Source organism: Hordeum vulgare, chromosome 7H, assembly GCF_904849725.1.
Source record: "Hordeum vulgare subsp. vulgare chromosome 7H, MorexV3_pseudomolecules_assembly, whole genome shotgun sequence".
Classification (NCBI taxonomy): Eukaryota; Viridiplantae; Streptophyta; class Magnoliopsida; order Poales; family Poaceae; genus Hordeum; species Hordeum vulgare.
The window spans coordinates 101960876-102032964 of record NC_058524.1 but is presented as its reverse complement, the minus strand read 5'-3'; the positions used below and the strand labels follow the sequence as shown (position 1 = coordinate 102032964).

Here is a 72089-nt window from a genome sequence, read left to right as displayed (position 1 = left end):
TGGAGTAGGACTCCTCCTCCTCCTCTTGGCCGGCGCACCTTGGGGGATTGGCCCTCAAGGCAAGTCCCCTCCCCCTCCCTCCTATATATAGTGGTGATTTAGGGCTGATTTGAGACAACTTTGCCACGTGCAACTCATATCTAGACACCATAGTTTTACCTCTAGATCGAAATTCTGCGGAGCTCGGGCGGAGCCCTGTAGGAGTAGATCCTTCACCACCACCGGAGCACCGTCATGCTGCCGGAGAACTCATCTACTTCTCCGTCTTGCTTGCTGGATCAAGAAGGCCGAGATCATCGTTGAGCTGCACGTGTGTTGAACGCGGAGGTGTCGTCCGTTCGGCACTAGATCGGAACGGATCGTGGGACGGATCGCGGGACAGTTCGTGGGACGATTCGCGGGGCGGATCAAGGGACGTGAGGACGTTCCACTACATCAACCGTGTTTCTTAACGCTTCCTGTTGTGCGATGTACAAGGGTAAGTAGATCCAAATCTCCTCTCGTAGATGGACATCACCATGATAGGTCTTCGTGCACGTAGGAAAATTTTTGTTTCCCATGCGACGTTTCCCAACAGACACCCACCGGAGGGTGGTCACCGGCGACCAAGCCCGCGGCGGAGTGCTCGTCGGAGTTGGCCTAACCAAGGCTACAGGTCACCAAATCGAGCGCGGTTTGCATCTAAACGAAGCTGGCGAAGTGGCCGATCTCGTGGGGGTAGCAGGAGGGGATGAGTTGGCCGAAGAGGGTGCCGGGGACGAGCAATAGCGGTGGCCGGAGGTCGGGCTCAATGGGGAGGTGGCTCTGGAGGGTTACTCACGCGGGTGAGAGAGGGGAAAGGATTAGGGGCTCACTGCGGTTCCTTTTTTAGCATCGGGGAGGCCGGAGAGGCCCAGGGCAAACCGAATCGACGACGGCGGATCTCGGCGACCGGAGGAGGAAACAGCGATGGCAGTGACGATACAGGGGCTCCCAGCTCGATTGACTTGGCGGTGAGGAGCTGCTTGTCGAGGCGGAAGTGATGAGCTAAACAGGGAGGCGAGGGGTGTTCGGACACGACGGGGGCGAGCTCGAGCAGTGCTCGGCAATGGCGGCGACGAGGAGGGAAGAAAATAGAGAAGGAAGAGGGGAGGAGATAAGGGAGAGGGCGAGCTCGTGCTGGCGCAGTGGAGGCAGGATAGAGCTCCACGACGAAGCAGGAGGTGGCGAGGGCTGCCGCCGTGCCTTCCTTCTCCTCTGCCTACTGGCAGGAGGAGGAAGACGATAGGGAGCTCCAGGTGGGCTGGGCCTGGTAGGTGAGCGACAGGTAGGCTTCTTCTCCTCTTTCTTCTTTTCTGTTTTATTTTATTTCTTTCCGACATTTGCTTTGATTAAAAATAGTTCAAATCATTTTTATAAAACCCTGATAATATTTTTAGGTGGCATAATATATTTATCTAATGCCACACAATTATTTTCGGGAATTATGGAACTATATTTTATGTATAGCAATATAATTCCATTACAAATAATTGTTAGATTAAATCAAAGGTCCAAGATCAAATGTTTCTGTGATCCAAAAATATTGGTTGACAATTTTATATCATGTCTATAATTTATTGGAAAACCAGGGACATTTTCCTCGAACTATTTGAAACAGTTTTTTATATTGCATATCTCACAAAATTTTGGTTCCTGAGGCTAGATCACTTCCCCATTTCAGATTTAGAAGAATTTAATTATGCATGCATGAATGCTTGGCAAGCAAAGAAGAACTAGGGTTTTGACAGTTTTGCAATGAAGGTTTGCCATTGTTCGTGGTCCTGCTCGCTTTTGGGATAAGCGGACCCTGAAGAACATCATGAATTATTGTGTGATTCTTCATAATATGATCCTCGAAGATGAGAGGGGCATGAACATGGAATTCTTCTATGACAATGTCGGTAGTCGTGTGAAGACAGTTAGAGACCATGACCGCATACAAGCATTTCTTCACACATACAGATTGAGGACGCAAACACCCACTATCAGCTTCATGAGGATCTCATTTAGCGCCATTGGGAGAGACATGGGCAGTAATTTCTGCCATTTTTTCATTCATTTCATTTAATTCATGTGAGATTTTCATCATTGTTGTATTCAGAACAGTTTTTGTATTGAACTATTACTTTATTTCGGAGATTTGAATACTTATTTTAATCTGAATAATTGTTGTATTATGACTTGGATATTTGATCTTATGTTTTCTAGTCAATTTCAGCAAATACCATGAGAATTTTCTGTTTTATGGTTCGGCGATGTGGGTTTTGTTCTGCCGTAGCCCTCGTTGGCTCGTGAAAAGTGTTTTCCACGAAAGGTAAACGCGTGTTAGGGGTCCGTGATATAAGGGGTCTTCTAGAGTTTCTCTTAGATCATCTCCAATAGACGCGTGGTAGCGTGGCGCGCAATAAAAAATTACACCGCCGAAATACTGTTTTAGCACGCGCGGACGTGTGGTAGCATTAGTATAAGCGCTATAATATTGTGTGCCACATGTAGTGCTCGAGCAGTGGTGCTAAATTATAGTGCATGCGCCCAACACAAACACAGTTCCCACTCAAACATAATACTAAGAAGATCAAACATACACAAAATAATTCAACAGTAAATAGTTTGATTATCATTCCAACTCAAACAAATAGTTCATGAATAATACAAAAAATAGTTCATAAATAATAGAACAAATGGTTTATTTTCAATGCAACAAATAATTCGTATAACATCAACTCGTATGTCGCCCATTCCATGACCATCACTGATCGACTAGATCCTTTTGAAGCTCATGAGGCATTTCACCACGTCAAATGTCATGATATGAGGCAACAAAGCGGTCACCCTCGCAACGCTCCTCCGCACTCATACGGGTTGTCTCATCAACTTGTAGTGAGAATAGTCTAAATCTTGCCCACACTCATTCTTGATGATCAAATTATGCATGATCACACAAATGTTCATAATGTACCAAAGGATCTTTGGATCCCAAAATCTAGACAATCCTCTCACAGTAGCAAATCGGGCTTGCAAAATCCCAAAAGATATCTCCACATCTTTCCTAGCCGCCGCTTGAGCATTGTGAAAAACAAGATTTTTCTTACCTTGATGTGCCTTCAATGGCTTCACAAATGTTTGCCACCTTGGGTAGATGCCATCCACAAGATAGTAGCCATAGTTCTATGTATGGCCATTTTCTATAAACTCCACCTATGGAGTTTCACCATTTGCGAGTGGTGACCGTTGAATAACATTGATGTCATTGCAAGAGCCGGGCATTCTGAAAAAATCATGCCAAATCCAAATCTCATGATCGGCCACCACTAAGGATTATAGTGGAACCCTTTTTCTTGCCATGAAATTGTTCATGCCATGCAGCATGACAGTTCTTCCAACTCCAATGCATGCAATCTATTGTGCCAAGCATACCTGGGAACCCGTGAGCTTTGTTGAACTCCAGAAGCCTTGTATTGTCTTTCGCATTGGGAGCTCTCAAATATTCCTCATCAAACACTTGCACAAATCCAACTGTGAAGCGCTTGACACACATGATGGCTTGACTCTCACTCATGGCCAAGTGGTCATCAACTAGATCCGTCGGAATACCGTATGCCAACATACACAAAGCGGCGGTCACCTTTTGGAAGGGGCTATACCCGAGTTCTCCGGCGACATTCCTCCTTTTCTGAGATCATGGCTTGCGAGTTTCTCCGCAGTGTGTTTGAACAACTCTATGCTCATCCTAAAATGACGCCGAAAGTAGGATGTGGGGTATGTGGGATTCTCCACAAGATAGTTCCTCATCAAATCTGTTGTGGGCATCAATCCTTTCCCTCCATAATTTTTGACGACCGAAAACCAAACCACCGTGCTTCGGCTTTTTATTGACGTGGATAGCTAGGATCATTGCGATTTATTCCTCCTCTTGAAGATCAAATTCTTAATCGGAAGAATCACGGGACGAACCCGTCTACAAACTTGAATTAAAACTAATTTAAAACTACAAACAACATGCACCAAATTAATCTATAAATATAAAGTTGAACAATATATATGTTGCAAGTATTTCGTCTAACATCTTGTGGGCCCTGAGCTGTAAACGGGTGTCGAGCGTTGTTCGTTGGAGGAACAGAGCGCTCAAGGGGTGGTAGTGAGGAGAGCAGGTAGAGGAAGCAGCGATGGCCACTGGAGCAGTAGGGGAGCGGCACTGCGTTGGGGAGAGGTGGGGGAACACCGACGGTAGGTCCGGGCGTAGGCGCCGCTGCGAGGAGGTTTCAGATCAGGCAGTCAGTGGTTCACGCGTGAGATCTGGTTGTTCGGTGTGCTGGAGCGGGTGCACCAAATAAGCCACGTGCGATGCGGTTTTTCCCAGCATGGTGGCGCATGTTTACCACCCGTGGCATTATAGCACGCTTGTTGTAGCGCTACTTTTGGCACTATGCATGCTATATGACTCTCTTTTCTAGCACACCGCTTATTTAGCGCGTCTCTTGGAGATGCTCTTATAAATTCGATCTTGAGTGGATCACGCCGTAAATTTCCTTTGTGGAAAACTTATTTTGCATGCTAGTATGTGTTTCATTCATAAGTCACGTAAAGACCGACATGACAAAATTGAGAATTAGCAGAACGTATGTGAACTTGACACCTTTGTGGACAACTAGACACCTCAATTTAACATACTACAAACACAAGCGCTCATAAAAACATGCATATACTCATCCCTATGAATGCACACACGCACACCCTACTGTTGGGGAACATCGCATGGGAAACAAAACAAAAAATCCTACGCGCACACAAGATCTATCTATGGTGATGACCATCTACGAGATGAGAGATTGGATCCACATACCCTTGTGGTGTTGGAAATATGCCCTAGAGGCAATAATAAAATAGTTATTATTATATTTCCTGTTTCAAGATAATTGTTTATTATCCATGCTATAATTGTATTGAATGGAAACATAAATGCATGTGTGGATATATAGACAAAACAATATCTCTAGTGAGCCTCTAGTTGACTAGCTAGTTGATCAAAGATGGTTAAGGTTTCCTAGCCATAGACAAGTGTTGTCACTTGATGACGGGATCACATCATTAGGAGAATGATGTGATGGACAAGACCCAAACTATAAACGTAGCATGTGATCGTGTCATTTTGTTGCTATTGTTCTCTGCATGTCAAGTATACGTTCCTATGACCATGAGATCATGTAACTCACTGACACCTGAGGAATGCCTTGTGTGTATCAAAAGTCGCAACGTTACTGGGTGACTATAAAGGTGCTCTACATGTATCTCCGAAGGTGTTCGTTGAGTTAGGATGGATCAAGACTATGATTTGTCACTCCGTATGACGGAGAGGTATCTCGGGGCCCACTCGGTAATACAACATCACAAACAATCCTTGCAAGCAATTAAGGAAAAAAAGAGAAGGAAGGAGGTGGACAAGATGGGAAGGAGTCCTCCACCAAACCAAGTTGGAGGAGGACTCCTCCCTCTTGGCTCGGCCGACTCCTCCTCCTTGGAGTAGGAGGCAAGCCACCCTCCCCCTTGGTCCTCCTATATATAGTGGAGGTTTGAGAGGGTTTTTGTACCCCAAGCCTTTGTGCAACCCTCTCTCCCTCCACTACTTCGTGGCACCTCATAGCTAGATCGGTACGGCATGGTGAAGCCCTGCCGGAGTAGCTACACCATCATCACCGCCACGCCGTCGTGTTGATGGAGAATTCAGCTACCTCTTCGTCTCTCTTGCTGGATAAAAGGCGGAGATCATCATCGAGTTGTACGTGTGCTAAACGCGGAGGTGTCGTCCATTCGGTGCTAGATCGGGGCGGATCGTGGAACGGTGGCGATTTGGATCGTGAAGACGTTCCACTATATGAACCGTGTTTCTTAACGCTTCCCGCTTAGCGATCTACAAGGGTATGTGGATCCGATCTCCCTCTCGTAGATGATCATCACCATGATAGGTCTTCGTATTCGTAGGAAAATTTTTGTTTCCCATGCAACGTTCCCCACGGTGGCATCATGAGCTAGGTTCATGCGTAGATGGTATCTCGAGTAGAACACAAAAGACTTTGTGGGTGTTGATGTTCAATTTGCTGCCCTCCTTAGTATCTTCTTGGTTCAACGGCATTGTTGGATTGAAGCAGCCCGGACCAACTTTACACGTACGCTTATGAGAGACCGGTTTCATCGAGTGAAATCCAACTTGTTGCATAAAGATGGCTGGCGGGTGTGTGTTTCTTCAACTTTAGTTGAATCGGATTGGACCGAGGCGGTCCTTGGAGAAGATTAAATAGCAATTTGCATATCACCGTTGTGGATTTGCGTAAGTAAGATGCGATCATACTAGATACCCATAGCAGCCACGTAAAACATGCAACAACAAATTAGAGGACGTCTAACTTGTTTTTGCAGGGTATGCTTGTGATGTGATATGTCCAAAGAGATGATATGATATATTGGATGTATAAGATGATCGTGTTGTAATAGTTAAATATCGACTTGCACATCGATGCTACGGCAACCGGCAGGAGCCATAGGGTTGTATTTAAATTTATTTTGCGCTTGCAGATGATCTTGCTATATCGCTAGGCGGTAGCTTTAGTAGTAACATCATAGATAGCACGACAACCTCAATGGCAACACAATGATGGAGATCATGATGATGGAGATCATGGTGTGGCACCGGTGACGATGGAGATCATGCCCGTGCTTTGGTGATGGCGATCAAAAAGCACAAGTTCGTGGCCATATCATGTCACTTATGATTTGCATGTGATGTTAATCCTTTTATGCACCTTATTTTTCTTAGAACGACGGTAGCATTATGAGGTGATCTCTCACTTAAATTTTAAGATAAAATTGTGTTCTCCCCGACTGTGCACCGTTGCGACAGTTTGTCGTTTCGAGACACCACGTGATGATCGGGTGTGATAGACTTAACGTTCACATGCAACGGGTGCAAAACAGTTGCACACACGGAACACTCGGGTTAAACTTGACGAGCCTAGCATGTACAGACTGTTGGAAATATGCCCTAGAGGCAATGATAAATAGTTATTATTATATTTGTTGTTTAAAGATAATCGTTTATGATCCATGCTATAATTGTATTGAATGAAAACATAGATACATGTGTGGATACATAGACAAAACAATGTACCTAGCAAGCCTCTAGTTGGCTAGCCAGTTGATCAATGATAGTCAAGGTTTTTTGGCTATGTGCAAGTGTTGTCACTTGATAACTGTATCACATCATTAGGAGAATCATGTGATGGACTAGACCCAAACTATGAACGTAGCATATTGATCGTGTCGTTTTATTGCTATTGTTTTCTGCGTGTCGAGTATTTGTTCCTATGACCATGCGATCATATAACTCACTGGCACCAGGGGAATACCTTGTGCGCATCAAACGTCACAACGTAACTGGGTGACTATAAAGGTGCTCTACAGGTATCTCCGAAGGTGTCCGTTGAGTTAGTATGGATCAAGACTGGGATTTTGTCACTCCATGTGATGGAGAGGTATCTCGGGGCCCACTCGGTAATACAACATCACACACAAGCCTTGCAAGCAATGTGACTAAGTGTAAGTCATGGGATCGTGTATTACGGAACGAGTAAAGAGACTTGCCAGTAACGAGATTGAAATAGGTATGCGGATACCGACGATCAAATATCGGGCAAGTAACATACCGAAGGACAAAGGGAATGACATACGGGATTATATGAATCCTTGACACTGAGGTTCAACCGATAAGATCTTCGAAGAATATGTAGGATCCAATATGGGCATCCAGGTCCCGCTATTGGATATTGACCGAGGAGTGCCTCGGGGCATGTCTACATAGTTCTCGAACCCGCAGGGTCTGCACACTTAAGGTTCAGCGATGTTTTAGTATAGTTGAGTTATATGTATTGTTACCGAATGTTGTTCGGAGTCCCGGATGAGATCACGGACGTTGCGAGGGTTTTCGGAATGGTCCAGAAACGAAGATTGATATATAGTATGGTTTCATTTGGTCACCGGAAGGTTTTCGGGCATTACCGACATTGTAGCGGGAGTGACGAATGGGTTCCGGAAGTTCATCGGGAGGGGGTCAACCCACCAGAAGGAAGCCCAATGGCCTTAGGGTGGCGCACCAGCCCTTAGTTGGCTGGTGGGACAGCCCAAAAGGGCCTTGGCGCCAAGAGAAGAATAACCAAAGAGAAAGAAAAAAAGGGAGGTGGGAAGGAAGAGAAGGACTCCACTTTCCAATCCTAATTGGAGTAGGATTCCTCCTCTCCTCCTGGCCGGGGCACCCTTGAGGGCTTGGCCCTCAAGGCAAGCCTCCTCCCCCTCCCTCCTATATATAGTGGTGATTTAGGGCTGATTTGAGACAACTTTTGCCACGTGCAACTCAGATCTAGACACCATAGTTTTACCTCTAGATCGAATTCCTGTGGAGCTCGGGCGGAGCCATGCAGGAGTAGATCAGCACTACCACCGGAGCGTCGTCACGCTGCCGGAGAACTCATCTACTTCTCTGTATTGCTTGCTGGATCAAGAAGGTCGAGATCATCGTCGAGCTGTACGTCTGCTGAACGCGGAGGTGTCATCCGTTCGGCACTAGATCGGAACGGATCGTGGGACGGATCACTGGACGATTCATGGGACGGTTCGTGGGCCGGATCGAGGGACGTGAAGACGTTCCACTACATCAACCGCGTTTCTTAACGCTTCTTGTTGTGCGATCTACAAGGATACGTAGATCCAAATCTCCTCTCATAGATGGACATCACCATGATAGGTCTTCGTGTGCGTAGGAAATATTTTGTTTCCCATGTATCGTTCGCCAAAAGTGGCATCATGAGCTAGGTTCATGCGTAGATGTTATCTCGAGTAGAACACAAAGGGTTTTGTGGACAGTGATGTTCGATTTGCTGCCCTCCTCAGTATTTTCTCGATTCGGCGGTATTGTTGGATTGAAGCGGCCCGGACCGACATTATTCGTACGCTTACGAAAGACTGGTTTCATCGATTGACATGCAACCTCGTTGCATAAAGATGACTGGCGGGTGTCGATTTCTTCAACTTTAGTTGAATTGGTTTTGAACGAGGCGGTCCTTGGAGAGGTTAAATAGCAATTTGCACATCTCCGATGTGGTTTTTGCGTAAGTAAAATGTGATCATACTAGATACCCATAGCAGCCACGTAAAACATGCAACAACAAATTAGAGGACGTCTAACTTGTTTTTGCAGGGTATGCTTGTGATATGATATGGACAATGACGTGATGTGATATATTGGATGTATGAGATGATCATGTTGTAATAGTTAATATAGACTTGCACGTCAATGGTACGGCAACCGGCAGGAGGCATAGGGTTGTCTTTAAACTAACGTTTGTGTTTGCAGATGTGTTTACTATATTGCTAGGACGTAGCTTTAGTAGTAATAGCATAAGTAGCATGTCAACCCCGATGGCGACACGTTGATGGAGATCGTGATGATGGAGATTATGGTGTGGCGCCGGTGATAATAAGATCGTGTCGGTGCTTTGTTGATGGAGATCAAGAAGCACATGATGATGGCCATATGTCACTTATGAATTGCATGTGATGTTAATCCTTTTATGCACCTTATTTTGCTTAGAACGACGATAGCATTATGAGGTGATCTCTCACTAAAATTTCAAGATGAAATTGTGTTCTCCCCGACTATGCACCGTTGCTATAGTTCGTCGTTTCGAGACACCACGTGATGATTGGGTGTGATAGACTCAACGTCACATACAACGGGTGCAAAACAGTTGCACACGCGGAACACTCGGGTTAAGCTTGACAAGCCTAGCATGTGCAGACAAGGCCTCGAAACACATGAGACCAAAAGGTCGAGTATGAATCGTATAGTTGATATGATTAGCATAGAGATGCTTACCACTGAAACTATTCTCAACTCACGTGATGATCGGACTTGAGTTAGTGAATTTGGATCATGAACCACTCAAATGACTGCAAATATGTACTTTTTGAGTGGTAGTTTAGCAAGTAATTTGATTAGTTAAACTCTAATTATCTTGAACATAGTCTAAGTCCACTTTGAATATTTGTGTTGTAGATCAATTCCTCATGCGACAGTCACCCTGAATTATAATATGTTCCTAGAGAAAGCTAAGTTGAAAGTGTTGGAAATATGCCCTAGAGGCAATAGTAAATTAGTTATTATTATATTTCCTTGTTCATAATAATCGTTTATTATCCATGCAAAAATTGTATTGATTGGAAACTCAAATACATGTGTGGATATATAGACAACACACTATCCCTAGTGAGCCTCTAGTTGACTAGTTCGTTGATCAAAGATGGTCAAGGTTTCCTAGCCATAGGCAAGTGTTGTCACTTGATAACGGGATCACATCATTCGGAGAATCATGTGATGGACAAGACCCAAATTCTAAACATAGCATGTGATCGTGTTATTTTGTTGCTATTGTTTTCTGCGTGTCAAGTATTTATTCCTATGACCATGAGATCATATAACTCACTGTCACCGGAGGAATACCTTGTGTGTATCAAACATCATAATGTAACTAGGTGACTATAAAGGTGCTCTACAGATATCTCCGAAGGTGTCCGCTGAGTTAGTATGGATCAAGACTGGGATTTGTCACTCCTTGTGACGGAGAGGTTTCTCGGGGCCCACTCGGTAATACAACATCACAAACAAGCCTTGCAAGCAATGTGACTAAGTGTAAGTCACAATATCTTGTATTACGGAACGAGTAAAGGGACTTGCCGGTAACGAGATAGAAATAGGTATACGGATGCCGACGATCAAATCTCGGGCAAGTAACATACTGAAGGTCGGGATTATATGAATCCTTGACACAGAGGTTCAACCGATAAGATCTTCATAGAATATGTAGGATCCAATATGGGCATCCAGGTCCCGCTATTGGATATTGACCGAGGATTGTCTCGGGTCATGTCTACATAGTTCTCGAACCCGCAGGGTCTACACACTTAAGTTTCGATGATGTTTTAGTATAGTTGAGTTATATGTGTTGGTGACCGAAGGTTGTTCGTAGTCCCGGATGAGATCACGGACGTCATGAGGGTTTCCAGAATGGTCCGGAAACGAGGATTGGTATATAGGAAGTTAGTGTTTGGATTCCGGAAAGTTTTTGGGCATTACCGGCAGTGTACCGGGAGTGACAAATGGTTTCCGGGGGCCCACTGGGTGGGCCCACCATGCCCCAAGGGGTCCAAATGAGTTTATTGGATGCACAATAAGGTATAATGGGCTGACAAAGTCATCCAAGGAAAGCCCATGAGTAAAAGGTGGAAAATCCAAAAGAGGTGGGAAAATAAGGAGTCATAATCCAAGTGGGATTGGAGAAGGACTCCTCTCCCTCTCCCACTTCGGCCGACCCAAGGAGGACTCCTTGGTGCGCCAAGGCTGCCCAAGGCTACCTCTCCCCTCCTCCTATATATACTAGAGGTTTAGGGCTTTTGAGACATAACTTTGCCACGTGCAACTCAAACCTACACCTCGTAGTTCTTCCTCTAGATTAGATTTCTGCAGAGCTCGGACGGAGACCTACAAGAATAGTTCATCACCAACACCGGCGCTCCGTCACGTTGTCGAAGAACTCATCTACTTATCCATCTCTCTTGCTGGATCAAGAAGGCCGAGATCGTCATCGAGCTGTACGTGTGCTGAACGTGGAGGTGCCGTTCGTTCGGCACTAGATCGGAACGGATCGTGGGACAGATCGCGGGACGGTTCTTGGGACGTGAAGACGTTCCACTACATCAACCGCATTTCTTAACGCTTCCTGGTGTGCGATCTACAAGGGTACGTAGATCCAAATCTCCACTCGTAGATGGACATCACCATGATAGGTCTTCGTGTGCGTAGGAAATTTTTTGTTTCCCATGCAACGTTCCCCAACAGTGGCATCATGAGCTAGGTTCATGCGTAGATGTTATCTCGAGTAGAAAACAAAAGGTTTTGTGGACCGTGATGTTCGATTTTTTGCCCTCCTTAGTCTTTTCTCGATTCGGCGGTATTGTTGGATTGAAGCGGCCTGGCTCGACATAACTGCTACGCTTATGAGAGACTGGTTTCATCGATTGACATACAACCTCGTTGCATAAAGATGACTGGCGGGAGCCTGTTTCTTCAAATTTAGTTGAATTGGTTTCCACCGAGGCGGTCCTTGGAGAGGTTAAATAGCAATTTGCACATCTCCGTTGTGGTTTTTGTGTAAGTAAGATGCGATCATACTAGATACCCATAGCAGCCACATAAAACATGCAACAAGAAAATAGAGGACGTCTAACTTGTTTTTGCAGGGTATGCTTGTGATATGATATGGCCAATGACCTGATGTGATATATTGGATGTATGAGATGATCATGTTGTAATAGTTAATATCGACTTGCACGTCGATGGTACGACAACCGGCTGGAGGCATAGGGTTGTCTTTAAACTAACGTTTGTGTTTGCAGATGCGTTTACTATATTGCTAGGACGTAGCTTTAGTAGTAATAGCATAAGTAGCATGACAACCCCGATGGCGACAGGTTGATGGAGATCGTGATGATGGAGATCATGGTGTGGCGCCGGTGACAATAAGATAGTGTCGGTGCTTTGGTGATGGAGATCAAGAAGCACATGATGATGGCCATATCATGTCACTTATGAATTGCATGTGATGTTAATCCTTTTATGCAACTTATTTTGCTTAGAACGACGGTAGCATTATGAGGTGATCTCTCACTAAAATTTCAAGACGAAATTGTGTTCTCCCCGACTGTGCACCGTTGCTACAATTCGTCGTTTCGAGACACCACGTGATGATCGGGTGTGATAGACTCAACTTCACATACAATAGGTGCAAAATAATTGCACGCGCGGAACACTCGGGTTAAGATTGACGAGCCTAGCATGTGCAGACATGGCCTCAGAACACATGAGACCGAAAGGTCAAGCATGAATCATATAGTTGATATGATTAGCATAGAGATGCTTACCACTGAAACTATTCTCATCTCACGTGATGATCGGACTTGAGTTAGTGAATTTGGATCATGTACCACTCAAATGACTAGAGAGATGTACTTTTTGAGTGGGAGTTTAGCAAGTAATTTGATTAGTTAAACTCCAATTATCATGAACATAGTCAAAAGGTGTTTGCGAATTATGATGTAGCTTGCGCTATAGCTCTATTGTTTTTATATGTTCCTAGAGAAAATGTAGTTCAAAGATGATAGTAGCAACTTTGCGGACTGAGTCCATAAAACTGAGAATTATCCTCATTGCTGCGCAGAAGGCTTATGTCCTTAATGAACCACTCGGTGTGTTGCACCTCGAGCGTCGTCTGTTGATGTTGCGAACATCTGACATACACGTTTTTAATGACTACGTGATAGTTCAGTGCGTAATACTTAATGGCTTAGAAGCAAGGCGCCGAAGACGTTTTGAAACCTCACGGAACATAAGAGATGTTCTAAGAGATGAAATTGACATTTCATGCTCGTGCCCTTGTTGAGAGGTATGAGACCTCCGACAAGATTCTTTGTCTACAAAGTAAAGGAGAAAAGCTCAATCGTTGAGCATGTTCTCAGATTGTCTGAGTACAACAATCGCTTGAATCAAGTGGGAGTTAATCTTCCAGATGAAATAGCGATGGTTCTCCAAAGTCACTGCCACTAAGCTGCTAGTGCTTCATGATGAACTATAACATATCAAGGATAGATATGATGATCCTTGAGCGATTCGCAATGTTTTGACACTTCGAAAGTAGAAATCAAGAAGGAGCATCAATTGTTGATGGTTAGTAAAACCACTAGTTTCAAGAAGGGCAATGGCTAGAAGGGATACTTCATGAAACGACAAACCAGTTGCTGCTCTAATGAAGAAACCCAAAATTGAACCCAAACCCGAGACTAAGTGCTTCTGTTATGAGGGAAACGGTCACTGAGGCGGAGCTACCCTAGATAATTGGTAGATGAGAAGGCTGGCGAAGTCAACAAAAGTATATTTGATATACATGATATTGATGTGTACTTTAGTAGTACTCCTAGTAGCACGAGGGTATTGGATACCGGTTCGATTGCTAAGTGATTAGTAACTCGAAATAAAAGCTACGGAATAAATGGAGACTAGCTAAAGGTGAGGTGACGATAAGTGTTGGAAGTGTTTCCAAGGTTGATGTGATCAAACATCGCACGCTCCCTCTACCATCGGGATTGGTGCTAAACCTAAATAATTGTTATTTGGTGTTTGCGTTGAGCATGAACATGATTGGATCATGTTTATTGCAATACGATTCTTCATTTAAAGAGAATAATGGTTATTCTATTTGCTTGAATAATTACCTTCAATGGTTTATTGAATCTCGATCGTGGTGTTACACATATTCATAATATTGGTGCCAAAAGATACAAAGTAATAATGATAATACCACTTACTTGTGGCACTTCCGCTTGAGTCATGTTGGTGTAAAATGCATGAAGAAGCTCCATGCTGATGGATCTTTGTACTCACTCATTTTTGAAATGTTTGAGACATGCAAACCATACGTGTTGGTATAAACGCATGAAGAAACTCCATGCAGATGGATCGTTTGGACTCACTTGATTTTGAATCACTTGAGACATGCAAAATCATACGACATGGAACAAGAAAGTAACTTGTTGGATGCAAAACATTTTTTATGTGTGCAGTCTAATGAGTACTGAGGCACGCAGTGGATATCGTTATGTTCTTACTTCACTGATGATTTGAGTAGATACAGGAGTATTTACTTGATGAATCACAAGTCTCAAATATTGAAAAGTTTAAAGCTATTTCAGAGTGAAGATCACCATGACAAGAGGATAAACTGTCTACGATATGATCATAGAGATGAATATCCGAGTTGCGGGTTTTGGTACACGGTTAAGACAATGTGGAAATTGTTTTGCAATTCATGCCACCTAAGAACACCATAGTGTGATGGTGTGTCCGAACGTCATAGCTGCGCCCTATTTGATATGGTGCATACTATGATGTCTCTTATTGAATTACCACTATCGTTTATGGGTTATGCATTAGAGACAACCGCATTCACTTTAAAATAGGGCACCGCGTATTTTCGTTGAGATGACACAGTATAGATTACGGTTTGGAGAAACCTAAGCTATCGTTTCTTAAAAGTTTGGGGCTGCGATGCTTATGTGAAAAAGTTTCGGTCTGATAAGCTCGAGCCCAAAGCGGATAAATGCATCTTCATAGGATATCCAAAACAGTTGGGTACATCTCCTATCTCAGATCCGGAAGTGAAGTGTTTGTTTCTAGAAACGGGTCCTTTCTCGAGGAAAAGTTTCTCTCGAAAGAATTGAGTGGGAGAGTGGTAGAAATTGATGAGGTTATCGAACCGTCACTTCAACCACTGTGTAGCAGAGCGCAGGAAGTTGTTCCTGTGGCGCCTACACCAATTGAAGTGGAAACTGATGATAGTGATCATTGAGCTTCGGATCAAGTTACTACAAACCTCGTAGGTCGACAAGGTCGCGTACTACTATAGAGTGGTACAGTAACCCTGTCCTAGAGGTCATGTTGTTGAAGAACAATGAAACCTACGAGCTATGGAGAAGCGATGGTGGGCCCGGATTCCGACAAATGGCTGGAGGCCATGAAATCCGAGAGAGGATCCATGTATGAAAACAAAGTGTAGACTTTGGAAGAACTTCTTGATTGTCGTAGGACTATTAAGTGAAGATGGATATTTAAAGGGAAGACAAACGATGATGGTGAAAAGTCACCATTAAGAAAATCTCGACTTATAGCAAAGATGTTTCCGACAAGTTCAAAGAGTTGACTGTGATGAGACTTTCTCACTCGTAGTGATGCTGAAATTCTGTTGGAATTATGTTAGCAATTACTGCAATGTTTGTGAAATATTGCACATAGGATGTCAAAACATTGTTTCCTCGACGGTTTCCTTGAGGAAAAGTTGTATGTGATACAACCAAAAGGTTTTGTCAATCCTAAGGATGCTAACAAGTATGCAAGCTCCAGCGATCCTTCTATGGACTAGTGCAAGCATCTCGGAGTTGGAATATATGCTTTGATGAGATGACCAAAACTTTTGGGGTTTTACAAGGTTTATGAGAAACTTGTATTTCCAAAGAGGTGAGTGGGAGCACTATAGAATTTCTGATAAGTATATGTAGTTGACATATTGTTGATCGGAAGTAATGTAGAATTTCTGTAAAGCATAAAGGGTTGTTTGAAAGGAGTTTTTCAAAGGAAGACCTCGATAGAGCTACTTGAACATTGAGCATCAAGATCTATGGACATAGATCAAAATGCTAAACAGAACTTTCAAATAAAATGCATGCCTTGACAAGTTTGAAGGAGTTCAAAATAGATCAGCAAAGAAGGAGTTCTTGGTTGTGTTGTAAGGTATGAATGTGAGTAAGACTCAAAAGCCCAACCACGGCAGAAAAAAGAGAAAGGACGAAGGTCGTCCCCTATGCCTTAGTTGTAGAGTCTAAAGTATGCCATGTTGTGTGTCGCACCTAATGTGTGCCTTGCCATGAGAATGTCAAGGGGTACAAGGAGTGATCCAAGATTGAATCACTAAAACAGCGGTCAAAGTTATCCTTAGTAACTAGTGGACTAAGGAATTTTTTCTCGATTATGGAAGTGATTAAAGAGTTCGTCGTAAAGGGTTACGTTGATGCAAGCTTTGACACTAATACGAATAACTATGAGTAGTAAAACGGATTCATATAGTAGAGTAGATATTTGGAGAATTTCCGAATAGCACATAGTAGCAACATCCATAAGATGACATAAAGATCTGTAAAGCACACACAAATCTGAAAGATTCAGAACCGTTGGCTAAAATCTCTCTCACGAGCAAGACGTAATCAAATCCCAGAACTATATGGGTGTTGGATTTGTTAAAATCACATGGTGATGTGAACTAGATTATTGACTCTAGTGCAAGTGGGAGACTGTTGGAAATATGCCCTAGAGGCAATAATAAATTAGTTATTATTATATTTCCTTGTTCATAATAATTGTTTATTATCCATGCTAGAATTGTATTGATTGGAAACTCAAATACATGTGTGGATACATAGACAACACATTGTCCCTAGTGATCCTCTGGTTGACTAGTTCGTTGATCAAAGATGGTCAAGGTTTCCTAGCCATAGGCAAGTGTTGTCACTTGATAACGGGATAACATCATTCAGAGAATCATGTGATGGACAAGACCCAAATTATAAACGTAGCATGTGATCGTGTTATTTTGTTGCTACTGTTTTCTGTGTGTCAAGTATTTATTCCTATGACCATGAGATCATATAACTCACTGTCACCGGAGGAATACCTTGTGTGTATCAAACGTTGCAACGTAACTGGGTGACTATAAAGGTGCTCTACAGATATCTCCAAAGGTGTCCGCTGAGTTAGTATGGATCAAGACTGGGATTTGTCACTCCGTGTGACGGAGAGGTATCTCGGGGCCCACTCGGTAATACAACATCACAAACAAGCCTTGCAAGCAATGTGACTAAGTGTAAGTCACAGGATCTTGTATTATGGAACGAGTAAAGAGACTTGACGGTAACGAGATTGAAATACATATACGGATGCCGACGATCAAATCTCGGGCAAGTAACATACCGAAGGACAAAGGGAGTGACCTACGGGATTATATGAATCCTTGGCACAGAGGTTCAACCGATAAGATCTTTGTTGAATATGTAGGATCCAATATGGGCATCCAGGTCCCGCTATTGGATATTGACCGAGGAGTGTCTCGGGTCATGTCTACATAGTTCTCGAACCCGCAGGGTCTGCACACTTAAGGTTCAATGATGTTTTAGTATAGTTGAGTTATATGTGTTGGTGACCGAAGGTTGTTCGGAGTCCCGGATGAGATCACAAACGTCATGAGGGTTTTTGGAATGGTCCGGAAACGAAGATTGATATATAGGAAGTTGGTGTTTGGATTCCGGAAAGTTTTCGGGCATTACCGAGAGTGTACCGGGAGTGACAAATGGGTTCCGGGGGCCCACTGGGTGGGCCCACCACGCCCCAAGGGGTCCACATGGGTTTATTGGATGTACAATAAGGTATAATGGTCTGAAAAAGTCATCCAAGGAAAGCCCATGAGGAAAAAGTAGAAAATCCAAAAGAGGTGGGAAAATAAGGAAGGAGTCCTAATCCAAGTGGGATTGGAGAAGGACTCCTCTCTCTCTCCGAGTTCGGCTGACCCAAGGAGGACTCCTTGGTGCGCCAAGGCTGCCCAAGGCTGCCTCTCCCCTCCTCCTATATATACTGGAGGTTTAGGGCTTTTGAGACATAACTTTGCCACGTGCAACTCAAACCTACACCTCGTAGTTCTTCCTCTAGATTAGATTTCTGCGGAGCTCGGACGGAGCCGTGCAGGAATAGTTCATCACCAACACCGGCACACCGTTAGGCTGCCGGAGAACTCATCTACTTCTCCATCTCTCTTGCTGGATCAAGAAGGCCGAGATCGTCATCGAGTTGTACGTGTGCTGAACGCGGAGGTGTCGTCCGTTCGGCACTAGATCGGAACGGATCGTGGGACGGATCGCGGGACGGTTCGTGGGACGAATCGCGGGACAGTTCGAGGGACGTGAAGACGTTCCACTACATCAACCGCGTTTCTTAACGCTTCCTGCTGTGCGATCTACAAGGGTACGTAGATCCAAATCTCCGCTCGTAGATGGACATCACCATGATAGGTCTTCGTGTGCGTAGGAAATTTGTTGTTTCCCATGCAACGTTCCCCAACAGAAATATGATGGAAGCAACTTGGTAGACTGGGCTCGTAATCTTAAGTTGCTCCTGCAAGCTGGGAAGAAGGATTATGTCCTTAATGTTGCGCTAGGAGATGAACCACCCGCTACGGCTGACTAAGATGTTAAGAACGCTTGGTTAACATGTAAGGAGGACTACTCAGTAGTTCAATGTGCAGTCTTGTATGGATTAGAGCCGGGACTTCAACGTTGCTTTGAGCGTCATGGAGCATTTGAGATGTTCCAGGAGTTGGAGTTTATCTTTCAGAAGAACGCCCGAATCGAGAGGTATGAGACCTCCGATAAATTCTATGCTTGCAAGATGGAGGAGTATTCGTGTGTCAGTGAACATGTGCTCAAAATGTCTGGGTACTCAAACCGTCTAGCTAAGCTGGGGATTGAACTCCTGCAAGAGGCTATCACTGACAGAATCCTTCAATCACTGCCACCAATCTACAAGAGCTTTGTGTTGAACTATAACATGCAAGGGATGAACAAGTCACCCCGCGAGTTATTCACGATGCTGAAAGTCACAGAGTCAGAACTCCGTAAAGAACATCAAGTGTTGATGGTGAATAAGACCACTAGTTTCAAGAGAAACGACAAAGGAAAGAAGGATAATTCCAAGAAGAGCGGCAAGCCTGTTGCCAATCCGACGAAGAAACCCAAAGCTGGATCTAAGCCTGAAATGGAGTGTTATTATTGCAAGGGTATGGGTCACTGGAAGCGCAACTGCCCCAAGTATCTAGCTGATAAGAAGGCGGCCAAAGAAAAATCGGGTATATTCGATATACATGTTATTGATGTGTACTTAACCATCTCTCGTAGTAGTGCATGGGTATTCGATACCGGTTCTGATGCTCATATTTACAACTCGAAACACGAACTGCGGAATAAGTGAAGGCTGGCAAAGGATGAAGTGACGATGCGCGTGGGAAATGGTTCCAAGGTTGATGCAATCGCCGTCGGCACAGTTTCACTTCAGTTACCATCAGGATTAGTTATGAACTTAAATAATTGTTATTTAGTGCCTGCATTAAGCATGAACATTATATCTGGATCTTGTTTATTGCGAGACGGTTACTCGTTTAAGTTAGAGAATAATGGTTGTTCTATTTCTATGAGTAATATCTTTTATAGTCATGCACCCAATGTGAGAGGATTGTTCATATTGAATCTTGATAGCGATGATACGCATATACATAACATTGAGACCAAAAGAGTTAGAGTTAACAATGATAGTGCCATGTTTCTGTGGCACTACCACTTAGGTCATATTGGTGTAAAGCGCATGAATAAATTCCATTCAGATGGACTTTTGGAGTCACTTGACTTTGATTCACTTGACACGTGCGAACCATGCCTCATGGGCAAGATGACTAAGACTCCGTTCTCCGGAACAATGGAGCGTGCCAGTGACTTGTTGGAAATCATACATACCGATGTGTGCGGTCCGATGAGTATGGAGGCGCGCGGCGCATATCGTTATTTTCTCACCTTCACTGACGATTTGAGTAGAGATGGTTATATCTACTTGATGAAGCACAAGTCTAAAACGTTTGAGAAGTTCAAGCAATTTCATAGTGAAGTTGAAAATCATTGTAACAAGAAGATCAAATTCCTACGATCTGATCTTGGGGGTGAATATCTGAGGTTCGAGTTTGGTGCTCACTTAAGACAATGTGGAATTGTTTCACACTTGACACCACCTGGAACACCACAGCGTAATGGTGTCTCTGAACGTCGTAATCGTACTTTATTAGAGATGGTGCGATCTATGATGTCTCTTACCGATTTGGCGTTATCATTTTGGGGTTATGCATTAGAGACAACTGCATTCACTTTAAATAGGGCACCATCAAAATCCATTGAGGTGACACCATACGAATTGTGGTATGGTAAAAGACCAAAGTTGTCGTTTCTTAAAGTTTGGGGATGTGATGCTTATGTAAAAAAGCTTCAGCCTGAAAAGCTGGAACCCAAAGCGGAAAAGTGCGTCTTCATAGGTTACCCAAAAGAGACAGTTGGGTATACCTTCTATCTCAAATCCGAGGGCAAAGTGTTTGCTGCTAAAAACGGAGCTTTTCTTGAGAAGGAGTTTCTCTCGAAAGAATTGAGTGGGAGGAAGATAGAACTTGATGAGGTTGTCGATCCTCTAATCCCTCTAGATGGTGGCGCATGGCAAGGGGAAACCCCTGTCGTTGTGACGCCCGTTGAACATGAAGTTAACGATGATGATCATGAAACTTCGGACCAAGTTCCTATCGAACCTCGCAGGTCGACAAGACACGTACTGCTCCTGAGTGGTACGGTAATCCTGTCTTATCAATTATGTTGTTGGACAACAATGAACCTGTGAATTATGAAGAAGCAATGGTGGGCCCGGATTCCAGCAAATGGCTGGAGGCCATGAAGTCCGAGATAGGATCCATGTACAAGAACAAAGTGTGGACTTTGGAAGTACTACCTGAAGGCCGCAAGGCTATTCAGAACAAATGGATCTTTAAGAAGAAGACAGACGCAGACGGTAATGTGACCGTTTATAAAGCTCGACTTGTGGCAAAGGGTTTTTCAAAAGTTCAAGGAGTTGACTACGATGAGACATTCTCACCGGTAGCGATGCTTAAGTCCGTCCGAATCATGTTAGCAATAGTTGCCTTTTACGATTATGAAATCTGGCAGATGGATGTCAAAACAGCGTTCCTTAATAGTTTTCTTAAGGAAGAGTTGTATATGATGCAACCCAAAGGTTTTGTCAATCCAAAGAATGCTAACAAAGTATGCAAGCTCCAGCGATCCATTTATGGACTGGTGCAAGCATCTCGGAATTGGAATAAGCGCTTTGATGAGGTGATCAAAGCATTTGGGTTTATACAAGTGGTTGGAGAATCTTGTATTTACAAGAAAGTGAGTGGGAGCTTTGTGGCATTTCTAATATTATATGTGTATGACATATTGCTGATTGGAAATAACATGGAGCTTTTGGAAACTTGACGAGACTAGCATGTCCAGACATGGCATCGAAACACAAGAGACCAAAAGGTCGAGCATGAATCATATAGTTGATATGATCAACATGCATATGTTCACCACTAAAACTATACTCAACTCACATGATGATTGGACTTGAGTTAGTGAATTTGGATCATGCGACACTCGAATGACTAGAGGAATGTCTATTTGAGTGGGAGTTTATTAGTAATATGATTAGCTAAACTCAATTGTCTTGAACATAGTCCAAGTAATCTTTGCAAATTTTATGTTGTAGATCAATGGCTCGCGCAGTAGCAACCCTGAATTTTAATACGTTCCTAGAGAAAGCTAAGTTGAAAGATGATGGAAGCAACTTTGTTGACTGGGCTCGAAATCTGAGGCTTATCCTCCAGGCTGGCCAAAAGCAATATGTGCTTGATGCTGCGCTAGGTGATGCACCACCTGCTATGGCGACCCAAGATGTTTTGAACACTTGGCAAGCGCGTAAGGATGACTACTCACTAATTCAATGTACAGTTTTATATGGCTTAGAACCGGGACTTCAAAGACGTTTTGAACATCATGGAGCATATGAGATGTTCCAGGAGTCGAAGTTTATCTTGAGAAGAATGCCCGGATCGAGAGGTATGAGACCTTCGGTAAGTTCTATGCTTGCAAAATGGAGGACAATTCTTTGTCACTGAACATGTGTTGAGAATGTATTGGTACTCTAACCGTCTAGCTGAGCTCGAGATTGAACTCCCGCAAGAAGCTATCACTGATAGAATTCTTCAGTCACTGCCTATAAGAGCTTCGTGTTGAACTATAACATGCAAGCGATGAATAAGTCACCCGGCGAGTTGTTTGCGATGCTGAAAGTCGCTGAGTCAGAAATCCAGAAAGAACATCAAGTGTTGATGGTCAATAAGACCACTAGTTTCAAGAAAAACAGCAAAGGAAAGAAGGGTAACTCCAAGAAGAGTGGCAAAGCTATTGCCCCCCCCCCCCCACGAAGAAACCCAAGACTGGACCTAAGCCAGAAACTGAGTGCTATTATTGCAAGGGGATTGGTCACTGGAAGCGCAAATGTCCCAAGTATCTAGCCGATAAGAAGGCGGCCAACGCCAAACAAGGTATATTTGATATACATGTTATTTATGTGTACCTCATTGGCTCTCGTAGTAGTGCGTGGGTATTTGATACCGTTTCGGTTGCTCACATTTGCAACTCGAAACAGGAACTACAGAATAAACGAAGGCTGGCGAAGGATGAGGTGACGATGTGCATGGGAAATGGTTCCATGGTTGACGCGATCGCCGTCGGCATGCTATCACTTCAGTTACCATCGGGATTAGTGATGAACTTAAATAATTGTTATTTAGTGCATGCGGTGAGCATGAACATTATATTTGGATCTTGTTTATTGCGAGATGGTTACTCATTTAAGTCAGAGAATATTGGTTGTTCTATTTATATAAATAATATCTTTTATGGTCATGCACCCAATGTGAGGGGTTTGTTCATATTGAATCTCGATTGTGATGACACTCATGTCCATAACATTGAGACCAAAAGATGTACAGTTAACAATGATAACGTCACTTTCTTGTGGCATTGCCGCTTAGGTCATATTGGTGTGAAGCGCATGAAGAAACTCCATGCTGATGGAATTTTGGAGTCACTTGATTTTGAATCACTTGACACATGCGAACCATGTCTCATGGGCAAGATGACTAAGACTCCGTTCTTTGGAACAATGGAGCGTGCAAGTGACTTGTTGGAGATCATACATACTGATGTGTGCGGACCAATGAGCATAGAGGAGCACGGCGGATATCGTTATTTTCTCACCTTCACTGACGATTTGAGTAGCTATGGCTATATCTACTTGATGAAGCACAAGTCTGAAACGTTTGAAAAGTTCAAACAATTTCAGAGTGAAGTTGAAAATCATTGTAGCAAGAAGATCAAGTTCCTACAATCTGATCGAGGAGGTGAATATCCGAGTTACGAGTTTGGTGCTCCCTTAAGACAATGTGGAATTGTTTCATAGTTGACACCGCCTGGAACACCACAGCGTAATGGCGTGTCCGAACGTCGTAATCGTACTTTATTAGATATGGTGCGTTCTATGATGTCTCTTACCGATTTGCCATTATCATTTTGGGGCTATGCATTGGAGACAACTGCATTCACTTTAAATAGGGCACCATCAAAATCCGTTGAGACGACACCATATGAGCTATGGTATGGCAAGAAGCCAAAGTTGTCGTTTCTTAAAGTTTGGGGATGTGATGCTTATGTCAAAAAGCTTCAATCTGAAAAGCTGGAACCCAAAGCGGAAAAGTGTGTTTTCACAGGTTAAAGAGACAGTTGGGTATACCTTCTATCTCAGATCCGAGGGCAAAGTGTTTGTCGCTAAGAGCGGAGCTTTTCTTGAGAAAGAGTTTCTCTCAAAAGAATTGAGTGGGAGGAAGATAGTGTTGGGTAACGTAGTAATCTAAAAAAAATCCTACGCCATGCAAGGATCTATCTATGGAGAAACCAACAACGAGCAAAGGAGTAGAGCATCTTGATACCTTTGAAGATCGCTAAGTGGAAGCGTTGCTAGAACGTGGTTGATGGAGTCGTACTCGCAGCTATTCAGACCGCGGTGGATTCTGATCTATGCACCGAACGTCGGTGCCTCCGCGTTAAACACACGTGCAACCCGATGATGTCTCCAACGCCTTCATCTAGCAAGAAGGGAGGAGAGGTTGAGGGAGAGCTCCGGCAGCACGACGGCGTGGTGACGGTGGAGCTCCGTGGTAACTTCGACAAGGCTTCGCCAAGCACTATGGAGGACGAGGAGGAGGAGGTGTAGGGCTGCTCCAAGAGAGAGAGAGAAGTTGTGTCAAATCAGCCCCAAAATCCTCACTATATATAGGAGGAGATGGAGGAGGGTGCGACAGCCCTAGATGGCCTTGGGGCGACGGCCAAGGTGGTGGAGGCGCCCTATGGTTGGGCCTTGAGGCCCAAAGTGGCCTCCCACGCCTAGGGTTTGCCCCCTCCACCTCTTCTTGCGCCTTGGGCTGCTGGTGGTGGTGCACTAGTCCACACATTGGCTGATTCCCATCCACCTTTTGGCCCATATGCCCCTTCGGGGCTGGTGTCCCTTGCCGGTGGACCTCTGGAACCCTTCCGGTGGTCCCCATACATTACCGGTGTCGCCCGAAACAATTCCGGCGACCAAATCCTCACTTCCTATATGTAATTCTTTACCTCCAGACCATTTTGCAACTCCTCGTGACGTCTAGGATCTCATCCACGACTCCGAGTAACCTTCGGTAACCACATACACTATTTCCCTATAACCCTAGCATCATCGAACCTTAAGTGTGTAGACCCTACGGGTTCGGGAAGCATGCACACATGACCGAGACACCTCTTCGGTCAATAACCAACAACAGGGTCTGGATATCCATGTTGGTCCCTGCATGTTCCTCGATGATCTCATCGGATGAACCACGATGTCGGGGATTCAATCAATCTCGTATGCAATTCCCTTTGTCTACTGGTATGATACTTGCCCGAGATTCGATCGTCGGTACCCCTATACCTTGTTCAGTCTTGTTACGGGCAAGTCTCTTTACTCGTTCCGTAACACATCATCCGTGGCTAACTCCTTAGTCACACTGAGCTCAATATGATGATGGATTACCAAGTGGGCCTAGAGATACCTCTCCGTCACACGGAGTGACAAATCCCAGCCTCGATTCATACAACCCAACACACACTTTCGGAGATACCTGTAATGCACCTTTATAATCACCCAGTTACGTTGTAACGTTTGATAGACCCAACGCACTCCTACGGTATCCGGGAGTTGCACAATCTCATGGTATAAGGAAATGATACTTCACAATAGAAAAGCTTTAGCGAACGAACAACATGATCTAGTGCTAGGCTTAGGATTGGGTCTTGTCCATCACATCATTCCCCAATGATGTGATCCCGTTATCAATGACATCCAATGTCCATGATCAGGAAACCATGATCATCTATTGATCAACGAGCTAGCCAACTAGAGGCTCACTAGGGACACATTGTGATCTATATATTCACACATGTATTATGGTTTTCGGTTAATACAATTATAGCATGAATAATATACAATTATCATGAACTAGGAAATATAATGATAACCACTTTATTATTGGCTCTAGGGCATATTTCCAATAGTCTCCCACTTGCACTAGAGTCAATAATCTAGTTACATTGTGATGAATCGAACACCCATAGAGTTCTGGTGATGATCATGTTTCGCTCGTGGAAGAGGTTTAGTCAACGGATGTGCGACATTCAGATCCGTATGTACTTTACAAATATCTATATCTCCATCCTGGATGTATCCACGAATGGAGTTGAAGCGGCGCTTGATGTGCTTCGTCTTCTTGTGAAACCTGGGCTCCTTTGCAATAGCAATAGCTCCAGTGTTGTCACAGAACAGAGTCATCGGGCCCGATGCACTTGGAATCACTCCTAGGTTGGTGATGAACTCCTTCATCCAGACTCCTTCATGTGATGCTTTCGAAGCAGCTATGTACTTCGCTTCACATGTAGATGCCACCACGACGCTTTGCTTGCAACTGCACCAGCTAACTGCCCCATTATTCAAAATATACACTTATCCGGTTTGTGACTTGGAGTCATCCGGATCTGTGTCGAAGCTAGCATCGATTAACCCTTTACAACAAGCTCTTCGACACCTCAATAAACGAGAAACATATCTTTAGGCCTTTTCACGTACTTAAGGATGTTCTTGACCGCTGTCCAGTAATCCACTCCTGGATCACTCTGGTACCTCCCTACCAAACTTATGGCAAGGTTCACACCAGGTCTGGTACATAGCATGTCATACATGATAGAGCCTATGGCTCAAGCATAGGGTACAATACTCATCTTTTCTCTATCTTTCGTCGTGGTCGGGCGTTGAGTCGTACTCAACCTCACACCTTGTAATACAGGCAAGAACCCCTTCTTAGCCTTATCCATATTGAACTTCTTCAATATCTTGTCAAGGTATGTGCTTTGTGAAAGACCTATGAGGTGTCTTGATCTATCTCTATAGATCTTTGCCTAATATGTAAGCAGCTTCTCCAAGGTCCTTCATTGAAAAACTCTTATTCAAATAGGCCTTGATGCTTTCCAATAGTTTTATATCATTTCCATCAACAATATGTCATCCACATATAATATGAGAAATTCTACAGAGCTCCCACTCACTTTCTTGTAAATATTGGGGTATTTATAGAGCAAAGAGGCGGTGTGGGAGGCCAACAAGGAGGGCACAACCCACCGGGGCGCGCGTGACCTCCCCCACGCACTCCCTGGTGGGTTGTGCTCCCATCGGAGCTCCCCTCAGGTGCGTTCCTGGCCCACTGGATGTCTTCTGGCCCCAAAAAATCCACAAAAAGTTCCGCTGCGTTTGGACTCCGTTTGGTATTGATTTCCTGCGATGTAAAAAACATGCAGAAAACAGCAACTAGCACTAGGCACTATGTCAATAGGTTAGTACCAAAAAATGATATAAAATGACTATAAAATGATTGTAAAACATCCAAGAATGATAATATAACAACATGGTACACTCAAAAATTATAGATAAGTTGGAGACTTATCAGCCTGCAGGGCGCGCCCCTGGCTTGTGGGGCCCCTGTGGCTCCTCCGACCTCGTTTCCACTCCTATATATTCCTATTCGTGGAGAAAAAATAAAGGAGAAGAGTTCATCGCGTTTTACGATACGGAGCCACCGCCACCTCCTTTTCTTCCTCGGGAGGGCAGATCTGGAGTCTGATTTGGGCTCCGGAGAGGGGAAATCGACGCCATCGTCATCACCAACCATCCTTCATCACCAATTTCATGATGCTCTCCTATGTTCGTGAGTAATTACATCGTAGGCTTGCTGGACGGTGATGGGTTGGATGAGATCTATCATGTAATCGAGTTAGTTTTGTTAGGGTTTGATCCCTAGTATCCACTATGGTGTGTGATTGATGTTGCTATGACTTTGCTATGCTTAATGATTGTCACTAGTGTTAGGGTAACGTAGCATAAATTCAAAATTTTCCTATGCCATATTCAGATCTTCCTATGGAGAGACCAGCAACGAGAGAGGAGTGAGTGCATCTTCATACCTTCTAAGATCGCTAAGCGGAAGCGTTGCTAGAACGCAGTTGATGGAGTCGTACTCGTGGCGATTCAGATCGCGCTGTGATTCCGATCTAGTGTCGAACCACCGCACCTCCGCGTTCAACACATGTGCAGCCCGGTGAAAATCTCCCACACCTTGATCCAGCAAGGAGGAGGGAGAGGTTGGGGAAGATCTCCGGCAGCACGACGGCGTGGTGTCGATGGAGAGACGAGGTCTCCCGGCAGGGCTTCGCCAAGCACCGTGGGAGAGGAGGAAGAAGGAGAGCAGGGCTGCGCCGAGAGAGAGATGGAAAACCGTATCTCCAAAGGCCAAAAAAACCACTATATATAGGGGGAAGGGAGGGGCGGCGCCCCCTTGAGGGGGGGGGGGCAGCCCTAGATGGGAGAGGGGGGCGGCGGCCAGGGAGGAGAGGGGGTGGCGCACCCCTAGGTGGGCCTTAGGCCCACCAGCGCCTAGGGTTTCCCCTCCCTCCCTCTCTGGTGCGCCTGGGCTGAGTGTGGGGGGCGCACCAGCCCACACAGGGGTTGGCTCCCTCCTGCACTTGGCCCATCTAGCCTTCCGGGGCTTGTGGCCCCTCCCGGTGGGCCTTCGGAACCCTTCCGGTTGTCCCGGCACTTTGTCGGTGGTGCCCGAAACATTTCCGGCGTCCAAACCCATCCATCCTATATATCAATCTTTACCTGTGGACCATTCCGGAGCTCCTCGTGACGTCCGGGATCTCATCCAGGACTCTGAACAACCTTTGGTAACCTCGTATAACAATTTGCTATAACCCTAGCGTCATCGAACCTTAAGTGTGTAGACCCTACGGGTTCGGGAATCATGCAGACATGACCGAGACACTCTCCGGCCAATAACCATCAGCGGGATCTGGATACCCATGGTGGCTCCCACATGTTCCACGATGATCTCATCGGATGAACCACGATGTCAAGGATTCAATCAATCCTGTATACAATTCCCTTTGTTTGTCGGTATAGAACTTGCCCGAGATTCGATCGTCGGTATACCTATACCTTGTTCAATCTCGTTACTAGTAAGTCTCTTTACTCGTTCCGTAGCATATCATCCCGTGACTAACTCCTTAGTCACACTAAGCTCATTATGATGATGTTCTACCGAGTGGGCCCTGATACGTCCCAAACGTATCTATAATTTTTGATGGTTTCACGCTGTTATCTTGTCATCTTTGGATGTTTTATGTACCTTTTATATCTTTTTTGGGACTAACTTATTGATTCAGTGCCAAGTGCCAGTTCCTGTTTTTTCTGTGTTTTTGGCTCTTTTCAGATCTGATTTTGGAACGGAGTCCAAACGGAACAAAATCCCCGAAATGATTTTTTCCCAAACGGACGAAGATCAGGGGGCTTGTGGGCCAATCCAGGAGGGCTCCTGGGATCCCACAAGCCCCCACTCCGCCACCAGGGGGGAGGCGGCGGTGGCAGGGCTTGTGGACTCCCTGGCCGCCCCCTGACCTATATCTTTGGCCTATATATTCCCTAAAATACAACAAAAAATCAAGGGAGCCTCGAAAATACTTTTCCGCCACCGCAAGCTTCCGTTTCCGCAAGATCTCATCTGGAGACCCTTCCTGGCGCCCTGCCGGAGGGGACTTTGGAGTTGGAGGGCTTCTTCATCATCATCATCGCCCCTCCAATGACTCGTGAGTAGTTCACTTCAGACCTACGGGTCCGTAGTTAGTAGCTAGATGGCTTCTTCTCTCTCTTGGATCTTCAATACAAAGTTCTCCATGATCTTCATGGAGATCTATCCGATGTAATCTTCTTTGGCGGTGTGTTTGTCGAGATCCGATGAATTGTGGATTTGTGATCAGATTATCTGTGATATATATTTGAGTCTTTGCTGATTTCTTATATGCATGATTTGATATCCTTGTAAGTCTCTCCGAGTCTTGGGTTTTGTTTGGCCAACTAGATCTATGATTCTTGCAATGGGAGAAGTGCTTGGTTTTGGGTTCTACCATGTGGTGACCTTTCCTAGTGACAGTAGGGGGAGCAAGGAACACATTAAGTAGTTGCCATCAAGGGTAACAAGATGGGCTTTGTCGTTGATATGAGATTGTCCATCTACATCATGTCATCTTGCTTAAGGCGTTACTCTGTTCTTTTGGACTTAATACACTAGATGCATGTTGGATAGCGGTCGACGTGTGGAGTAATAGTACTAGATGCAGAAAGTATCGGTCTACTTGTTTTGGACGTGATGCCTATAGATATAATCATTGCCATAGATATCGTCACGACTTTGCGCGGTTCTATCAATTGCTCGACAGTAATTTGTTCACCCGCCGTCTACTTGCTTTCATGAGATAAGCCACTAGTAAACACTACGGCCCCCGGGTCTATTCACATCCATCGTTTACACCTCCGCTTTTACTTTGCTTTGTTACTTTGTTGCTTTCAGTTCTCACTTGGCAAACAATCTATAAGGGATTGACAACCCCTTTATAGCGTTGGGTGCAGGTTATTTGTGTTTGTGCAGGATCTTGTGATACTCCTCCACTGGATTGATACCTTGGTTCTCAAACTGAGGGAAATACTTACCACCGCTATGCTACATCACCCTTTCCACTTCGAGGGAACACCAACGCAAGGCTCCATAGTCGTAGCAGAAGGATTCCTGGTGTCGTCGACACGACTATTCCTGTCGTTGTTGCCGGGGAAGCACAACTGACATCATAAGTATTTCTGGCGCCGTTGCCGGGGAGGAGAGATCAAGATCTATCCAAGTAGGTCTCACAAACTCATCTCCTGCATTTACTTTTTTTGCCAATTGCCTCTCGTTTTCCTCTCCCCCACTTCACATTTACCGTTTTCATTTGCCTTTCTCCTTTGCTGTTTTCTCTCGCTTGCTTTCTGTTCGCTCGTGTGCCATGTGCCTTCAATATGCTTGCATCTTCGCTTGCTGAAAATCTAGTGATATGGATCCTCATCCACTTGATAATCTCTTTAAGAGACCCACTTATGTGGAACGAATTGCTAGTGAGTTGAGGGCACTTGACTATCTTTATGGAGTTTTGCTTCAGATGCGTGAATCTGAAAATCGTGATGAAGAAATTCATGAAGTGATTCACGAGGGCTCCTTGGATGAAAAGCATGATCGCAATGGTTTCACTATAAATCCTATTAGTGACAATCATGCTAAAAATATGCAAAACCCTAAGCTTGGGGATGCTAGTTTTGCTATGTCCCCTACTTGTTGCAATAATCATGATTGGGGTGACGATCTTTCTTATGATCTTGAGAATTTGTTCAAACCTCATGATGAATATGATATTTGCAACAATATTGAAAGTGGGATTGGAGAAGTGATGACTTTAGTTGATGATAATCCCACTATTTTTGAAGAGCGTCAACTTTGCATGCATGTGGATCATGAAAAGAATATCCTATGGGATAGCTATATTGTTGAATTTGAATATGATCCCACATGTAATTGCTATGAGAGAGGAAAATATTTTGGTAGAAACTTTCATGTTACCAAATTACCTCTCGTTATGTTGAGATTGACATTGTCTCTTTCTTCTTCCTTGCATATGGCAACTATTGGTTGTCTTGCCAATTTGTTTCCCTATAAAATGCCTATGCATAGGAAGTATGTTAGACTTAGATATGTTTGCCTTTTGCCTAGCTAAGGGCGTTAAACAAAAGCGCTTGTTGGGAGGCAACCCAACGAATCTATCCTTTTTCTTTCTGTTTTGTGTTTTCCACACTTTCATAATTCTATTATGATTGTTTTTTTGTGTTTCTTTTTTGCGTTTGTGCCAAGCAAAACCGTTATGATTAGTCTTGGGGATGATCGTTTGGTCATGCTGGAAAAGACAGAAACTTTCTGCTCACGAAAAGAATTTTCATTTGTTTTCTGTAAGAACTTTTAAGTTGATTCTTTTTTCTGCTGATTGCTACGCAAATTCTTCAGACTATCATAATTGTTCAGAATTTTTGAAGTACCAGAGGTATACGAAATATACAGATTGCTACACACTAGTCTGCTGTTAACAGGTTCTGTTTTTGTTGTGTTGGTTGCTTATTTTGATGAAACTATGGATAGTATCGGGGGGTATTAGCCATGGAAGATTGAAAATACAGTAACCCAACATCAGCACAAGTAGAATTTAAGTTTTCTACAGTACCTAAGGAAGTGGTGGTTTGCTTTCTCATACTAATGTTATCACGAGTTTCTGTTTAAGTTTCGTGTTGTGAAGTTTTCAAGTTTTGGGTGAAGTTCTTATGGACAAAGAGATAAAGAGTGGCAAGAGCTCAAGCTTGGGGATGCCCAAGGCACCCCAAGAGATTCAAGGATGTCGTAAAAGCCTAAACTTGGGGATGCCCCGGGAAGGCATCCCCTCTCTTGTCTTCAATCCATCGGTAACGTTACTTGGGGCTATATTTTTATTCACCACATGTTATGTGTTTTTGCTTGGAGCATCTTGTATCGTAGGAGTCTTTATAGCGTTGGGTGCAGGTTATTTGTGTTTGTGCAGGATCTTGTGATACTCCTCCACTGGATTGATACCTTGGTTCTCAAACTGAGGGAAATACTTACCATCGCTGTGCTACATCACCCTTTCCGCTTCGAGGGAACACCAACGCAAGGCTCCATAGCCATAGCAAAAGGATTCCTGGTGCCGTCGACACGACTATTCTTGTCACCGTTGCCGGGGAAGCACAGCTGACATCAGGCCCAGAGATACCTCTCTGTCACACGGAGTGACAAATCCCGATTTCGATTCGTACCAACCCAACATACACTTTCGTAGATACCCGTAGTGCACCTTTATAGTCACCCAGTTATGTTGTGACGTTTGATACACCCAAAGCACTCCAACGGTATCCGGGAGTTGCACAATCTCACGGTCGAAGGAAAAGACACTTGACATTAGAAAAGCTTTAGCATACGAACAACACAATCTAGTGTTATGCTTAGGATTGGGTCTTGACCATCATATCATTCTCCCAATGATGTGATCCCGTTATCAATGACGTCCAATGTCCATGACCAGAAAACCATGATCATCTATTGATCAACGAGCTAGCCAATCTAGAGGCTTCCTAGGGACACATTGTGATCTATTTATTCACACATGTATTACTGCTTCCTGTTAATACAATTATAGCATGAACAATAGACGATTATCATGAACAAGGAAATATAATAATAACCATTTTATTATTGCCTCTAGGGCATATTTGCAACAACTAGGGCCCGAGTGCCATGATTTCATATCTGAACCTATTATGTTTTCATGAATATATATATGTGTTCTTGATCCTATCTTGCAAGTTGTAGACACCTATTACGAGTTATGATCCGCATCCCCCAGGGTGACAATAACCGAGATTCTTTCCGATGATTACCGTAGTTTGAGGAGTTCATGTATTCACTAAGTGCTAATGCTTTGGCTCCGTTCTCTATTAAAAGGAGGCCTTAATATCCCTTATTTTCCATTAGGACCCCGCTGCCACGGTAGGGTAGGACAAAAGATGTCATGCAAGTTCTTTTCCATAAGCACGTATGACTATATATGGAATACATGCCTACATTACATTGATGAATTGGAGCTAGTTCTTTATTACCCTATGTTATGACTATTGCATGATGAATGTCATCCAACATAATTATCAATCACTGATCCATTGCCTATGAGCTTTCCACATATTGATCTTTGCTAAGTTACTTTACCGTTGCTACTGTTACAATCACTACAAAACTGCTACTATCACGTTTGCCACCGTTACCGTTACTTCCATACTACTTTGCTACTAAATACTTTGCTGCAGATATTAAGTCTTTCAAGTGTGGTTGAATTGACAACTCAGCTGCTAATACTCAAGAATATTCTTTGCCCCCCTTGAGTCGAATCAATAAATTTGGGTTGAATACACTACCCTCGAAAACTGTTGCGCCCCCCTATACTTGTGGGTTATCAACCACCAATACATAATTGTAACCCGAGGAACGGGGAAGGACCTCCACGAAGTCCAATGTGATCATATGCCATGCTTGTGTTGGTACGGGCAGGGGTTCGAGGAAGCTCGGGTAGCGGACGGGCTCGGGCTTGGCTTGCTTGCATACTTGGCATGCCTCGACGAAGAGCTTGACATTATGTTTGAGTCCTGGCCAAGTGAACAGTCATTGCACTCTTTTGTGAGTGGCATTGAACCACGAATGGCCACCAATAGCGCCTGCATGAAGGGCATCCAACACTTGCTTTTGGAGGTCCACATTGTCACCCAGCCAAACCCGCCCGTGCTGCCGAATAATGCCATCTTGGAGCGATTAGCTATCTGGGTGATCTTTGCGAGTGGCCAACCGAGTCAACAGGCCCTAGCTGCGGGGTCATCTTGGTAACCTTGCCGGACTGCTTCCAGCCAAGCTGGCATAACTGTAGTGATGGTTGCAAGGTCACCATGGGGAGGTACGAGCATGCATGAAAGAGAATCAGCGGCCCGGTTGTCCATACCTTTTTTGTACACGATGCGGTACCTCAGGCCGAACATCTTTGTCATGATCTTTTGCTGCTAAGGGGTGGCCAGTCGCTGGTCTTCCACATGAATCACGCTCCGCTGGCCCGTGTGTACTGTGAATTCATCATTTTACACATAAGTTCTCCAATGGTCTACTGCCAGCAAAATCACCAAGCCTTCATTCTCAAATGTGCTAAGCATCCTGTTACATGGTCCCAAAGCACGACTCAAGTACCCGATAGAGTGCTTATCCTAAGACAACACTGCCCCGATGCCATAGTTTGATGCATCTGTTTCTAGCTCAAAGGGTCTGGTAAAATTGGGCACTGCCAACACTGGTGTCGTGATCAACGCCTCCTGAAGAGCCCGAAAGGCACCATCCTCCAGCTCCATCCATCGAAATACGACACCTTTCTTGAGAAGATCCTTAAGTGGTCGACAGGTGACGGCAAAACCATGCACAAACTTGCGATAATACCCAACAAGACCCATAAATCCCCGCACTCCTTTGACACTAGTAGGGACTAGCCAGTTTTGAACTGCTGCAATGTTCTTGCGATCTGTGCGAACACCATCACCGCTGATCTCATGCCCCAAGTACAGTAGTTTTGGTCGAGCAAAAGAGCATTTGCTACGTTTGATCTTCAGGTTGTGGTCTTTGAGCAGTTGGAAGACTTGTCATAACAGACTGAGGTGTGCATCCTCGTGTGCGTTGTGGATCAAGATGTCATCGATGAATACCAGCACGCCTTTCTGGAGCAGGGGAGACGGTACAATGTTCATGCCTCCCTGGAATGTGGCTGGTCCACCAGTGACGCCATAAGGCATGACCTTGAATTCAAAGTGCCCATGGTGTGTTTTAAACGTTGTTTTATGCTCATCTTCATGCCTCATCCGAATTTGGTGGTACCCCACACGAAGATCCAAGCTAGTAAACAGACGAGATCCTGCTAGTTCGTCCAAAATCTCTTTGATCACAGGTAGTGGGTAGCGATTTTTGACCGTGATGGCGTTGAGATGCCGGTAGTCCACGCAGAACCGCCAAGTGAGGTCTTTCTTCTGCACCAATAGGACCTGCGACGCGAATGGACTCACACTTAGCCGAATGATGCCTTGCTCTAACATCGTGCCACCTACCTCTCCACCTCATCTTTTTTGCGCTGGGCTGTGCCTGTAGGGGCGCAGATTCATAGGTCTTGCATCAAGGGCCAGAGGAATGGAATGATCAAAAGATCTGCGGTGGCAATCCTTTAGGCTCTTCAAACAAGACCCCAAACTGCTCAATCAGCTCGCCCAAAGCCTCCGAAATCTGTGGCTGCTCCATGTCCTGAGGAGCGGCACATAGTTGGACGACTGTGATGACTGCATCTCGGTCAAGCAGGATGTGGAGTTCTGTTCCGGAGATGAGGTCACAACGAGTGACATCCGCGCGGACTTCAAAGAGGTGCACACACTTCCCTTGGTGCTAAAAATTCATTGTCTTCTCCAACCAACGTACTTGCATAGGGATATTACAGGCCAGCCAATCAATCCCCAAAATCACATCATAACACCCGAGGGGCAGAATCTTGAGGTTGGTGGTGAATTTGACCCCTTGAGAACGCCACTCACACCCCGGTATCTCTTGATCACTGCGAATAATGCCTCCATTTGCCACACACACAGACAAGGGGTGACGCGCCTACTGGACCCCTTGCAATTGGTGAGCCAAAGATGAATTGATGAAACTATGAGATGATCCAGAGTCCACCAGCATCAGAACTTCGCATTGCTGCACCCAGCCATGCAAACACATTATCATGGGTGATTCTGCTCCTTCCAGGGCTTCCTTGGACAACACACAACAGTCTGGTTCACTTGGAACGGTCTCCGCCCGCTCAACCTTGGTCGGAGGCAACCGTGGGGGTGTGTGTGTCTCCCTCAACGATTTCCCCCGTAGATCCGTTGCAAACGTCGTGGACGATGGGCCCATGAGTGCAATCACCACGAGCTTGTAGCTACTCGCCTGGTCGATGCACAGATGCGTTCGCCGCGGATGAAGCATGGGCGACAGATTCGCGAGGCGGATCAGCGGTGCCGTCTCCTTCTCCTTGGTCAGCGCCGGATCAGGGGCTGATGCGGGCGCCGTGCGCATCGCGTGGATGCTCTGACGCAACTTCGTGACCTCCATGTCTACTGAACGCTCGATCGTCGGCCTCCACCCTTGGAGCTCAAGAACGGCGGGTGGATCTCGCTGAGCTGGGCGGACATGGCGGTGATCGTCGCCGTCAGATTAGCCAATGCCTTGTTGGTTTCCTCCATGGATGCGGTTTTTCCGTGTTGGGTCTGGATGATGGAGGGAAATCGGCCGGCCAGATTGATGACGTGGAAAAATTTCGTGAAGATCGGAGTGGCTCTCACACCAATTATTACGCTTCAAGTGGGATTTACTCTCAATCACCGGTTTGATACAAGGATTCAGCCGAATCCGAGGTTCACGCGAGAGGAAGAAGGGGGTTCAAGAGAGAGAAGCCGCCGACAGGTACGAAATACATCAACCACACCCTCGCGCACGAGGGATCGACGCCTTCTTAACCTAGCGTGTGGTGTCTCAGTCTTGGGCTGCAAACCGGCTGTTGGGCTTGATCAGACGAAAGGCACTCCAGCCCAGTAGTGACGACGGGCCGTTGGAGTAGAGGCGCTCGCTGTAGGCAGGCCGTGGGAGGCAGAGGTCGTAACATATCTCCAAACTCCAATCTCCAACCTCACCGTCGAACCACGACACCGAACCTTACACAGCAAACCCTCGGCGACCTTCCCCATGCCTCCGGCCAAAGCCAGGAAACCCCGGCGGCGGCCGCGGGCTGCGGCCGCCTCCCCAGAGAGCTCCTCGGCGCCCCCTCCGGTTGCGGCGGAGACTCCTCCCGCGTCCGCCACCCCAGAGAGATCCCCGGCGCCCCCTCCGGTTGCGGCGGAGACCACTCCCGCGGCCGCCCCGCCAGATACCTCCCCGGCGCCCCCTCCTGTTGCGGCGGAGACACCTCCCGCGTCCGCTACCGCAGAGAGATCCCCGGCGCCCCCTCCTGTTGCGGCGGAGACCACTCCCGCGGCCGCCCCGCCAGATACCTCCCCGGCGCCCCCTCCGGTTGTGTCGGCGACCCCTCCCGAGTCGGCGGAGGCTAGTGTTACGGTTGCGGAGGATGGTGGCGGGAACGACAAGATGGCGGTGGAGGATCTCGGTGAGGTGGGGCGTGAGGAGGCCACCGGGGCGGAGTCCCTAGAGGAGGAAGCCTACGAGGAGGAGCCGGATGAGGAGGTGTTGGAGGAGGAGGACCCTGATGCGGAGGATGATCCCGAGGAAGCGGAGGAGGATCTAGAGGACGCGGAGGAGGATGCTGAGGACGCTGAGGAGGAATCCGATGAAGTCGAGCATGATGAGAAGGATACCGTTCTGGCGGCTGGGTCGGAGAAGACGGCGACTGTGGATGGCGGTGATGAGGAGAAATCAATGGTAACGGTATCCAAGGAGGGCGGCGGTGAAGTTACAGGGTTGGAGTCTGCCGTGGTAGAGGAGGCCGCTAATGTGGATGATGGACTAGAAGAGGCAGAAGAGGAGGAAGCTGAAGAGGATGCAATGGAAGAGGCAGAAGAGGAGGAAGTTGAAGAGGATGCAATGGAAGAGGCAGAAGAGGAGGAAGTTGAAGAGGATGCAATGGAAGAGGATACTACAGAGCTCCCGGGAGAAGGTGCCGCCCCAGATGGTAAGTAGGGCTAGCCTATTCACGTATATTACGCAGTTCAATGCTATCTTTTTTTATAGCAATAATAATCTTGTTTTTGACTGGACTTGTGTTAGACGTTATCGCTTACAGTTTGGTGTTGTTAGGTTGAGGGTGGAGGAATCTCGTATTAATAATGTTGCATGGGAAATGGAGATTTTGTTTAGCCTTTGTCAATAGATTTTGTACCCTCACTTGCTTATTGGTGAGCACTTATGTGTCAAAATGGACCGAAGACATGAAGCTGACAATTAGCTAATTCATATATGGCATATGCCAATTTTGTCGGTTTTTACATAAAGCAAGGTTGCCATAGAGACCGAGTGCCATCTCATTAAACATGTACCCTCATGGTTGGAATGTTCAGTAGTTTATTTGTCTATTAGCACCAAACATAAAATCTATTTGTGAGGAATACTGCTGTGTATTTTTGTCATATAACACACATTCTTATGCTGAACATTATGCTTGACACTATTTCCTGTCGGATAAAAAATGCAAATTGCTTGCAAAAATCATGTTTCTCGTGCCCTATACTATGTCCAACTAGTTGATGGTTTTAACGCGGTCATCTTTTCCATGTATGCTCCAGACATGAATGAACTATCTGAAGAAGAACATGAAGAATCTGGGCATGAAGGTACAAATGGGAATAACGACGAGGATGGTGTTGCCTGCCAGTTGAATGTCCATTCTGAGGTGCAGAATGGTGAACTTGACTCCTCATTGCTCACACTGGGTTCAGTTTCAGTGGGCAATGCTAAAGACTTACAAATATTTCTTCATGGATTGCCTAAGGGTTGTCCCGAGAAAGACATTACAGAGGTCTTTTCTCAATTCGGAGAGATCGAATCTATTAAAAGAATTAGAAAAAAGAATGGCGGCGTTGCATTCGTTCGTTATATGAGCACTGAAGCTGCAAAGAAGGCTCTTGCCGAATTTAAGGAGGGAGCTGAGGTTTTGACGCAATAAACCCTTCTGTCCCTCGAATGGTTTTTCTTTGAATATGTCTTAGTTTGTTGAATAACGGCCATTATTTTCTTTGCATATTATTTTTCTCAGGTGACAGGGGAAATGGTTAAAGTATCAGCTTCTAGAGGTGATAATACTCTTTACCTTAGAAACATCTGCAAGAGCTGGACAAAAGAGCAGGTAAGATATAACAAGCTTTTTCTGATCCTGATGTTTAGAAAATCCATACATTACGTAATCCTTACATATACTCTTTCAACAGTGCTATGGTCTGAATATGTTGAATATTAGAATATTTCCATATAAATAGGAACTTATTGAGGCTGTTTGGCTCTTTGGAAGATATTGAATTTGGAAAAACTAATCTTTATATGTGTATAAAAGGCTTTTTGTTTGCCGCACTGTTTTTCAGTAGAAACGACTAGTCGTTGACTAGTCGACGAGTCGTGACTGAAAGTCGACTCAACATGTTGACTTGAATCATTGCCTTAGTCAAGCGACCCAATCGACTAGTCTCGACCGGTCCAGGTTTTTGAGTCGAACGACTAAAAGCTGGCCCTGCCTGTCATATGTTTTTCTATTTCCCCGACCCAAACCTATCCCGTGACCCACCTTGGCCGGCGCGCTGCTCCTCTCCTGTACCTATTGCTTAACTCATGTCGATTAGTCAACCATGATATTAGACTAGTCACAACTAGTCAAAAGTCGCTACCCTAGAACTCATCGACTCGAAAACATTGGTCTGGCGCCATCGTGCCGTAACTGAAATGTTGCTGATCTTTCTAATAGAATAGGATTATGTATAACAAGAACAACAACAAAGCCTTTAGTCCCAAACAAGCTGGGGTAGGCTAGAGGCGAAACCCATCAGATCTCGCGACCAACTCATGGTTCTGGCACATGGATAGCAAACTTCCACGCACCCCTGTCCATGGCTAGTTCTTTGGTGATACTCCAGTCATTCAGATCTCTCTTTACGGACTCCTTCCATGTCAAGTTCGGTCTACCCCGGCCTCTGATTAACATTTTGGATACAAAGATGTGTTCATTCACTTAGTTTATATGATATGAGATGAGGCCTGATCTACCTGTACAGTTCCACAAACTACTATGGAAGGTTTTTCTGTTTTATAACCAAATAGTGTTGATAATGGGTGTCGAGGAGTCTTAAAGTACAACAAACTACTAATGGAATGTTTTTCTGTTTTATGTCTTATTCAAACAAATTAAAATAGCAAGAGTCATGGACCTCATGTAAGCGGACAGTGAAAACTGCATAAGTTACAAGCACTAATGTGCTGTGGAAAATTCCTAATTAATAGGAACTAGTTGTCTAGTCTCATTTGCGTTCTTTTGCCATCAAAGGAATTATATTTTATTTAAATCATTTCCTTGTGAATTATGTATATATTCAAGGACTGGCAGAGTTGATCCTCTATGCAAACGAAATGGTTGCATACTTCATGATTCATTCTTGTTTATCTTGTTGTATTTGTATACTAGAAAACAAATTTCCACCAGCTTCCAATTGTTTCTCAAGATGCAACAACTTTTGCTTCATTTAGTTTAATTGTTTTCCCAACTTTAATTTGCAGGTGCGAATCTCCTTGAGAAGTATCGGTATCGATGGATTTGATATGAGTTTACCCGTTGATCCTGAAATTGGAGGACAAAACCGAGGGATTGCTTTTCTCAAATTTGCTTCGCCTGACAATGCCAAAGCTGCATCTCAGCTGCTACAGCAACCGGATCCATTGATTACCATTGTTAGAAGTGTGAAAGAATCTGCTCAAATCCCTACAGAATCAAGTCAGGAGCTTGCTATGCAGATGCAGGTAAAGCAGCTATTGCCAGTTTAGTATGTTCTAAGATATTAAGATGTCTTGCATAATTGTGAGTTGATTCATTGCTAATTCATCAATTTTGGCTGTTATGAGTTATTTGAACAACTTAATGAACTTATCTTTTGAATGCTGTCTCGAGTCAGAAATAACAGTTTCTAGTACCAGCAATGCTTGTTTGCTGAAACTTTTGGAGCATGAACAAATATTTTGGTTGCACATTTTTGAAGACTGGACTATGTTAAACCATAGAAAACATCAACTATAACCAAATAGACCAACAACCTACGGAAGGTTAGTTGGCTATATATATCTTCTTTTTATACTTAAACTTCAACTTTGGGATTTCTGCTCTTTCGCTTGGTCTTGGTTGTTTTGGATCGAGTTGCCATATTGTGATTCATCCTATGCATACCGGCCCAATTTGCCTAATCTCATCCGTTCATAGACAATCCATTTTGTCCCTTCCTGCTGCCACGAGCCCACAACCTCCTTACCCTTAAATCAGCCTTGCAAGGTCTTGTAGCACAAGAGAAACCTTGCACAAATGCCTCACTCAGATGTTGAAGGGGTATGATCTTGCACATCAGGAGTTAAGGTTGCTGAATTGAGTTATTGAGGTCTCTCTGGCTCCAGTGCTCAGATTAGTGGTGATAGGACCGTGGGAGTTAAGCCCACCAATTTTAACAATCCATGTCCATGTCTGGTACCATTGAAAGTTCTGCAATGACTTTGGTCTCATGCCCATATCTGCGGCCCCTATGTGCCTCTGTGTGTGTGTGTGTGTGTGTGTGTGTGTGTGTGTGTGTATGTGTTGATATGGTGCTGCATCAATCCTGGTAACTGGGTGTTGGCCAGTTTTAAGAATACAGAACCAGGCTCGACCGTTGTCAAAAGAACCAGAAGTTGCCCAGCAGTTTATATAATATTAGAGGTATCTTATATCATTCCAAGCATCCCACAACCAAGTTCGGTACTATATTTTGTATGCAAGTCTATACTTAAGCTAAACCGCATGTGCTTAATAGCCTTTAGTACTTTGCACCTGGAAATACTCTCATTGTTTTTGTTTTGTAATTTACCATTACTTTGTCTGTAGGTTAAAACAGTATACCTCGAACATATTCCTCTTTCTTGGGATAAGAGCAAAGTTAAAGAATGTTGCAAAGCATATGGGGTGATTCAGGATGTTCACATTTTAAAGAAGTCAAAAGCAAAAATTTCTTTTGTCGAATTCTCATCCAGGAAGAGTGCATTAGCTTGTGTGGAAGGAATAAACAGTGCCAATATTGGTGGTGAACTTAAGGTATCCTAAATCCTGCTTGTATTGGTTCTCATCTAAAACTGCTATTGTTCTTGCTAATTTGGCCACACAACTGTTCTTTTTCTGTACCTAGCTGGCTGCAAGTCTTGCTCGACCACGTCGGGAAATACAACTTGACAAGAAGAGTGCTAAAGGTGGGGTCAAGGTCAATAGTGATGCAACTTCTAAAGACACCAACAATTCTATAAAGAAAAAGAACCAGAATAGGGAGGTCGTAGTGAAGGATTCACCACATAAATTGCGAAAAGGTGATGTGAGCAAGCTGACCTCACATGTTGATGTGAAAGTACCACAATCATCCAACCCATCTAAAGGCAAACGGAAAGCCGGAAAGACTGAAAATACCGCTGTAAATGAAAGGCTACCGAAGAGAGCCCGGAAGAATCGTACGTTCTCTGACAATTTTGTTTAATTTTTGTTAATGGGTACTATTTCTATTTCTTATACATATGTTATTGTGCAGGTGATGTTCTGACAAAACCTTCCAACAGAACATCTCATGGTGGTTATGCTAGAGTTCCCTATGCAGGAGAATCTTCTGGAAACATTAAACGCCCTGGGCGATCTCGATATGTAACTGGCAACCAATCTTACCCTATTGCGGGCGCATCTTCCAGATCTAAACCAAATGCTCGTGACCTGGTATACATGAAAATTCTTGATCTTAATATCCACATTCTCATAATCTTATGTCATACATGTTTCATGTATACATTATTATATACTGCCTTATGCCTTTAGGAACCTCATGCTGGATACATCCCGCCTACAAATCGTGTTCGTGCACCTGCAAATCATGTTCCAGTCACCTATGTGTATGATCAGCCGAGGTTTTGTTTCCAATTAACTCTCTGCTTATTTGGTACTGATGAGATCTTTGCCAAATATTTAAATTATCTGGGGTTTTCCATGGTTTTGCAGAAGCGCACCATCCACTATCCATCACATTGATGATCTTCCTCATGCTAGAGGTACAATCTTGAAAATTGTTTATTACATGTACATGTGCATATCTTAATACCTGTAATAACTGCACATAATGGACATTGTGATTTAATTGTGATATACTTTTAAGTATATCTTATAGACTGGAAGTTGTACTTTTTGTTTATCTTGGAATAAGCATGTGTTCACCACGCTCAACTAGACCAAATCCAGAAATTGCCCACTAGTTGCAAAGGCTCGTTGCAACTCTCGGCGACCAAAACCGTTTTGATTACGGCTGAGGCTTGTTTCATAAGCGGTTTTCTGTCTGTAGGCCGCCACATAGCCGTTGTTTCCATGTTGCTGGACACATCCCCAGTGGGTCCATATGACAATCCTCCATCTCTTAGATTTACCCTGTCTCTCTTAGGCACCAATAAGAATGTTGACTGCAGCTCCTGCTTGCCTCAGCCATCTATGATGCACCGATACTTTGTTAAGGCCACATATCTATAGCAATACATGTATGTGACACCTGGTAACTATTCAACATGTAAATTGGCTAGCAGATTTAAATACTTAAATTCCCAACACAGACTGTCTAATACAGCCACAGCCATTAAGCATATACTGCATGAAGGGTGTGTTTGGTTGAGGAACCAACTGTCACCGAATGGAATGGTTCCATTCTAGAGGGTTCCATTCTAGAGGAACGGGTCGGTTCCGTTCCTGTGTTTGGTAGGTGCAAAAAAGTAGAATGGGTTGGTTCCGTTTCAGTGTTTGGTTTGGAAGAATGGAATGGCAAAAAATCAAAATTTCGGCAGCATTTCATTTGTATTTTGAAGAAAAAACAACATAACAATATATATATTGACATAGAACACAATTTTCAGCAATAATATCATCAGATAAGTTCATCTGGCACATCCAGAAGCAATCAGCCAATATATGTCTTGGTTCACGTACAATCCATAGCAAAGTGCACTACAGCCATACATGTTCACATACCAAATATCCAAAAGCAACCAGATGGCATTACAACCATACATGTCAAGTTCACATACTTGACAACCATACAACCATATCGAATTTCGACGGTCTTCTTCACATACCTACTCACCCAAACAGATTTGTTGGTTTCGGAAAGTTTCATGAAGGCTCTTGCGGTCTTGGGGTGGTCAACAAGATGAGCATAGTAGTGGGCAAGGTGCTCTTCATCAAATTCTTTCAAATCAGAGACTACATCCCAAAGGTCATCGGGTATATCATCATCATCTCCACTAGATTTCACAAGTGCTTCAGCCACAAGTTTAAACCCATCTTTGAGAATGGCACCTAGTGGATCCTCTAGAACTTTCACTACCTTAGCCTTCTTTTTGGGTGGTCCTTTGGGGTGAGTAGACTCACCAACTTGTGGTGATGTGTTCATCTCACCATTCTCCTCATCATCGACGTCAATAGAAAGGACATCATTTCCAGACCTTGCATTCATCCCCTTAGCCCTGGACCCTGGTTGTTCCAAAAATGGTCGCCATGGCATGATAGTGTTCAATTGGGTTGTTCAAGAAGGGAGCATCAGATTTGTGTGTCTACAAAAAAATGCAAGTCATAGTGTTCTTCGCTGAGCCTAATTGTGCAAGTATCTTCATCCCATAGAGCTCCACTTAGGAGGTGTTTGTTTCGATGAGGGGAAACTTAAACGTAAACGGGAACTGATTACACACTGTAACAACACTGGAATGGACAAACACCATTCTGTTTGGTACTGCAGTGTAAAGGAAACAGGTACCTTGCCAGTGTTTGGTTTGGCACAGTAACAACAAGCATTTTTTCCACGTACATAACATAACATGGGCTTTCACACGCAATTTGCAGGTGCTTCACCAGCACAATTTCAAATTCATCATGCAATGAAATAGTTTAAAAGTATTTTTGCATTCATCCAATGCAAAGACATCTTTTAACAAGTCGGCTCAACTTTAATGACATTACTCATTTTTAAAATGCATATTAAGTCATGGATACAGACTCAAAATTCAAGGACACTTTGAAATAAACTATTCCCTCCGCCCCAAAATAAGTGACTAAAAAATGACTCAGTTTTGTACTAACTTTAGTACAAAATAGAGTCATTTTTAAGTCACTTATTTTGGGACGGAGGGAGTACATAACTGGTCCGTAAAATTGTTTTTATAGGATAAATAGAAAGTCCAAGTTTACGATCTTGCAAAGCAGCTCTTCCATCGATCTTCATCTTCCACGCCACACCACTGATCCCATTTTCTAATCAACCTTACTTATTTCCTCATCTGCCAATAAGCGGGAGTTAAAATGAGAAATAAAGAAACACACAAGAGGCAACCAATATTTTTTTTAACAAACTAGCAATAAGAGGTGCACACAGATAGCTCAGATTTCACAATAGAACAAACTAGCAAGTAAACCGAAAACTTGTATGTCCAGAATACTTGCTTGCCGATAAAGTTTGTTGTTAAATCTCTATACTCCCCCACAATACCCCCTAGTCAGATTAGCATAGCTTGCAACATCCATATGCTTTTGTAGACCCAGCCTCCTACCCCTCTTACCTTTGCAAAACCATAAACCAGCATATGCCTACGCTACAACAAACATACACAAGTGGCAATATTTGTGCCATACCAAAAGTAGAGCACAAGTACTTTATTCAATGTTCAAAAAAGCGGTGAGCGTAAGCGGAGCGGAAGGCCACACCTTAGAGCAATGGCCGCTTAAGCGTAGCTTAACCGGGATTAAGCGTTTTTTTTTTAAAATTGACCAGAGTTTGGCTGTTTTTGGATAATATGCGTAAGAAAATAGGAAATATAGCACATAGGTAACTAAAAATCTGAAATAGCATATAAGGCTGAGGTTCAGTAGTTCACACAGGAAGCATAAATGCATAATAGTCTTAGAATGAGCATATATATAAGATAAAAGCAGCAGCAGCCAAGCAGCAGCAGCAGCAGCCAAGCAGCAGCCAAGCAGTGGCAGCAGCAACAGCCAAACAGCAGCCCCAAACTTCATGGATCATCATCCGCATAAGTGCGCCTGGTCACCACTTCATCTTCATCATCCTCATACTCTATATCCTCCTCCTCTGAATCTGTCTCCTCTACTTCTTCTTCGTCTGACTCAAACTCTTCATCATGGAGATCTCTAACTCTCGCACTTCGACGAAGCTCAAGTTGTTCACTGGTTCCCATAGCATCTCCAATCACACTCCAATGTATGCCATCTGCTCCCTCATCTCCATCTGGAAACACCATGAAAGCATGATCATCTCCTCCCTCAAACAAGAAGCCTTGTGCTTCGGATGCATCAGTACTTAGGAGAACATCAATGTTCTTCCTCTGCTTGATCTTCTTCTTCTTGGATAACAACCTTGAGTTGAACTGGATGTACACAAGCTGATTGAGGCGATCTGTTGTAAGTCGATTTCTCCTCTTGGTATGTATCTACAAGTGCCAATGCTACTAGTCAGGAACTAGTTAATAGGAACTACACAGCATTGAAACAAATTCAGTTGGTTTTGGAGACTAACCGACTCAAAACAACTCCAATTTCTCTCATAGCCGGAAGAACTTGAGGTCAAAGAAAGGATCTTCATAGCCATGTCCTTCAGCCCTGGTGTCTCACCTCCATACATTCTCCACCAAGCCACTAAATAATAATATAGGAACTTGAGTACTAGACAAAATATGCAACTAAGTGAATGTTTTGCAAGTAATGACTAACCAGGATTATAGTCAAAGTTTTGGCAAGTCCTAGCAAGCTTCTTTGCAAAGGATCCATCTCTGCTTTGGAACTTGCCTATTTCATAGTTCACAACTTGGTCTTGCATGTTGTCATCACCATGATAGAATGTCTCCACACAAGAATAGAAGGCTGTATTGATGTTAACAGAATCAAATATGCTGTCATCTGCATAGCTATAGTGTGGATTCAGCAAATATGCAGTCAACTGCAGCGGGGCATCTAGCCTATCTTTCATCTTCTTTTCAACTATAGCCAACACATCTTTGTAGCGCGCCTTGACATTACCAAAGGCCTCTTTGATTTCTTTCTTTGCCTTCACAATCTCTCCATACACCCAACCCATTGAGGGCCGTGCATCACCATCAACCAACCGGAGGACCTTTACCAACGGCTCGGAACACCTTGATGCAGAGATTCACACCCTTCCAGAATGGCTTGTTGAGGATTATGGCTGTAGTATCCTTGCCTTTCTTTGAGTGCACGTCCTTGATCTTGTCCCACTTAGAGGATACCACCATCTTTCTTAGTGAATCAGCCTTGTCTGCAAGGCTTTGCAAAGTGAGGAATTGGGAAGCAAATCTGGTTACTCCCGGCCTTATGATTTCTCTCTTCTTGGTGAAGGATCTCATGCACTAGGTGCGATGGTGCCCATACACAAATATTGTGAAAGCCTTCGCTTGATCAATTATCTTCTTGAACTTAGCTAAGTTGCCAATCCCTTGTAGCATCAAATTGACAGTGTGAGTTGCACACGAGCTCCAAAATATCTTCGGCCTCTTCACTTTCAAGAGATCCTTAGCTCCCATGTTGTTCGAAGCATTGTCAGTCACAACCTGCACCACATGTTCAGCACCTAATTCTTCAATTGTCTTGTCAACTAGATTGAAGATCATCTCACTTGTATGCGGTGTGTCCGATGTTTTCTTTGACTTGATGAAGCTAACACCTTCCGAGCAATGTGTGACCTGATTCATAATGCTTCTCCTCTTCATGTCAGTCCAAGCATCAGCCATGAGAGAGCAACCATGCTTGCCCTTCTCAACCTCTCGGTCCTTGAGTTCACTCTTGGTTCTTGCATACTCAGACTTTAGCAAAGTCTCTCGGAGATCATATTGACTAGGTGGATCTAGATCTTGGCCAAATTGACCAATGGCCTGAACCATCTGCCTAAACTCATCATTGTCAATTGCATTGAACGGTATTGCTGCATTGCATATAAGAGAGACACATCTTAGCATAGGAGGGCAGCAAACAATCTACAATTTAACTGAAAAACAGGGAAGCAAGCTCTTACCATGGGTGAACACCCATCTTGCAATGTACTCATGTGCTCGAAGTGATCTCTCCTCCCATGCTGCCTTGTTAATCTTCATTTGCTTGAGTCTTGCTTCTCCCGATAACTTGGGGTCAATGGTACGTGTCCACTTATCTATAGGACCTAAAACATGAGGTTGTGAGCTACCAATACAAGTGAGTTCATCATCATCTTGAGCTTGACCTTGAGAAGTGGATGATGCATCAATATCAATAACAACGGCATCTCTCACAGCCTTCTCATGCTCATACTTCTTTCGCTTCTTTGCTGCCTTTTGTTCAAAAGCTTTTAAGCAAGCTTCTTTAGCTTCTTGTGGGCATTTGAGTTTGCCGCAATGTGTTGCTTCAGCCGGTAAATACCTCCTGTGAAAATCTGACTGCAGAAATTACACTTCACTCTCTGAAGGTTGTCAGGATCAACCAGCTGGCCATAGGCCCAACCCATATCATCAGAATTCCTCTTGAGAGTCTTTGCTCTCTCTTCTGCCGAAGTTGCTGCTGCACTAGCATCATCTCCTCCTCCTGACTCCATTCTAGAACAGAACTAAAGCACTAAACTGCTGCTGCCTGCTGTTGAAATTAACAAAGGAGGCAAGGGCCAATTAATGGAAGAGGAACTGGACAACTGAACAGTTATACAGCAACACAAAGGCAAAATGGCGCTGGAGTGCTGCATGCCTACCTATGGAAGAGGAAGAGCCAGAGGAGGAGAGGATGAGGAGGAGGAGAGGAGGAAGACGAGATCCTCACCTGAACTTGTAGGGGTGGACGTCCAGGAGGATGAGGAGGAGCTCAGATCCAGTCTGGGGATGAGAAGGAAGAATCTGAATGCATGAAGCTCTGAGAAACCCTAGCCGTCAGTGGATCTCTCCTCTCCCTCTCCCCTTTTAACTGAGTAAACCCTAGCCTAACAGGTACATTATTAGAGCACGAGTAGCAGATATATAAATTGCGCTTCATGGGTAACAAAATGTCCAAGTACATTGCTATGTCCTTCTACATGAAAGAGCATTTGTTCATGAATTTGGCGAATCAAGTCATCTTAGGTAAATATATACAAGAAAAATCTCTGTAGAAAAACACAGGAATTTGGCGAATCAAGTCACCGTAGGTGTGAATACCACTCTACTGAACAAATTACTTCAGGAATTTTATTACACAAGCTCACAGGACATCACAAGGTACAATCATGTATAGATCAAACAGGCCACAAGATCTGTAGGTAGACTAGTAACCATATCCTCATGCATTAGATCAATCTTGAGCACCAGAGACTAGATCAAGAATAGAACAGATCACATATCAGATGGGCAGGTGGACTAGTAACCCTAACCTCACAAGATCTGCACGAGGAGCTTGATGGAGGATGAACTTGTCGGCCGTGCTGCTCCTCCTCGGCGGCGATGGACCTTGCTGCTCCTCGGCGGCAGCTTCAACGGTCCATCCTCGTCGGCGTCGGTGGTGACTTCAACTATCCGTCCTCGTCGGCTACTTCGACTCTCCGTCCTCGTCGGCCGGCGTGGCAGGGAGGTGTTGGTGCTGCACGAGGAGAAGGGATTCGTCCGGAGTCGGAGGGGATCGAAGGGGATCTGCGAGGCAGCGATGCTGGATGAAGCGCGGGGGCGGCGCTGGACGGGGCGGCGGATGGGTTCATGGGGGGCGAGGAGGCGATCTTGTGAGGGTAGACGGGAAGGTGACGCTTCGTTACCGGGGGGAGGTAGATGGTGGCGATCGAGACTTGGGCTGGAACCATTTACAGAGGGAGATGATTACGGTGCATCCTTTCCAAATGCCTGGAACGGTTATTGTTAACGCTGTAAACAGGTGACGGTGCGAATTGGTCCAAACAAACACCTCCTTAAATTCTTCAATTTGACAACCCTACCCCAAATCTTCCTCTTGAGATGGGTTTCTAACTTGATCAGAGGTGATAGCTAGCTTGAATTGCTCGTTCAAAACAGCAGCACATTGTTTGAGATGGTTTCTAACTTGATCGGAGGTGATAGCTAGCTTGAATTGCTCGTTCAAAACAGCAGCACATTGCTTGTGATGTGTCTCCCGGAATCCACTAGAAGTTCTCTTCCCTTTAGCAACAATGCCAGCCAAAAAACCTAACATAGAGTTGGTCATGGAAGTGGTCCATACGATGACCCCGCTTTTCCTGGAGTTCCCACTTGCAGCAGTAACTTCAATGTTATCCATTTCTGTTCAGCCATCAGGAAAAGGCAAAAGAGTGAATTAAAGCATCACAAAAACATCATATAAAAGTTACAATCTGCCCAGCCATGGAAATGTTGCAATAAAAAGGATGAAATAATCACAGACACATAATATAGAAGTTACATTCTGCTCAGCCATGTAAATGTTGCAATAAAATGGATGAAATCATCCCAAATACATTGTTCAACATATACCACAGTCTGTCCAGCCATCATATAAATGCAAAAGTAGTTGCATAAACATTACAAATACATAGTGCAACAAACTCATGAATTTGCATACATGAGTTGCCCATCTTCCCACATTTGGGTAGCAATTTGTAGCCTATGGTCTACCAAGGCCCTATTGTCACTTAATTGTTGCCTTGATGTTCGAATTGGTTGGGTGGTCCATGTCACTTCCGGTATAACGAGTTCATCAATCCCTTGTGATAGTGCATAATTATGAAGAACACAACTGGCTATAACAATATCGACTTGGACCGGGAAAGTGAAGAATGGTTTGGCATCATCTAAAATTTTGAAACGCCTCTTCAGAGATCCAAAAGCCCTCTCTACCATCACCCGTAGAGATGAGTGCCTAAGGTTGAATAGCTCCTTACCATTTTGGACTCGATTGTTGTCCCACTCATTCAAATGGTACCTCACGCCACAAAAAGGTGGTAAGAACCCAGGCTTGGCTCCATAACCAGCCACAAAAAGGTGGTAAGAACCCAGGCTTGGCTCCATAACCAACATCAACTAGGTAGTACTTCCCTAAAAAATTAAAACAAAGATTGGTTACAATGGTTTCTTAAGGCAGTAACAATTTCTATCTAGGCCAACTTACCATGTGGTACTTGTAAACCTCTCTCGCGAGTTTATGCATCGGCTAAGACGGTCGTGTCGTGTGCAGACCCTTCCCAACCAGCCAACACATATGTGAAGCGGAGGTCAAAATCTACTGCTGTCATCAATTTTGAGTGGTAAAAGCCTTCCTACCACGGAAAGAATGCTCCACATCTTTGGTAACACCTGCTAGCACATGTGTACCATCGATAGCTTCAATACAATCCTAAGTGACCAGCATTAAATGGCATATCATATAGCCTAGATAGCTAAGTGTAGTTTCTGAAATTACCTTAAAATATGGGTCAAATCGATGGTTTCCTGCAATTTTTGTGGGGGTCTCCAATGATGGTCGCCTTATGTAATCATTACGAAGCTCGCCTATGTCATGAAGAGTCTTTCTAAAATAGATGCTGGTTGTGCCGTATGATTTACCAAAATTGGCTGAAACAACCCTATTCTGAAATTTATGCCCAATTGTATGCAAAAACATTGCCAATTGTCGCCTCCACACTAAGATGTGGACTGTCTTCTAGCAACTTGCGTTCCCTCAATATACCACACAAGCGAAAAAATGCAGCTCTTTCAAACTTTAGCATGTTTTTGCATAACACATCGCGTTGCCAATTGTTTTTGGTTTAGATAGTCAAATCTGATTCAATCCCTTTCATGCATTGGGCCATAGGTAATACGTGGTCTCCTCTTCCTTATTATAGCCCGAACAATGACTGCAATTGCAGCTAGTGCAACAAAAGCAATTGCTCCCCTAGCCATCCTCTTTCTTTTGTTCATCTTGATCATCTACAATGATACATACTATCAAAATATGGCTACAAATTACTTCTAACAATGGATCTACACAACAATATATAGAAGAAATAGAGGAAGAATATTGCACGAACAGAAAAATAATTCTGTCCATCAATCCAATGTGAGCATCAGCAACTGCACCTTGGCTCGTCGCCGCCGCTGCTGCTTGCTGGCGCTGGCGCCGCCGCCTGTTGGGTCACCGCAGCTTCCTGCTGGGTCGCCGCCGCCGTGCTGCTTGCTAGGTCGTCGCCAACCCGCTGATGCGCCCCATCACAGAGGAGAGATGACGAGAAGGAGAGGGATCCGGCGCAGGAGAGCTGTGGGAGGGTTACGACGATGAGAGATGAGCGGGAGAGAGCAGATCGAGAGGGAGGGAGAGATGCGGGAGTGTGGCTGTGCTGGGCAGGGGGATGGGAGAGGGTAGGGCTCGGGCGAGGGCGAGGGGAAAGAGGGTCATTCCCTGTCGTCCGCTCGAACTGGAGGTATTACTTGGTTCCGCATATAGATGGAATATTCTCTTTTATGGGATTGGTGGGTTCCGGTTCCTTCTACTAACCAAACATGAGAATGGGCTCTCGGAAAGGGACGGACCCGTGAAATTCCATCTGATGACAACAACCAAATACACCCGAAAAAAACGTAGTACACTCGGGGAGGGAGGAGGCTTGCTCTAGCGTTTCCTCTGGATGTGTGCACATAATTGACTCTTATATCTCCGGAGTTGTAAAATTAAGGACAACGTTGCCTCTATCGGCAACGAGGTGCCTAGGTCTGTTCTACATGCGTTGCATCTGCCTTTGCTCCATTCTTCTTCCCATCACATGCTTCTTATCTCACCCACTGTCGCCATGACTTCTATCCAATGGGTCTTCTCCACGAGGAGACGATGGAGCCACCCCTCCCGCACTACAAAATGCCTGTCGGTGTCTATGTCCATGGACAGTGTATCATATTCACATTAGGTGAAGGCGGCGTGCCTGGCTGGGTCCAATCAGCCCTAATCTCCGTGGGGATGCAGGGGCTCGGGTGCGACTGCTTCAATGCAATTTCCATCAATCTGGAGCTGGAGGACTCGTCGTCTGACCTTCTTCCCCCTTCCCCTGGAAAGATGTCATCAGCGGCGTTGGCTGTAACCAAGCCCCCTTGGCAGTGGCTGCAGATCATTTAGCCCCACACTTGCTCGAGAGCCCACAAAATCAGCTAAATTTTATGCATATGCTACTCAGAAGGTCGCAAAGCGAGCTGTGAGTGGAGCAAGGGGTCGGGCGTATGAGGACCTCTACCAACGGTTAGACACGAAGGAAGGCGAAAGGGACATCTATAAGATGGCCAAGATCCGAGAGAGGAAGATGAGGGATGTTGACCAAACCAAGTGCATCAAGGACGGAGCAGAGCAACTCCTGGTGAAGAACGAGGAGATTAAGGCATTAAGCATAGATGGCGGGAGTACTTTGACAAGCTGTTCAATGGGGGAGAGTGAGAGCTCTACCATTGATCTGGATGACTCTTTTGATGATACTAGCAAGCGTTTTGTGCGGCGAATCCAGGAGCAGGAGGTCAAGGAGGCTTTAAAGAGGATGAAAGGAGGCAAGACGATGGGCCCTGATTGTATCCCCATTAAGGTGTGGAGAGGCCTCGGGGACATAACAATAGTATGGCTAACCAAACTTTTCAACCTCATTTTTCGGTCAAACAAGATGCCACCAATCTTTAAGAACAAGGGGGATGTTCAGAGTTGTACTAATTACAGTGGAATTAAATTGATGAGCCATACAATGAAGCTATGAGAGAGAGTCATTGAGCACCGCTTAAGAAGAATGGCAAGCGTGGCCAAAAATCAGTTTGGTTCCATGCCTAGGAGGTCGACCATGGAAGCCATTTTCTTGGTACAACAACTTATGGAGAGATATAGGGAGCAAAAGAAGGACTTGCATATGGTGTTCATTGACTCGGAGAAGGCCTATGATAAGATACCGCGGAATGTTATGTGGTGGGCCTGGAGAAACACAAAGTCCCAGCAAAGCACATTACCCTCATCAAGGACATGTACGATAATGTTGTGACAAGTGTTCGAACAAGTGATGGCGACACTGATGACTTCTCGATTAAGATAGGACCGCATCAGGGGTCAGCTTTGAGCCCTTATCTTTTTGCCTTGGTGATGGATGAGGTCACAAGGGATATACAAGGAGATATCCCATGGTGTATGCTCTTTGCGGACGATGTGGTGCTAGTCGATGATAGTCGGACGGGGGTCAACAGGAAGTTTTGAGTTATGGAGGCAAACCTTGGAATCGAAAGGTTTTAGACTTAGTAGGACTAAGACCGAGTACATGATGTGCGCTTTCAGTACTACTAAGCACGAGGAGGAGGGGGATGTTAGTCTTGATGGGTAGGTGGTACCTCACAAGGACATCTTTCGTTATTTAGGGTCAATGTTGCAGAAGGATGGGGATATCAATGAAGATGTGAGTGGCGCCAAGCTTCTGACATTCTTTGTGACAAGAGGGTGCCACAAAAGCTAAAAGACAAGTTCTATAGGACGACGGTTTGACCCGAAATGTTGTATGGTATTGAGTGTTGGCCGACTAAAAGGCGACATGTGCAACAGCTAGGTGTGGCGGAGATGCGCATGTTGAGATGGATGTGTGGCCACACAAGGAAGGACTAAATCCGGAATGATGATATACGAGATAGAGTTGGGGTAGCGCCAATTGAAGAGAAGCTTGTCCAACATCGTCTGAGATGGTTTGGGCATATTCAGCGCAGGCCTCTAGAAGCCCTAGTGCATAGCGGACGGCTAAAGCATGCTGATAATGTCAAGAGAGGTCGGGGTAGACTGAACTTGACATGGGAAGAGTCCGTTAAGAAAGATCTAAAGGATTGGAGCATCACCAAAGAACTAGCCATGGACAGGGGTGCATGTAAGCTTGCTATCCATGTGCCAGCACCATGAGTTGGTCGCGAGATCTTATGGGTTTCACCTCTAGCCTACCCCAACTTGTTTGGGACTAAAGGCTTTGTTGTTGTTTTTGTTTTTTGTTGTTGTTGTTGTTGTTGTTGTTGTTGTTGTTGTTGTTGTTGCTACTCAGAGTGACATCTTGTGATTCTGTGGGGGAAGAATAATTTCGGCGGTACATCAGAGAATCCTGGAGCCTTTTCCCCCCATTGCCTTCGTTCTATACTGCTGAGATAGCAGTAGTTAGAATACCTTGTTTTTCGGACACTATGGGAGAACACACACACTTTGAACGAGCAAAGACCCAGCTGAGAGCAGTTCAAAACGTTTTTTGCCGAAAGCCGGTGGTAAAAAATTAACCAACATTAGACTTGGGACAATGGTTGTTGAGTTGAACAGAACCAGTGGAGAACACCAACTCAGTCTTCAGCTGTGAATTTGAGGACTTGATTAGAATTGAGTTGGATACATTTTAGGTGGTGCTATTGAATTGCTTTTGTTTGAACTCTTACACTAGGTTCATCATTTATTGTATCCTAGTACTTGCTCTCAGTTAGTCAAAGCTAGTTCAGTTTGTAATACATTTTTGTTGCATTTGGCAGAAATAGCAGTTCCACCACCAGCCTATGGGTACACAAGCAATCCTCAATACCAGGTTTGTATACTTTGTCCTACTCATTCACTGCAATGTCTTTGTATTTTCAGTCTGGAGTAGTATCAATGTACAATATGCATACCCCACAAGAGCACACTGCTGGTTCTGTTCTGAATATGGCTGCTGATAAAATATAATGCACTTGTTGGAAACTTAAATTGATATAATTTGTCAAATAAACTTTATTGTGTCAGTATAACTGTATTCATCCTGATGTCATAATTAAAGGTAGTTATTCATATATTGGGAATTTCTTTTTGAAATCAGATATGCCACTTTTTTCTGGGACCGACCATCTTAGAAATTGTTAAACCAACATCCAACTCAGTGGTTGGTTTTTCACCCTACTTTAAGATATTGAGCATCATTTTAATAGTGCATACTAGAAAAGAAGTAAAAAAAGTATATACTTGGAGTTACTTTCCATGATAAATCGATCGACTTTATTTCAATGTCGCCAATCTTTATTATGTATCCTACTCCCTCCGTTCCTAAATATAAGTCTTTCTAGAGATTCTACTACGGACTACATACTGAATAAAATGAATGAATCTACACTCTAAAGTATGTCTATATACATCCGTTTGTAGTTCGTATTGAAATATCTAGAAAGACTTATTTAGGAACAGGAGGGAGTATATGACTAGATGGGTGATCCCTACTAACATATTTCTCTCAACATGCAACCGTGTTTGGGAAAACTCCACCTCAAAATGCTACCATGTATGCGAAAAGACCCAGCCTTTACATTTTATGGCGCTAACTCGTATTCCCTCTTTAAAGAAATATAGGTGTGTTTAGATCACTACTTTAGTGATCTAAACGCTCTTATATTTGTTTACGGAGGGAGTATGAATTAAATATTTTACAAGTCTACAAAATACAACAACTCGTGTATCTACAGTTTCATTGTCATATTATTGTTTTAGATATGCATATACCATGCAATCAAAACTCTGAAATATATTGCAACCAATTCTAGTATCTAGCATTAGTGGTGAAGCAATCAGAAATTTAGTAGTATTACTATGTAATATTAGTTGTGGACCTGTCAGAATGGCCTGTTGAGAACTTGAGTTATGTTTGTAAACCTTCGTTTATCATCTTCCTCAAATCTGTGGTCGGTGGTCCGTAACTGAGCTATTTTGGTGCACAGGATGGATATCCATACGCCTACCTTCCTCCGCCTCGTCCAAGTGGATCTTACCACTACCCAGGAACTGGCGCATACAGCCCGCGAAGGAGATACTACTGACAAAAATCCTAGTGCCAATTCCATGCTTTCGTGTGTAATACTGCAAATACAGAACGTTTGCAGTTTCCAGGGACACGTATGTTGTTTTGCTAGATGGCTGATGCTGGAAAGAAGTAACATTCAGTTCTGTCTGGATGCTTAGGTTTTCAATTTATGTTCGAGTGAAAAAGCATCATTAGTCCATAATCTCGTTTACATTTTGGTCCAAGGAATGATCAGAGAGGATAGAGGATCAACCCTGATATTTTTTGGGGTTTATACAGTAAAATGCACCTCTCTCGGCATTTCATTGAACACAACATGTGCAACCTCGCTCCATGTCAATGGCCTCACCGTTGGTTTGTTGCTGCGACTTGCCGCCATGTGCCTTTGCTAAGCTTGTGGGCGGAGGTGAGGACCAATGACGCGCGAGTGTTGGCGTAGGTCGCCAGTCGTTTCTTCCGACGAGCGCCATGAAGCATGGTGCTTCTTGACAGCAGCAACACACGCAGCGTACAAAGTTTGCAGCCGGCCCGCTTGATTCGATCCGGCAAACAGGCGAACACACACACACAGCAAGCATTCTTGTACATCGTCATTTGATGCGTTTTCAGTTGCCGTCACGTGTCGCACTTTGAGCGCATTCTTTGAGTTTTATTTTTATTTTTCCGCACGCGTTTCCGGCTTTTTAGATTTTTTTTTGGTGTTTCGGTTTTTGTGGTCTTTTTTAGTTTTTAGTTTTTTTTGATTTTTTTTACGAGAGACATGGTTTTTTCTGTCTTCGTGAGAGACACACAACTGTGCCTTTTGATTTTTGATTTTTTTTTTTGCGAGAGGCATGGTTTTGTCTCCGCAAAAGATACGGCCGTGCATCTTAAAGAAAAAAAAATGTGTTTTCTGTTTTTTTCCTACGAGAGGTACGATTTTGTCTTTGTGAGAGGTATGCCCGTGTCTCTTGTCAAGGAAAAAGACATGTTTTTTTATGAGAGGCACAATTTTGCTTTCGTAAAGAAAAGAAAAGCAACAAAAAAAAAACAACAACATGTCTTTTGTTTTCTTTCTATTGCGGGAGACATGTTATTTTTGTCCGGTTTTTGTCCGGTTTTTTGTGTGAAAAAAAGTTTGTCAAAACCTATCAACATGAAATCTACTCCCTCCGTTTCAAAATATAAGACCTTTTTGAGATTTCACTAGGAGACTACATACGGAGCAAAATGAGTGAATCTATACTTTAAAATATGTCTATGTACATCCGTATGTAGTTTATAGTATAATCTCTAAAAAGTCTTATATTTAGAAACGGAGGGAGTAGTTTTGAAGATCTCAACACGAGAAATTCAAAGTGAAAACGGTTCGAGATTTAGACGCACGGTTTAGAAGATAAAACATTAAAAAAACGAATCTAAAAAAAGGAAACTCTCATGTTGTAGCAAGTGACACGCATGTAATGCGCCACTTGTCACGACCTGGTTGAGAATGATCTTTGAAAGAAATACTCTTCAATTAGTGATTTCAGATTGCAACAAATTCGTTAATCTTTTTTGAACACAGTACAACAATGCAATCAGACTGCAAGAGCCCTTTTTTCTTGTGAATAAAATCTTATATTACTTCAAAACTTAAAGTTTACAATAAAGTTCAAGAACTTCTAAAGCGCCAGGGGGGGACTGATCCAAGCCAAACAATAGTGCGGCGTTGGGATCTCCCAAAATGTGCCATAAAATGACTTTTGGCTACGACAAATATGAGTAATATAAGAATCTCGCTCCTTCATGCTTCTTTTAATATCCTTGACAATAAAGCCTACTTCAATTTGTTGCCTTCATTACTCTTGATAATCATGACTGCCTCAAGGCAATCACTTTCAACATCCAGGGAACACCAGTGCAGTGCAAGAGATATACCTTTAGGGTGTGTTTGGTAGGCGTTCATAGCGAGACTGTCCGTGGAGCTTGGCTCAACAAGTCTTGGTTGGGGTAAAACAGGCACAAAGCTAACATCTGCATTTAGTTTGGTTGCCTGCATACACTCTAGGCTGCATGGGTTGTCATGAAAGGCATGATGTTTGATTGCCCCCTTACGTACGCGCAAACACAAGGCATGCCGTTTGTTTGCATGCAACGCCTATTGAGCCTCTTCGGTGCGGCGGTGAGGTTAACAGCACACAACAACATCACGAATAACACATACAATAGAAGATGGTAGCAAGCGGTTATAAATATTACGCCACACTTAAACATATCAGTTCTAAAGAAAAGATGTGCGATATTAAACTAAACCAGGTGGATCATACGAAGGGCCGTCCTACGGGTTCACGATGTGTAGCGACCCGACTCAAAATGAGTCCAGCCTCTGTGTATCTGTGCCATCCCTGGATGTATATGTTGGCACACACAATACATCAATGTATATATCAAAGTGCAAACACATGTAATTAGGGTAAAACTGATATATACCTCATGAGTCTCAGCAGAAACAATCAAACAGGAGTGGAATCCCATCAACACCCACGGCAGGTTGAGTGTAGACCGTAAACCTAAATCATACTTTTACTCGTCGTAGAAATATCTGCAACATAAGACGTTGCAGCAGTGTAGTTCAATACATTGAATATACCGGCAAGATCACAATAAGAGAAAACAAATGATAAGACTATTCTATATACAATAAGGCTTTGTGGCTCTGTGTCTGAGTTTTGCATAAAAGCTAGTTTTATTATATTTTTCCTACAACAAAGGAATATTCAAGAATTTTCACTATAGAGTTATCTAATATGACATGGTTCCGCCAACCGATGTCTCATAGCCCAAAATCATCATAAGTTGCCCACAATTAATTATCAGTCCGGTGTTGAGAGTTCAGAGATAGATCCAAGTCCAGAGGCTCAAATTGTCCGTAACCGGGGACACGTCTAATCGATTAGGTTTTAAACTCTGCAGAGTGTTGTGTACTTTACTCGCAAGATTCGTTCCCTCCTTGTAAGTCCTCGCACTGCCAGTTGTTTGAGAACAGGACGAATGAAACATGGTCTTCCAAAGAGTTTCTCTGACCTCTGTCCGTGCCCATCCATCCTAACGTAGTTCTACATCTTGTAGCACCGTCCTGACCAGAGTCGCAACTAAGGTTAACAAAGCTAGAGCCCATAATGACTTGTGGTTACATAGGTAAGCTTCCGGGCATGAAGTATTCATTCGTCTCTTTGAGTCTGGGTGAATCTTTCCGCAAGATGTCATGGCGTTTCTCCATGCATCCCGGGTCATCCACTGGCTTCTCGAGGGTGCCCATCTAAACCATCCTTCACCCAGTAGTGTGTATTGAAAATGAAGCGGAACTACCCTAGATACTTGGTAGATGAGAAGGCTGGCAAAGTCGACAAAAGTATATTAGATATACGTGATATTGATGTGTACCTTACTAGTAGTCCTAGTAGCACCAGGGTATTAGATACCGGTTCAGTTGCTAAGTGTTAGTAACTCGAAATTACAGCTACGAATTAAACGGATACTAGCAAGGGTGAGGTGACAATGTGTGTTGGAAGTAATTCCAAGGTTGATGTGATCAACATCGCGCGATCCCTCTACCATCGGGATTAGTGTTAAACCTAAATATTTGTTATTTGGTGTTTGAGTTGAGCATGAACATGATTAGATCGTGTTTATTGCAATACAATTATTCATTGAAAGAGAATAATGGTTATTCTATTTGCTTGAATAAATACCTTCAATGGTTTATTGAATCTCGATCGTAGTAATACACATGTTCATAATATTGATGCCAAAAGATACAAAGTAGTAAGGACAGTACCACTTACTTGTGGCACTGCCGCTTGAGTTATATTGGTATAAAATGCATGAAGGAGCTCCATGCTGATGGATCTTTGTGCTCACTCATTTTTGAAACGTTTGAGACATGCAAACCATGCCTATTGGTATAAACGCATGAAGAAACTCCATGTAGATGGATCGTTTGGACTCACTTGATTTTGAATCACCTGAGGCATGCAAATCAAACCACATGGGAAATATGACTGAAGGCCTCGTTTTTCCAATGAGATGGAACAAGAAAGTTACTTATTGGAAGTAATACATTTTGATGTATGTAGTCCAATGAGTGCTGAGGAACACAATGGATATCGTTATGTTCTTACTTCACTGCCGATTTGAGTAGATACATGAGTATTTACTTGATGAATTACAAGTCTGAAATATTGAAAAGTTCAAGCTATTTCAGAGTGAAGATCGTCGTGACAAGAGGATAAAATGTCTATGATATGATCATAGAGATGAATATCTGAGTTGCGAGTTTGGTATGCAGTTAAGACAATATGGAAATTGTTTCACAACTAATGCCACATGGAACACCATGGTGGGATGGTGTGGCCGAACATCATAGCCGTGCCCTATTGGATATGGTGCATACTATGATGTCTCTTATTGAATTACCACTGTCGTTTATGGGTTATGCATTAGAGACAACCACATTCACTTTAAAAAGGGCACCACATAATTCCGTTGAGATGACACCGTATGAACTATGGTTTGGAGAAACTTAAGCCGTCGTTTCTTAAAAGTTTGGGGCTGCGACGCTTATGTGAAAAAGTTTCAGCCTGATAAGCTCGAACCCAAAGCGGATAAATGCATCTTCATAGGACACCTAAAATAGTTGGGTATACCTCCTATCACAGATCCGGAAGCAAAGTGTTTGTTTCTAAAAACGGGTCCTTTCTCGAGGAAAAGTTTCTCTCGAAAGAATTTAGTGGGAGGATGGTGGAAACTTGATGAGGTTATTGAGCCGTCACTTCAACCAGTGTGTAGCAGGGCGCAAAAAGTTGTTCCTGTGGCGCCTACACCAATTGAAGTGGAAGTTAATGATAGTGATCATGAAACTTCGGATCAAATTACTACAAACCTCGTAGGACGACAAGGTCACGTACTGCTACAGAGTGGTACGGTAACCCTGCCTTGGAGGTCATGTTTTTGGACAATAATGAACCTACGAGCTATGGAGAAGCGATGGTGGGCCCGGATTCCGGCAAATGGCTGGAGGCCATGAAATCCGAGAGAGGATCCATGTATGAAAACAAAGTGTAGACTTTGGAAGAACTACTTGATGGTCGTAAGACTATTAAGTACAAATGGATCTTTAAAAGGAAGACAAACGACGATAGTGAAAAGTCACCATTAAGAAAGCTTGACTTATCGCAAAGATGTTTCCAACAAGTTCAAAGAGTTGACTATGCTGAGACTTTCTCACTCGTAGCGATGCTAAAAGTCTGTTGGAATTATGTTAGCAATTCCTGCATTATTTATGAAATATTACAGATAGGATGTCAAAACATTGTTTCCTCGACGATTTCCTTGAGGAAAGGTTGTATGTGATACAACCAGACGGTTTTGTCGATCCTAAGGATGCTAACAAGTATGCAAACTCCAGCGATCCTTCTATGGACTAGAGCAAGCATCTCGGAGTTGGAATATACACTTTGATGAGATGATCAAAGCTCTGGGCTTATACAAGGTTTGTGAGAAACTTGTATTTCCAAAGAAGTGAGTGGAAGCACTATAGAATTTCTGATAAGTATATGTGGTTGACATATTGTTGATCGGAAGTAATGTAGAATTTCTAGAAAGCATAAAGGGTTGTTTGAAAGGAGTTTTTCAAAGGAAAACCTGGATAGAGCTACTTGAGCATTGAGCATCAAGATCTATAGAGATAGATCAAAACGCTTAATAGAACTTTCAAGGAAATGCATGCCTTGACAAGTTTTTGAAGGAGTTCAAAATAGATCAGCAAAGAAGGAGTTCTTGGCTGTGTTGTAAGGTGTGAGTTTGAGTAAGACTCAAAGCCCGACCACTGCAGAAGAAAGAGAAAGGACGAAGGTCGCCCCCTATGCCTTAGTCGTAGGCTCTAAAGTATGCCATGCTGTGTACCGCACCTGATGTGTGCCTTGCCATGAGTCTATCAAGGGATACAAAAAGTGATCCACGATTGAATCACTGAACATCGGTCAAAGTTATCCTTAGTAACTAGTGGGCTAAGGATTTTTTCTCGATTATGGAGGTGATTAAAGAGTTCGTCGTAAAGGGTTACGACGATGCATGCTTTGACACTAATCCGGATAACCCTGAGTAGTAAACCGGATTCGTATAGTAGAGCAGTCATTTGGAATAGTTCCAAATGGCAGGTGGTAACAACATCTATAGGATGAAATAGAGATTTGTAAAGCACACACAGATCGGAAAGGTTCACACCCGTTGACTAAAAATCTCTCTCACAAGCAAGACATGATCGAACCCCAGAACTGTATGGGTGTTAGATTCATTGCAATCACATAGTGACGTGAGACTAGATTATTGACTCTAGTACAAGTGGGAGACTGTTGGAAATATGCCCTAGAGGCAATAATAAAATAGTTATTATTATATTTCCTGTTTCAAGATAATCGTTTATTATCCATTCTATAACTGTATTGAATGGAAACATAAATGCATGTGTGGATATATAGACAAAACTGTGTCCCTAGTGAGTCTCTAGTTGACTAGCCTATTGATCAAGGATGGTTAAGGTTTCCTAGCCATAGACAAGTGTTGTCACTTGATGACGGGATCACATCATTAGGAGAATGATGTGATGGACAAGACCCAAACTATGAACGTAGCATATGATCTTGTCATTTTGTTGATATTGTTTTCTGCATGTCAAGTATTCATTCCTATGATCATGAGATCATGTAACTCACTAACACCGGAGGAATGCCTTGTGTGTATCAAACGACGCAACGTTACCGGGTGACTATAAAGGTACTCTACAGGCATCTCCGAAGGTGTCCGTTGAGTTAACATGGATCAAGACTAGGATTTGTCACTCCGTGTGACGGAGAGGTATCTCGGGGCCCACTCGGTAATACAACATCACATATAAGCCTTGCAAGCAATGTGACTAAAGAGTTAGTCACGTGATCTTGTATTACAGAACGAGTAAAGAGACTTGCCGGTAACGAGATTGAAATAGGTATGGAGATACCGACGATCGAATCTCGGGCAAGTATCATACCGAAGGACAAAGGGAATGGTATACGAGATTATATGAATCCTTGACATAGAGGTTCAACCGATAAGATCTTCGTAGAATATGTAGGATCCAATATGGACATCCAGGTCCTGCTATTGGATATTGACCGGAGAGTGTCTCAGGTCATGTCTGCATAGTTCTCGAACCCGCAGGGTGTGCACACTTAAGGTTCGATGACGTTTTAGTATAGTTGAGTTATAGGTGCTGGTGACCGAAGTTTTGTTCGGAGTCCCGGATGAGATCCCGGACGTCACAAGGAGTTCCGAAATGGTCCGGAAACAAAGATTAATATATAGGAAGTTGGTATTTGGATTTCGGAAGGATTTCGGGCATTGCCGGCACTGTACTGGGAGTGACGAATGGGTACCGGGGGCCCACCAGGTGGGCCCATCACTCCCCAAGAGGGCAACATGGACTTTATGGTGGCGCAATATCTCTTAGTGGGCTGACTAGTCAACCAAAGAAAGCCCATGAGGTAAAAAGTGGAAAAACCAAAAGAGGTGGACAAATTGGGGAGGAGTCCTACTCCAAGTAGGATTGGAGGAGGACTCCTCCTCTCCTAGTTCGGCCGAGCCCAAGGGGGTTTCCCTTGGTGCTCAAGGCTAGCCCCTCCTTCCTCCTATACGTACTAGAGGTTTTAGGGTTTTTTGATACAATTTCAGCCACGTGCAACCCTCTCCTTTAGTTTGTAGTTCTTCCTCTAGATCGGATTTCTGCTGTGCTTAGGCGAAGCCCTGCAGGAATAGATCACCACCATCACCGGCGCGCCATCATGCTGCCGGAGAACTCATCTACTTCCCCGTCTCTCTTGCTGGATCAAGAAGGTGGAGATCGTCATCGAGCTGTACGTGTGCTGAACACGGAGGTGCCGTTCGTTCGGTGCTAGATCGGGACGGATCATGGGACGACGGCGATTTGGATAGCGAAGACGTTCCACTACATCAACTGCGTTTCTTAACGCTCCCCGCTTAGCGATCTACAAGGGTATGTAGATCCGATCTCCCTCTTGTAGATGATCATCACCATGATAGGTCTTCGTGTGCGTAGGATTTTTTTTGTTTCCCATGCAACGTTTCCCAACATATGTGTTGCTTCGTAAGGGGCTTATTTGGATCCGTATGTTTCATGCTATGGTTAGATTTATCTTAATTCTTCTTTCATAGTTGCGGATACTTGCGAGAGAGGTTAATCATAAGTGGGATGTTTGTCCATGTAAGGTCAGCACCCAAGCACCAGTCCACCCACATACAAAATTATCAAAGTAACGAACGCGAATCATATGAGCGTGATGAAAACTAGTTTGACAGAAATTCCCATGTGTCCTCGGGAGCGCTTTGGTTTATATAAGAGTTTGTCCAGGCTTGTCCTTTGCTACAAAAAGTATTGGGTCACCTTGCTGCACCTTTGTTACATTTGTTACTTGCTACCCGTTACGAATTACCTTATCACAAAACTATCTGTTACTGATAATTTCAGTGCTTTCAGAGAATACCTTATTGTAAACCGCTTGTCATTTCCTTCTGCTCCTTGTTGGGTTTGACACTCTTACTTCTCGAAAGCACTATGGTAGATCCCCTACACTTGTGGGTCATCAATATCCCAAGGGATCCTCTTTTAATCTTGTTGTCTATTTCGACTCGGACTATGCCAGAGACAAGGTTGACAGAAAATCCATCTTGGCTACATGTCAATTTCTTGGGAGATCTCTTGTGTCTTGGTCATCCAAGAAACAAAACTCGGTATCCTTATCAACTGCCGAAGCTAAATACAGTGTTGCTCGATCATGTTGTGCACAAATACTTTGGATGACTCAAACCCTTAAGGATTTGGCATTCATGTTAGAAAAGTTTGATTCTTATGTGACAATGAAAGTGCTATTAAGATTGCCAATAATCGTGTGCAACATTCTCGAACAAAACATATTCAAGTGCGACATCATTTGATTCGTGATCATGTTGCTAAAGGAGATATAAATCTCAAGCATGTTCGTACTGACAAACAATTAGCTGATATCTTTACCAAACCACTTGATGCGAAAGTGTTTTGTCATTTGAGGAGTGAGTTGAACATCATTGATGCTTCAAACTTGAGCAAGACACACTCGGATGCAAGCAAGGGCATGAGCTTGACTGACTATTCCTCCATGCTCCCTTGTATAGCATCTAACCCTTTTGTAGGTACTTGGAAGAAATACACCTCACAAGATTGCAACCAACTCACATCAAAAGCAATCTTGATATGGCCAAGTATCAAGAACCCCTTCTTCGAAGATGGAGGAAGAAGACAACAAAAACATATCCATGACAATCATTTGTTGAACTCATTCTCTCATGTCATTTGGATATATTATGGTCTTCCTTGCATTACTAACCATTGTGTAGCGACCCGACCTGAAACGCCCAAGTCTCTGGTGTTTTTGTACCATCCAAAGATCATGCTGGTACACACACAGTACATCAATGTATATATCGAGAGTTCAATAACACTACTTTATTAATCTAAATCTCACATCGAGTCCTTTATTACAATAAGGATTACAATAAAGTGGCTAAAGGCCAACTCATGAGATGAAACTAAACGAAAACTAACGGAAGCTTCAAAGGTAGTTGAGTCCATCTGACTCCAGGGCATATCATCGAGCATAGATTGTGTCCTCACTCCTGGTCGGAAAAGTATTCTGCAACATGACACGTTGCACTCATGTAAGCCAGCATACTGAATATGTCGGCAAGTCACAAAAAGAGGGGTGAAAAGTATCATCTATACTATATGCATACATGGCAGGTGGGGCTATAAGTTTTAGTGGAAAGAAAATCTTTCCTACAACAAGAGAGGGCCTAAAATCAAAATTTACTACATAGTTGGTTGTTAGTGAGATGGTTCCACCAACCATATCTCATACCCAAGTTATCAATAATACCCACATCATTAATATTATTTTTGTTGAGAATTCCTGATAGTTTCAGTTCCTTTGGCTCAAGTTGTCCATGACCGTTGACACGGCTAATCGATTAGGTTTGAGTACTCTGCAGAGTTTTGCACACGTTCCCCACAAGATTCGATCGCCTCCTTTGAAGTTCTCACACTTCAGGGTGTTTGAGAACCGGATGATCAAAACATGGTCTTCCAAAGGGTTCCTTTGGGCCACTGTCGGTGCCCATCCAATCCTACCGTTATTCTACATCTCGTAGCACCGCCCGTCCAGAGTCACCATGATGTGCAACCAAGCTAGAGCCCATAATGACTTGTGGCTGTGCAGATAAGCATCGGGTCTTGAAGTATCCATCCATCTATTCGTGCCTGGGTGAAACTTTCCGCAAGATGTCATGGCGCTTCTCCATGCATCCCGGGTCATCCACTGGCTTCTCCAGGGTGCCCATCTAAACCATCCTTCACCCAGAGATATATTGGATCATACGGTCTTGAAACTCTTGAAATCTTTAGGTCTTGATTATTAAGTTTCCACAACACTCATGATAAACACTCAACCAATCCCCGTCTACTAGAAGCATAGAAAACATAAAAATAATGTCCCGGGCCAAAGTAACAAGGGTTGATGGGTGCCTAGCACATGATACTACATCAAGAACCAAATTTCCAAGTACCTACTTTGCATGCAATGTGTAGAGAAGGTTGAACTAATGCAATTAAAACCATAGGTAAAAACATGATTGCTACTTCTCAAACAACGACGCAAGAATTTGACACGTTGACGGAGACTTGCTTGCGTTGGCTTTTCCGTTGAAGAGGAAAGGGTGATGCAACATAGGAGCAGTAAGTATTCCCCTCAGTTTGAGAACCAAGGTATCAATCCAGTAGGAGAATCTCGTCAAGTCCAGAGTACCTACACAAACACAAAGAGCTTGCACCCAACGCTATAAAGGGGTTGTCAATCCCTTCAAGATTGATTGCAAAGTGAGATCTGAAGGCGGAAAGTGCAACGAAGAAAAAGAGTAAGGCTGAAAATATGGTGTGGAGTAGACCTGGGGCCATAGTGTTCACTAGAGGCTTCTCTCAAAATAGCAAATATCACGGTGGGTGAACAAATTACTGTCGAGCAATTGATAGAACCGCGCAAAGTCATGATGATATCTAAGGCAATGATCATACATATAGGCATCACGTCCGAGACAAGTAGACCGATACTTTCTGCATCTACTACTATTACTCCACACATCGACCGCTATCCATCATGCATCTAGTGTATTGAGTTCATGACGAACAGAGTAACGTCTTAAGCAAGATGACATGATGTAGAGGGATAAACTCAAACCAATGATGAAAACCCCATCTTTTTACCCTTGATGGCAACAACACGATGCGTGCCTCGCTACCCCTTCTGTCACTGAGTGAGATCACCTAACGGTATGAATCCAAAACCAAGCACTTCTCCCATTGCAAGAATCATAGATCTAGTTGGCCAAACAAAACCCACAACTCGAAGAGAATTACAAGGATATGAAATCATGTATAAGAGAGATCATAATAAACTCAAATAAGATTCATAGATAATCTGATCATAAATCCACAATTCATCGGATCTCAACAAACACACCGCAAAAGAAGATTACATCAGATAGATCTCCATGAAGATCATGGAGAACTTTGTATTGAAGATCCAAGATTGAGAAGAAGCCATCTAGCTACTAGCTATGGACCCGTAGGTCTATGGTGAACTACTCACCCATCATTGGAGAGGTCTTGGTGTTGATGAAGAAGCCCTCCGTATCCGAATCCCCCCTCCGGCAGGGCACCAGAACGTGCCCCAGATGGGATCTTGCGGAGACAGAAGCTTGCGGCGGCGGAAAAGTACTTTCGATGATCTCTTGATTTTTTCTGGGATTTTAGGGAATTTATAGGCGAAAGACCTAGGGCAGAGGAGGCCCAGGGAGCCCACAAGCCTGGGAGGCGCGGTCCCCCTGGCCGCGGCTAGGGGTCTTGTGGGATCCCTGGTGGCCCCCTGCCCTGATTCTCAGGCTTCCCGATCTTTTTCTATTTCGAAAAAAATCTTTTTGGCAGTTTCGTTCTGTTTGGACTCCGTTTAAAATCCTCCTCTAAAAGGGGTCAAAAACATGGAAAAAACAGGAACTAACACTTGGCACTAAGTTAATAAGTTAGTCTCAAAAAAGATATAAAAGGCATGCAAAACATCCAAAGTTTGACAAGATAATAACATGCAACCATAAAAAAATATAGATACATTGGAGACGTATCAAGCATCCCCAAGCTTAACTCCTGCTCGTCCTCGAGTAGGGAAGTGATAAAGAATGAATTTTTGATGTGGAATGCTACCTAGCATAGTTGTCCGTTGCAACTTCTTTCGTGTGACATGAATGTTCAGATCCGTAAGATTCAAAAAAATAGTTTGCTATTGACATGAAAAAAATAATACTTCAAGCAAACTAGCAAGGTAATCATGAACTTCCAAAATAACAAGGCCAAGGAAAGTTATCCCTACAAAATCATATAATTTTGGCTATGCTCCATCATCCTCACACAACTAATGTAAATCATGCACAACCCCGGTATTGGCCAAGTAATTGTTTTTGCACTCTTACTTTCTCAAACTTTTATAACTATCACGCAATACATGAGCGTGAGCCATGGATATAGCACTATAGGTGGAATAGAGTGTGATGGTGGTTGTGAGACAAAAAGGAGGAGATGGTCACATTGACTTGGCGTATCAAAGGGCTATGGAGATGCCCATTAATAGATATCAATGTGAATGAGCAGGGATTGCCATACAAAGGATGCACTAGAGCTATAAGTATGTGAAAGCTCAAAAGGAGAACTAGTGGGCGTGCATCCAACTTGCTTGCTCACGAAGACCTAGGGCGATTTTGAGGAAGCCCATCATTAGAATATACAAGCCAAGTTATGTAATGAAGATTCCCACTAGCATATGGTAGTGACGAAACGAGAGGCTCCCAAACATGAAGAACATGGTGCTATTACGAAGCACAAGTGTGGAAAAAAGATAGTAGCATTGTCCCTTCTCACTTTTTCTCTCTTTTTTTTTATTTTTTTATTTGGGATCTTAGGCCTCTTTTTTTATTTGTGCTCTTTGGACTTTTTTTATTTCCTCACATGGGACAATGCTCTAATAATGATGATCATCACACTTTTATTTACTCACAGCTCAAAGCTTAGAAATGACTCTATAGGAAATGCCTCCGGCAGTGTACCAGGATGTGTAAAGATCTAGCTTGGCGTATGACGTTGAAACATCTCGCTAGCTATCTTACGATCATGCAATGGCAATATGAGAGTGACGGCACAAGTCATGTGACGGAACGGTGGGAGTTGCATGGCAATATATCTCGGAATGGCTATGAAACCATAGTAGGAAGGTATGGTGGCTGTTTTGAGGAAAGGCATATGGTGGGTTTTGTGCACCAGCGAGAATTGCGCGACACTAGAGAGGCTAGCAATGGTGGAAGGTGAAAGTGCATCTATACCATGGACTCACATTAGTCATGAAGAACTCACATACTTGTTGCGATTTTTTATATTAGTAATCGAAACAAAGTGCTAAATGCATACTCCTTGGGGAAGGGTTGGTAGGTGTTAACCATCGCGCGACTCCGACCTCAACACAAAGGATGACAATCAATAAATCAATTATGCTCCGACTTCCTAACATAGCGGTTCACCATACGTGCATGCTACGGGAATCACTAACTTCAACACAAGTATTTCTAGATTCACAACACCCTACTAACATAACTCTTAATATTACCAAATCCATGTGTCAAAACTAATTGAGAGGAATCAAGACTTCTCTTTCTACTCAATGCACATGAAGATGGAGGTTTTTGTATCCTCTTTGGGTACCCATCACCTTTGGGAATACTTTCATAGCATAAGCCAACTACCAAGTCACGCACCGCCGTGCTCTAAAGGATCTAAGTGAAGCACATAGAGCAAAATTATCTAGCTCAAAAGATATAAGTGAAGCACTATGAGCATTCTAACAAAATCACGATGAGTGCATGTCTCTATCTAAAGGTGTGCAGAAAGGATGATTGTGACACAACAAAAATAAAAGAGTCCTAAGATACAAGACGCTCCAAGCAAAACACATATCATGTGGTGAATAAAAATATAGCTCCAAGTAACGTTACCGATGGATTGAAGACGAAAGAGGGTATGCCTTCCCGGGGCATCCCCAAGCTTAGGCTTTTTGGTGTCCTAGAATTTGGCTTGGGATGCCTTGGATATCCCCAAGCTCGAGCTCTTTCCACTCCTTATCTCTTTGTCCATGAGAACATCACCCAAAACTTGAAAACTTCATAACACAAAACTTAAACAGAAACTCGTGATAACATTAGCACAAGAAAACAAACTACCACCTCTTTAGGTACTGTAGCAATCTTGATTCCTATTTATATTTGTGTTGGGATACTGTATTCTCACTTTTCCATGGCTAGTACCCCCCGATGCTAACCATAGTTTCATCAAAACAAGCAACCAACTCAACAAAAAACAGAATCTGTCAAAAACAGACCAGTCTGTAGCAATCTGTATACTTCGTATACTTCTGGTACCTCAAAAATTCTGAACCATTACGACTGCCTGGGAAAAAGGCATATCAACCAGAAGCAAAAAGAATCAACTCAAAAGCTCTTTCTGAATAAAAATGAAAAATCATCTCGTGAGCGAAAAGTTTCTGTCTTTCTCCAGCAGGATCAAACAACCATCACCAAGACTAGTCATAAAGGTTTTGCTTGGCTCAAACACAAAAAGAAACACAAAAAACACAATCATAACAGAATTATGATGGTGTGTACGCAACAAAACAGGAAGAAAAAGATAAATTCATTGGGTTGGCTCCCAACAAGCGCTATTGTCTAACGCCCTTAGCTAGGCATAAGGCGATAGAATCATGTATCGTCGTCTTTGGTG

At 43.8% G+C, this 72089-nt stretch overlaps 2 protein-coding genes across 3 annotated transcripts; one reads left to right on the top strand and one right to left on the bottom strand.

Annotated features, from left to right (window-relative positions):
• Positions 1 to 34655: 34655 nt before the first annotated feature.
• LOC123407740 lies at positions 34656 to 36956 on the bottom strand. The gene has a single exon (XM_045100940.1). It carries the CDS (start codon positions 36663 to 36665, stop codon positions 36177 to 36179), a length of 489 nt encoding a protein of 162 aa, XP_044956875.1. The 5' UTR covers positions 36666 to 36956; the 3' UTR covers positions 34656 to 36176.
• Positions 36957 to 37201: 245 nt separating this feature from the next.
• LOC123412679 (nucleolin-like) lies at positions 37202 to 57425 on the top strand. Of its 2 annotated transcripts, none has more exons than XM_045105624.1 (11): positions 37202 to 38235; positions 38846 to 39210; positions 39316 to 39405; positions 40821 to 41060; positions 42166 to 42372; positions 42464 to 42776; positions 42854 to 43032; positions 43132 to 43205; positions 43312 to 43361; positions 55824 to 55876; positions 57033 to 57425. In XM_045105624.1, exons 1-11 carry the CDS (start codon positions 37296 to 37298, stop codon positions 57129 to 57131), a joined length of 2610 nt encoding a protein of 869 aa, XP_044961559.1. In that variant the 5' UTR covers positions 37202 to 37295; the 3' UTR covers positions 57132 to 57425. The 2 variants fall into 2 exon arrangements, with proteins under 2 accessions (XP_044961559.1, XP_044961558.1); XM_045105623.1 differs by having other exon boundaries at positions 43132 to 43220.
• The last annotated feature ends 14664 nt before the right edge of the window (positions 57426 to 72089 follow it).

Bases quoted from the DNA above. Each gene is read 5' to 3' on its own strand.
- LOC123407740 (XM_045100940.1), bottom strand. From the start codon at position 36,665: ATGGAGGTCACGAAGTTGCGTCAGAGCATCCACGCGATGCGCACGGCG.
- LOC123412679 (XM_045105623.1), top strand. From the start codon at position 37,296: ATGCCTCCGGCCAAAGCCAGGAAACCCCGGCGGCGGCCGCGGGCTGCG. The intron at 41,061-42,165 runs GTAAAGCAGCTA...CTTTGTCTGTAG, and splicing joins AGCTTGCTATGCAGATGCAG to GTTAAAACAGTATACCTCGA. The intron at 55,877-57,032 runs GTTTGTATACTT...TTTGGTGCACAG, and splicing joins CAAGCAATCCTCAATACCAG to GATGGATATCCATACGCCTA.